General features: G+C 36.9%; 1 protein-coding gene across 5 annotated transcripts; it reads right to left on the bottom strand.

Moving 5' to 3' along the window:
* Nucleotides 1-18,791: 18,791 nt before the first annotated feature.
* Nucleotides 18,792-50,126, bottom strand: FGF7 (fibroblast growth factor 7). Of its 5 annotated transcripts, none has more exons than XM_075432229.1 (4): nt 49,925-50,126; nt 48,841-49,079; nt 20,243-20,346; nt 18,792-19,848 (listed from the first exon to the last, which is right to left on the bottom strand). In XM_075432229.1, the coding sequence occupies exons 1-4, from the start codon at nt 49,987-49,989 to the stop codon at nt 19,654-19,656; spliced, it is 603 nt and encodes a 200-aa protein (XP_075288344.1). In that variant the 5' UTR covers nt 49,990-50,126; the 3' UTR covers nt 18,792-19,653. The 5 variants fall into 5 exon arrangements, with proteins under 5 accessions (XP_075288344.1, XP_075288347.1, XP_009938558.1 ...); XM_075432232.1 differs by having other exon boundaries at nt 18,793-19,848; nt 48,841-49,035; XM_009940256.2 differs by having other exon boundaries at nt 18,793-19,848; nt 48,841-49,425; nt 49,925-50,003.
* Between the last annotated feature and the right edge of the window lie 21,963 nt (nt 50,127-72,089).

The following is a 72,089-nucleotide window of genomic DNA, read 5'->3' as shown; positions in this document are numbered from 1 at the left end:
GGTTATATGTTTGAAATAGTATTTTCTCATTGGAGCAGCTATTTAACACATAATAATTAGCTTTAATTACTAAATGTTTTTCTTTTCTTTTTTTTAGAGCTATAACTACTCTGGTTTCAAGGGAAAACAACTTTCAGAATTACCAAGACATTTGGAAGCTCCAAAACTTTGGGACTTAGTTATAAAAGCTCAGCATTTCCAAGTACGTATGCTTTCTTTCAGTGTCCTGAACAGAAGCTTCTGATAGAGTGCTGAAAATATTTGGACACATTCATCTTTGTGTTCCATTTTCATGCTCCTTTTAGTATTGCTATTAGCATTTCTTGAAGGTACAAAATTGACAATTATAGGGGTCATTTATTTTTAGGAGCCATTATTGTTGAAGGATTCTTCTTGCTGCCCTGTCCTTATGTCCCAGAGTTGACCCGTAATTAAACTACTGAAATAAATAATGTTAAACTAATATAAACCTGAAAAGAATTTCAAAAGTAAGGTAAACCTAGTATTAGGATGTAGAATATCTAGTCTTATTGCAGTCCCCTTTGGCATATATGTTGCACATCATCTTAAATTACATGATTTATTATTTTTTTAATCTATCGAGTGCACAGATCTGACAACTCTCAGTGTGTGATTCAAAATTATGCAGTGAGATGATTGTAACGCCTATGTCTGATTTGCTGCAGGAGTTGTAGGATCAGTAAAGCAGAAGTTTGCATCAAGTATGTAAAGCACTTGAATGCTATTATGCAAATGAGTTTCAAATTAATTTCTTCTTTGGGTGAGCATTCACTATTACTCCACAGCTGGTGGACATGAACCTCAGGGTTGTGAAACTGCTCTTGTAGCAGCAGTGTCGGACAGGGCCTCACAACATACTGAAGCGCACATTCATGCCTCCCACCCAAGGCTGTAAACAGTGAAAACCTTCCTTGTTTCTTGCATATGACCAACAGCAGCAAATAGAAGCAGCTGGACACTGTAGGGGCTTCAATGTGCACTGTTAATTAATGTTGGTTAACAGCTCTATTTTGCCAACCAAGGTAAGATTTATTTGCTGCTAATTCCTCCAGTGTGCATGCACCCATCTAATGTGGGGTACATGACAATTCAGAGTATTATGGCAACTCTAAATTTTCTGTTTTGATTTTTTACTCACTTCAGTGGGTAATGTGGAAAGAGGGGCAGGCCACTTGGGAAGAGTACAGGAACGTGGTGAGAGCATGCAGGGATGCGACGAGGAAGGCCAAGGCTCACCTGGAATTGAAGCTGGCAAGGGATGTCAAAAACAACAAGAAGGGCTTCTTCAACTACATCAGCAGCAAAAGGAAGGCTAGGGACAATGTGGGGCCGCTGCTGAATGAGGCGGGTGTCCTGGTGACGGAAGATGTGGAGAAGGCAGAGCTACTGAATGCCTTCTTTGCTTCAGTCTTCAGTGCTAAGACTGGCCCTCAGGAATCCCAGGCCCCAGAGGTAAGAGAAGAAGCCTACAAAGAGGACGACTTTCCCTTGGTCGAGGAGGACTGTGTGAGGGATCGCTTAAGCGATCTGGATGTCCACAAATCCATGGGCCCCGATGGAATGCACCCACGAGTGCTGAGGGAGCTGGCGGATGTCATTGCTGAGCCACTCTCCATCATCTTTGAGAGGTCCTGGAGGACAGGAGAGGTGCCCGAGGACTGGAGAAAGGCCAATGTCACTCCAGTCTTCAAAAAGGGCAAGAAGGAGGACCCAGGGAACTACAGGCCGGTCAGCCTCACCTCCATCCCGGGAAAGGTGATGGAGCAGCTTATCCTGGAGGCCATCATGAAGCAAGTGGAAGAAAAGAAGGTTATCAGGAGTAGTCAGCATGGATTCACCAAGGGGAAATCATGCCTGACCAATCTGATAGCTTTCTACAATGACATGACTGGCTGGGTAGACGAAGGGAGAGCCGTGAATGTTGTCTACCTTGACTTCAGCAAGGCTTTCGACACAGTCTCCCATGATATCCTCCTAGGGAAGCTGAGGAAGTGTGGGCTGGATGAGTGGTCGGTGAAGTGGATTGAGAACTGGCTGAATGGCAGAACTCAGAGGGTTGTCATCAGCGGCGCTGAGTCTAGTTGGATGCTGATAACAAGTGGTGTCCCTCAGGGGTCAGTACTGGGCCCAGTCTTGTTTAACTTCTTCATCAACGACCTGGATGAAGAGTTAGAATGTACCCTCAGCAAGTTTGCTGATGACACCAAACTGGGAGGTGTGGTAGATACACCAGAAGGCTGTGCTGCCATTCAGCGAGACCTGGACAGGCTGGAAAGCTGGGCAGAGATGAACCTGATGAGGTTCAACAAAGGCAAATGCAGGGTCCTGCACCTGGGGAGGAACAACCTCATGCACCAGTGCAGGCTTGGGATGGACCTGCTGGAGAGCAGCTCTGCGGAGAGGGACCTGGACGTCCTGGTGGACGACAGGTTAACCATGAGCCAGCAGTGTGCCCTGGCTGCCAAGAAAGCCAATGGGATCCTGGGGTGCATCAAGAAGAGTGTGGCCAGCAGGTCGAGGGAGGTTCTCCTTCCCCTCTACTCTGCCCTGGTGAGGCCTCACCTGGAGTACTGTGTCCAGTTCTGGACTCCCCACTTCAAGAAAGATGAGGAGCTACTGGAGAGAGTCCAGCAGAGGGCTACGAGGATGATGAGGGGACTGGAACATCTCCCCTACGAGGAGAGGTTGAGGGAGCTGGGCTTGTTCAGCCTGAAGAAGAGAAGGCTGCGAGGGGACCTTATAAATGCTTACAAATATCTGAAGGGTGGGAGTCAGGAGGATGGGACCAAACTCTTTTCAGTGGTGCCCAGTGACAGGACAAGGGGCAATGGGCACAAACTGAGGCACAGGAAGTTCCGTCTGAACATGAGGAAGAACTTCTTCCCTCTGAGGGTGACAGAGCACTGGAACAGGCTGCCCAGGGAGGTTGTGGATTCCCCTTCTCTGGAGATATTCAAGACTCACCTGGACGCGGTCCTGTGCAGCCTGCTGTAGGTGACCCTGCTTCGGCAGGAGGGTTGGACTAGATGACCCACAGAGGTCCCTTCCAACCCCTACTATTCTGTGATTCTGTAATTACCTGTGGCTTTAAATACTGTAGTTACTTCACTAGCAGGCAAACGAGAAGTCATAGTCTTTCCTTGCAAATTCAGTATTTTAAGTAACAGTTGAAAAAACAGGGCTGATTTAGAGCTATGTCTCTCCTGCCTTTGTGATCTGCTTCAGGCAGTGATCCCTATTCCTGTCGCCAATTAGTGGGCTGGTAGGTCAGGGTAGCTTTCTCCCTGGCAAAGTCAGTTTGGGGCAGAGTCACAGTTCATGGCACTATGAAAGGCGAAGATACAGTATGTTAGATTTTTTTTATAACTTCCACTTAAAGTGGAAATGTGTAAGCTTTCATTAATATTTATCTTTAAAATGTAAATGCTTAATGTAGTGTACAGATTAGATAAGCATACATACTTAAGAGTATAAATTATACCATAAGGAAGAAAGTAATTTATTTTACAAAGAGATTTGAATTGTCACTAGAGAAACATTTTTAAAATTTAATAAGTAGGCGTCCAAAATTACTTCCTTTATGCTGCAGGATCAGTAGGATTGCATTGGTACAGAAATATAAACAAGAGGAACAAATTCCTAATCACCATGTGATCAAAGTTATCACCAACATAAAACAATCACTAATTTGTTACTGGTATCAGATACTCTGAAATCCTGAATTTTGATCTACTTTGCGTATTAAATTGTTATTATTAGTCAAAATAAAAATTATTTTTATGACTTTTTTGCAAATCAACATATTCAGTAGTGTTATACAGACTGAATTTCACAATCTGTGTTAAAATGGTTAGTAACTGGTAAAATTGAAGAATATTGTAAATGTTATGTCACTTACATACTGCATTTTTGTGAACGAATTTTGACTGCTTTACATTTGTAAATGAAAGAAACTGTCCAAGTCCAAATAATGTCAAGCTGATAAAAACAAGTTGTGCAGAGTAAAGGATAGATTTAAAATTCAGATTGTTAGGCAGCCTTGTTAAACTCTATGTCTAAATAGTGACCTGTTGATAGTACTTGCTGCAAAACGTGTGTGAGTGAATGTAACATTTTTGAGAAAAAGCGTTTAAATATGAACAGAAGCATGCTTGTTGAAGTTGACAGTGAAATATCAATATACAGAAGTAATAACTAGTCCTACAAAAAATAAAATATCATGGGTTTTTTGCATAAAACCTGATGTCTTGATGCTCAGAGAATGGCGGTAGACCTTACTGCTTGCAATGGATAAAAATTTTATGGTTTTATAATCTGCAGCTATTCCTATTAGAGGCGTTTGTAATACAGTGCCAGAAGCTCATGTAGCTTTCTGAAATGCCACATATGTGTTTAAAAAAACACAAAAAACATTTGGAGGGCTGATTTTAAAATTTTGTTTATTTGTGCTTAAAATATGTGCAAATGTACCCAGATAAGCAAGATGCAAGGAATATGGAAATCCTATTAGCACTTCTGCACACAGTTCCGGCACAGTTTACAATCAGTGCTTGACTCCTGATGTAAAATGACATAAATTAATCTAGTGTCTTCATCTGCGTTGTTGTTGTGGTTAGTTACAATATTTCTGTTCTTACATATTTTTTATTTATATATAAAATTTAATGCAAGAAGTGTGACTTGCTGTCTTACAAATTTTGTATACCTTCATTTTTGTGTTTTAAACTTTAGATATTTTGACTTATAGGTTTACTGACAATTTAAAAAAAACAGTAAAAAATTGAGAGAGTTGCAGGTACCCGGTAAATACAGATCAGTCCCTATACTTTGACGACCTAATGCTGATGTACCTAGAGAAGCTGCTTTTTTTCTTCTCAGTAAACACTAATCATTTCCCCTGCAAGTTTTTTTCCCTTCAGTATTTCCACAAACTGAAAGAAGTTCCTATTTGCTCGTGGATTCCAGCCTTAATGATTCTATAAAATCCGTGTACTTTTTACTTTTGTCTAATTTTGTTTTATTTTGGGGTTTTAGGATTTTTTTAATCTCTGCATTCAATGTAATGAATATTTTATTGTTGTTTTGACAAAGTTTGGAGAAGTTTGTTTCTCTCAAAATTGTCTATTGTGGTGTTTCAGGATTCTTTTTGGTGGTGCTTTCTCCAAAAGTTTAAGGTATAAATTAATTTCAAGCATTCTTAGATGTGTTATTATTGAACACATAAGCTGCACATTCTGCAAGTATAAAAATGCAAGTTTTTTACTCATTAAGGTCAACTGCATCAGGTTTAGGCCCAAGACTAACTTCTCATGTAACTTTAAAGAGCAGTAGTTGAACATATGAAGGTTATCAGGAGTAGTCAGCATGGATTCACCGAGGGGAAATCATGCCTGACCAATCTGATAGCTTTCTACGATGACATGACTGGCTGGGTAGATGAAGGTATGCCGTGGATGTTGTCTACCTAGACTTCAGCAAGGCTTTTGACACAGTCTCCCATGATATCCTCCTAGGGAAGCTGAGGAAGTGTGGGCTGGATGAGTGGTCGGTGAAGTGGATAGAGAACTGGCTGAATGGCAGAACTCAGAGGGTTGTCATCAGCGGCGCTGAGTCTAGTTGGAGGCTGGTGACAAGTGGTGTCCCTCAGGGGTCAGTACTGGGCCCAGTCTTGTTTAACTTCTTCATCAACGACCTGGATGAAGAGTTAGAATGTACCCTCAGCAAGTTTGCTGATGACACCAAACTGGGAGGTGTGGTAGACACACCAGAAGTCTATGCTGTCATTCAGCGAGACCTGGATAGGCTGGAAAGTTGGGCAGAGAGGAACCTGATGAGGTTCAACAAAGGCAAATGCAGGGTCCTGCACCTAGGGAGGAACAACCCCATGCATCAGTACAGGCTTGGGATGGACCTGCTGGAGAGCAGCTCTGTGGAGAGGGACCTGGGTGTCCTGGTGGATGACAGGTTAACCATGAGCCAGCAGTGTGCCCTGGCTGCCAAGAAAGCCAATGGGATCCTGGGATGCATCAAGAAGAGTGTGGCCAGCAGGACGAGGGAGGTTCTCCTTCCCCTCTACACTGCCCTGGTGAGGCCTCATCTGGAGTACTGTGTCCAGTTCTGGGCTCTCCACTTCAAGAAAGATGAGGAGCTACTGGAGAGAGTCCAGCAGAGGGCTACGAGGATGGTGAGGGGACTGGAACATCTCTCCTACGAGGAGAGGCTGAGGGAGCTGGGCTTGTTCAGCCTGAAGAAGAGAAGGCTGCGAGGGGACCTTATAAATGCTTACAAGTATCTGAAGGGTGGGTGTCAGGAGGATGGGGCCAAGCTCTTTTCAGTGGTGCCCAGTGACAGGACAAGGGGCAATGGGCACAAGCTGAAGCAGAGGAAGATCCAGCTGAACTTGAGGAAGAACTTCTTCCCTCTGAGGGTGACGGAGCCCTGGAACAGGCTGCCCAGGGAGGTTGTGGAGTCTCCTTCTCTGGAGATATTCAAGACCCACCTGGACAAGGTCCTGTGCAGCCTGCTGTAGGTGACCCTGCTTCGGCAGGGGGGTTGGACTAGATGATCCACAGAGGTCCCTTCCAACCCCAACCATTCTGTGGTTCTGTGATATGAGGAGCTAATTTAGTTATCAGGTTTATACTGTGCAGCTTAAAATAAACCTTTAGATCAAATTGACTGTTTATTTTACTTTGCTTACTTTGTGTAATGGTGCTAGGATTTATAAAAGGTATGAGTATAGAATATTTGGGTTAAGAACATAAATTAAAAGTGTATGGATTCTGTTCCCTCAGGTGATCACCGTGTTCATTATGAAGAAGAGGAGGAAAATACTCTTGTGGCAGTAAACTGTGATTATGTACGCTGGATGTGATTCAGTACAGCACTTAGATTCTATCTTAATCATTGACTGATAGACTTAACACATGCTTCAAATAATGTGTGTTCTGAAGTGGTGTTCTGAATCGGGAACTGCTGCAATATACTAAAAAATGTATCTGTTAATACATTTAGAAGAACAACATATTGGAGTAAGAGGTGGAACTAATCACAGAATGTGTGTTTCAGTGGTATTCCTTTGTGTTGTCAGTGCCTCACATCAGAAGATAGATAAACATGAGCTTTAATAATGTCCTGCATCAGTATATTAGCATACAACTATATCTGAATTTACGCTGATACTTTTACCTGACTTTTTTTCCACTTTGGAGCGTAACCAAGAAGATCAAGACCAATGTTTGACAGAATTGCAGATTTTGTGGCACATTTTCTTCTTGTTCCCAGGGGTGCTAAAGATGGCTTTTTTTTCCAGGTAACACTACAATTAGCATTTTCAGTGGTATATAGGTAGATGCTGTATTTCAGCTCATAAAAGTACTAACATGTCACAAACCAATGTATGTGTATCCAGATTGGCAGCATTTGGCTCCAAAGAGAGCTGGAGGCGCATATATGTGAGTACCAGAGAAAGAACAACCAGAAATGCTGAGGAAAAGCTAGAAATTGTCATGGGCAATCAGAATTTAATTTTTTTTGGATGATATAATTTGTGAATAGTAAAATGTAACCATAATATTAAAAGATATGCTTTTTAAAAAATGTCTTGGTTTTCATTAAATGTAATGATTAGTTAAATATTAACAAATAATACTCTATTCTGCATTGTAATTTTAACCATGAGTGACTTGTTCAAAGTATGCAATTTGTTGAAATCAGTATCCTCCAGTTTAGGCTTAACTGGGAACTTGGATTTACACATTAAGTAAATTTTTGAGAAGTGAATTCGCCTATTGTTGATACAGTTGCCTAATGTTTCACACAAATAATAAAAGGTTGTACTATATTTTTAGCAGAATGTCTTTGCAATTACTACAGTTAACTTGAATATTTTTACATTAACTTAAAAAACTGTAATATGAAATCTCTTTGTAGCCTTTTTAGATACAGTGTTATTCTTATTCTGGGAGGTATGTCTTGATTGTTTGTCATAAGTCATTTGTGTCACTTTCTGTGAAGTATTTCCTGAATCTATTAAATGTTTTGATGAGGATTTTAAGGATTGATTGGTAGACTTAATTTTTCAGTGGATATCAAGTACTGGTAGGTTTTTTTTTCCTTCTCCCTGAGGCATATTTTGTCCGCACCACCAGGTCTGCATTTTGGTGAGAATCTATTGCTTTTTTTCCCTAGTAATTATACACATATGTATACATACACAGAATATTCAGTACTGGGAATACTAGTGTCAAAGCTGGCTTTTTCTGCTCAATAATAATAATAATGATGATGATGATATCTTAATGATGATTGTTAATATATAAATATGAATAAATAGTTTAAAGCACTAGCGTGGAAAGGAAACAACGTATCTGAGCTGACTATCCATGGCATTATTTTTCTTTAAAAAAAAACAAAACTGAATCTGACATTTCAAATTTTTTTTTGTCAAAAGCGTGTCAAACAATGTACGTAACCTGCTTTAGTGGTTAAACTATGCTGTCTAGATCTGTCCTGACAAAACTGTTTAGTATCCCACAGCTGACACAGTAGAGGCATACTGCAGTGTAATTATTGATTTGTGTAACAAGATTAGCTGGACTGGACCTCCCAGTGTTCAGTCTTACTGCAAATATGGGACATTTCTGACAATCTGCTTGAATTTCTGTCTTTCTGTCATGGTACATGTTAGATCCAGTCTTGGAACTGTTCCCGTGTAAGATGACTAAGGATGAAGCCAGACGGACATTTTTCAGCTGGATTTAATTATATGTTTTCCCCCATTAAATTTAGCTGTCATATCACTCAGTGTTTAAAAGCTTGTATGCCTCAGAGTTTGAGTGGATGGAACTGATAATCTCTTTAGAGTTTGTATCAGGATGATGGTGAAAAGAAAGTATTGTATTTTCAAGGTTATATGTAGGCTCTAATTTGTCCAATCATTGTCTTAGTGCAGTGGCTCTGTTCTGTAGTAGCTCTTTTAGCTGTAAAAGTACTTAACTATTGCCGAATTAGCCAGTAAGGATATAATCATATCCAGAGAAGTAACTTATAATTAAGCTGATGAATGCAGATTTCATTTCGCTGTATTCTTTGTGATACTGTGTAGGAGAAGTATTCTGGAAGAATCTATGTTAAGCACATAAATGCAGTCAGGAAGGAAGCCTTCAAATTCAAGCCCTCAGCAAAACTTGTACTAATTCCTGGAAAAGCTGATGAACATAGTAAGGATTTTTTGTTGTTGTTAAAGCAGAAGAGTAGGAGATCTTCCCCACTAACTATTTGTAGGTGGCCTTGAAGATATCTTTCTATAAAAAATGATCACTTTGTATAAATATCCTTACAAGATTCAGACTGTTCCTGTCCTAGAAGTTACTATTGGAAGCAGTGTTATATTACCATTAAATATCTGCATGTTAAAAGTAACAGTTTAGGATATTTAGATTGTATATGTCATTTAATATCCATTCCAAAGCTTGGATTTAGAGCAGTTTTCTATCTTTAGTTCTCATTTATTTAGATATCTTGACAATGTGGATTTCATTATCATGTACGTTGAAGCCAATTGACAAATGCAATAGAAATATGTTTTTGAAGTACATATAAAATACAGAAATATTTTCTCAAAACCATTCTCTGTGTCAGTCACTGTTTGTTGGGCAGAATTTTCTGTTTAGTTACAGACAGGGAAAATTGTATGTGGAAAAATATCACCCTGAAAAATTTGATTTAGAGAAGGTTTAAGGTTCAAAGTTATATATGTGGCAAACTCTAAATGGGCCTTTAACTTGGAAGAGCTGGGTAAACCTACAGTATACTCCGTAATGTGTAACCACTATAAATAGATAATGGATAGAATTAACTGAAATTTAGTCAGACCAGAAGAAAATCCCAAGAAACTGGGAGACCACTGCTACGGCATAGATTCTGTATCTACATGAAACTTATGGTGTGGGAGCTGTGCAAAATTCTGCTGGAATGAATATTGAAAACCACTGAATAAAGTAAATTATGTATTGCTGCCAGAATAATTTACAGCCTCAACAAAACATACGCAAATATATTAAATTACTAGAATTGGAACAACCACAAAGCACGGATATTCACCCATGTGCAGAACCAGGCAGAAACAGATGCAAGATAGCAAAAACTGTCCTGGTTGACTTTAAGTATATGAATATAGTTATTTCAGTTATCAGGCCTGGATCCTAAGCCTAAAGTTGACCATGGGCATAAAAATTTGCACACTGGAGACAGGAAAGAAAGCAATTTTAATTTCATTTGGGAAGATTCATAGCGTGATTTTCAAAATTAACATAAACATTTTTCTAAATTAAATTATCGATTTTCAGGTCTAAAACCATGCGGAAGAAATGGAATCTCAAAAGCTTTAAGGCTGCCACAGTAAATCATACCAGTAAAGACGCTACTGCTAACATACAAGCTGGTGCATCTGCCAGTTCTACAGCAGCCAGTAAGTCTTGTAAATGTTTTTGAACACATAACGCACATTACTTTATGCATATTGGAATGAAACTTATAGTTGCAAAATCTAATTGTCAACATAAATTATTAGTAATATTTTCAGTTTGTTTTCCACAAAATCAAATTGTTACAGCAATTAAAAATGAACCGTGGATTTTGATCGACTCTAAACATATGTCCTCCCAATATACTGATACTTCCATTTAATTAAGCTGTAAACAATATTACAAGGTATTTAAAGAAGCTGCTGATACTCCATTTAACAATATCTAATGGTTTCGATTTGTCAGTTCCTCCAGTACTAATGACAGCTACTCTTTTCTACTCCTTTCGCTAGCACCTGGCTCCCATTTTCAGTAGGTCTTGCATTCTAGCCTCTAACTTCTACCCCTTTGTTTTCCCTGTCTTTGACTTTTATTCTTTCATACTGGCCTGTTCTTTCTCATTGCCACTATTTTAATATCTTTTCTCAAGCTGCTTTTTTGCTGATGTTGCTTCAGGCTTGCTCCCTTCCTGAATGTTATCCAACATTTTGTTTCTTCAAGCTAGCCAGCTGCTTCTCTCTTCCCCCTGCCTGAAATTACTGTTCTCCTAATAACAACTACAGCCATCATTCTATGCTACCAGTCTTCCCTTACTCCTTTTTATCTTCTTTCTGCCCCAGCCATAACCAAACAACCGTTCCCATCCTTGCCTTTTTTTTCCCCCATCCTTCTTTCCATGGGCTCATGTGCTTTTTCTGAATTTAGATCATTCCCCAGTCACCAAGGTAGGAAAACCTTATTTTTGTTGCAAAATAATTCAGAGGAAAATGTCTGGGAGAAAACCAATAAATTTGCATCATAGGTGTCATTTAAGGCAGTGAAGTCTGTGAGTCTTTGATTTTCCATTTTTCTGGTGTATAATAGGCTATATGTAATAGGAATATATTTATTGCCAGTCTTAAAGATAAGCTGAAGAATGATTTTAGAAATCCTTTAGTGATGGAATCTACCTGAACGAAAAAAGATACCTCTGTGCAAATTTTCAAGGCTACTCAGCCCACTCTGTCGATAACAGTCTTCCCACTCCCCAGCCCCTACCATTTTCAATGATATCACTCTGACATATTTTCTCTACAGTTACATTAAATGCTTAGGAAAAAATAGATGGTTGTCTCTTGTATCTGTTAAAGAGAGAAGGTTTGGAACATGCTGTACTCAGGAAATCCTGAATTAGTGAAGTACTGCAGGCATGTCAGAGGAAGGGAGGTGTTCAGGCATGTGACATGATTCCCACAAAGCTTTCTCTTGTAATGTAGACATAAGAGAACTGCGTGGGTTTTTCCCAGTGGAACAGGCTATCTAAGCAGAGAGGAGAGTTGCTCTTGAGACCTAGCTGAAGGATTTGGTGTCTACAAAGGAATACAGCTTTGTAGAGTCTTTGTATTTATTGGTTGTGCATATCTGTGGCTGAATAAAGTGAACTGTCTTACTGTCATTACGTATTTCCTGTTAGCCTTCCTGAATAATTTTCTTTTTTTTATTTTAGTATGTCTTTTCTTTTTCTTGTTTACAGGATCCATTTTTTGTGCATTGCTCAGTTTGCAGTACAGTTTTTAGAAACAGAAATGTATCTATTTTTTTGAACAGAGGAACATTTGGGTTTAAAAAATAATATGCTTTTACAAAACCTAAACCCAGTGGAAACATTTGCATGATTTTTATAAATTCCAATGGTTTTATTCTGGTATAATCATATTTCCTTTTGGATCTTGGTCATTGTAATACTTTATTAGTATATGAAAACAAGAATATGTAACCAAGTAGAAAGTGATTATTTGTGAAGCAGTTTCAGTAAATCACCTCAGCTGTTGATTATAGTAACACTCGTAATCTAACTGATTCTGTTTTAGTGACAGTGATTTCTGAAGTCACTGAAGTTATTGTTAGCTTGGTGTTTCTCTCCAAGATACGAGTTGGTTTTTTTTCTGTGACTACAAGATAAAAGGGAAAAGCCTTACTGTTTTAGCTCTTCCTGTTATTATCCTATTCTATGATCTACCTTATTGCTTCAGGCTTGCAGGACACTCACAGTTTTGTTCAATAATCACTTGTTTTCTTTTATGACCACTGATAAGTTAGTTGCTTGCGCAGATCCACTTTGGTGCCTAGTTTTCGATGAAATCAATAGGAATAGGATGCGTAGGCAAGTTAGCTGTGGTATTAATGTGTCATGTCTTACACAAGAACAGAATGTCCATGGTTTCCCAATGTTCCATTTCCTGTGAGGGTCTCATCTGGTGTTCCTGTACTGTGCATTAATATCACAGCAACTCATATAGACATAAACAAGCTAGCCTTGTTAGTTAGCTTGAACAGACATAACAATCTAACTATGAGAGTATGGTGTCCTCTTTAGCAACAGAAGTCACTATGATTGTGAGCAGAAACAGCTACTTCTCCTCTGCTGACCTGTGCCCTGTCATGATTAGTCTGGTAATTTAAAGCTGTATGTTTAATGTTTTTAGCAGCATATACCAGACTCAAACTTCTTTTTCTTACTTATCGAATAGGACATTGAAAGTGGCTGGCTTGAGATTATATCAGAAATCTGTAGCAGAACCAGGTTTCAAAGGCCAGTAGATGAACCATGAAAACTCAGCAGGCACTAGTCAATGACTTGGTTCTTACCTATCACAACTGGTGCTGTCCAAGGTAAGAGTAACTTGTGTTTATGCTTAGACAGCCAGTTGTAATTGTAAAGGGAGTTGGTCCAGAATTCAGATTAAAATGGTAACACATAACATTATTATTATAAAAACATTTCTAATGGTAATAAAGATATTACCAAATTAGTTGGAAGAATAGGGGGGTGATTCTTCCCCTCTACTCAGTGCTGGTGACAACACACCTGGAGTACTGTGTTCACTTCTGGGCTCCTTAGTATGATGGAGACATAGACAGACTGGAGACAGTGCAGTGAAGGGCCACAGAGATGATTAAGGGAGTGGTGCATCTCTCCCAAGGGAATGGCTGAGAGAGCTGGGACTGTTTAGCCTGGAGAAGACAAGGCTCAAAGGAAGTCTCATCAGTGTATGTAAATACCTGAAGGGAAGGTGCAAAGAGGACTGAGCCAGGCTCTTTCCAATGGTGCCCAGTGACAGGACAAGAGGCAATGGGCACAAATTGAAAGACAGAAGGTTCCATCTGAACATCAGGAAACACTTTTTTACTGTGAGGGTGACAGAGCACTGACACAAGTTGTGCGGAGAGGCTGTGGAGTCTCTCTCCTTGGACGTATTGAAAAAAACATCTGTACATCATCTTGGGCAACTGGCTCCAGGTGGCCCTGCTTGAGCAGGGGGGTTGGACCAGGTTCCTTCCAACCTCAACTATTCTGTGACTCTCTGAATAAAGTGAAACGGATTCTTTTAGACAAAGGTAGCACAATGAAATATCTTTGGCTTGGGTTCCTCCCCTTGGGAAGAGGGCTATAGGCTAGAAGTAGTGCCTCTGCTGCTGTATAAAACCAGAAAAGTATAAATAAGACATTACATAAAGATTTGCCTGAGTTGTTCAGTTAACATCTCACCATAGATATGTCAGTCCGTTGTTGGCACATGGTCAGAAAACAGAGGTGCAAGCCAATGAAGACTAGTCTGTAGAATGATCTGTTTTCGGTGTTTACTTTGCAAAGCTAGAAAAAGATTTTTTTGTGTTTTAGTCTTACAAAATTCTGAACATTCAAGTAACACAAATGCTTCCTAATTTCACAGACTGTATTAGCTCCAGAAGGAGCTTAGTCAGCAGAGGACTGAGTGCTTAAAATTCAACCAGCCTAACTCCTCAAAGACGGGGAAGCTATTGATATATGTGAAGTAAACTAGTAATGAGTTTCACAAAGCTATCTGGGTACTAGGTAAGGCAAATACCTACTTTCATAATGTAGCTGAGCACACTAGATAGCTACTTCCTATTGAAATCCATTGAGCTTTGGCAGCCTAAAACTGGCACCTTGTAGTTCTTACTAGGTGCCAGTATCCACCTTTTAGGTACCTGGTTTCCTTTAAGATCTGTACTTCATTGAAGAACGCTCAGTGTTCAGATCTTTAACCATCTTTGCTGAAACACTGTTTTAGAGATGATCTTAAAAGTAAGGATTCTTATTTGATAGTTGACTTCAGTCTGAAAACACCGTAACCTTTGTGTGACAAGTTTATGCCTCTTCATTCAAATTCCTCTGCTTTTCTGGTTAGCACTGAAGGAAAATAGTTTATTCTCATGAGGAAGTAATTTCCTCTGAAACGAGTTCTTTTTTTCCCCCCCCCCTCTGTGTCAATCTTTTAAATTGCCAGGCCTCTAAGTAAAATAGTTTTCTTAATGAAACAACCAATCTTGGTAAGCTAGGATCTGCCTTCCAAACAGAATTGATGAAAATCTCCCTGTTTAGGTCTGGAATGTAACCAGTTATAGAATTTCATTGTCTGGAATGCTTGAGATTTACAAGCTAGCTTTCCTCAGCCAGGTATTGTGAAGTTATTTACAGAATTCAAGTTTTAACACTTAGTAGTTTAACACTATATTAATGTTATTTTTCTTTTGCTAATTTTTATAATTAATTTCTCCAGTTGTATTTTATGTAAGACTATGAATTTAAATGTATGGTGTTAAAAAGCTTTTTTAGAAATTTTGCTGTGTGAATATCATTAAAGTTAATATAAATGTCGTGTTAAAAACCTCATGCAACTCCTTGAAAATTTTCCCATCTTAGTTTCTGCTTAAAAGACAATCCTAATCTTCAAAATTATTCTAACAGCACAGAGAAGTTAGCGCTTTTTTCTGCTAATAAATTCACCTTCTCACCTGTTTTAAGTAAACATGTGATTTAAATGTTATGGTTTCAAACCCATCCAGTGATGTAAACAGTCGAATTTTTTTTTTTTTTTTTGGCTATTAGTTTAAAGAAAGTATCATACTAGTTCTGAGTATGGATCTCAAATCTGATGATGACTGTTTCCCTAATTCGGGGAAAATCATTTAACCTGTCACTTTCATTTTGTACATATGTTAGTATTATGAAATTACTATGTTTTTTGAAAAGTTAGTGTTGAGGGGTTAGATTGCATACACTTATGAAGTACTTAGACTACTTGGATACTGGTTGTTGAGTGCAGTGTAGTGCTGTTGTTCTCTTATTACTTTATTGATTTAGCATTGACTTACATTTTGCTTCAGCTCATTCAAAAATAATATACATCTTTTCTTCAAAACAGAATTTAAAACACAGGCAAGTGTATTTTAATAATTACTCAATCGATTAGTCATTTAGTAATCTAGTTATTACAGATACTATGCACAGTGGTGTTTTAAAGTACTTGCAACAGAACTATAAGTGAGACCATATTGTACCATATCCTGTCTTTTAAAGGTCATGGACATTGTCCAACTGTCTTTTTTTATTGCATTATGGAATGTATTTACGTCACTTTGTGTACCTTTAATGACATACTAGTTATTATAGATAAACTAAGAGACAAATATGCAATTATCCCTCTAACATGAAAAATGTGTTTTGTGTAGTTGTTGAAAGAGGTTGAACTGCACTCTAAATGGCTATTCAAAAAAAAAAACTTTCATATGGAATCATAGACTCATTTGGATTGGAAGGGTGCTGCAGGTCTCTTGTCCAATCTCCTGCTTAAAGTAGGGCCCACACTGATTTCACACTATGCTTAGCGCTTTGTCCAGTCAGGTCTTCAAAACCTCCAAGAATGGAGATTCTGCAACTTCTACGAGACTCCCCAGATGAGATTAGCTCATTTCTGTGTTACAGAGTATTTATCAGCACTAATACAAAAGATAAATAAGTAACAAGAACGTTGTTAATTAAATTTAAAGAACATGTATAATGGAGCAGTTTCTGGAAAATGTGAATGGTTACTGAAGGTGGCTAAATAGAACAGCTATTTAAACCACAGGAGCTTATAGTCAGTTCTAAACCACAGTCTATTTACACTTTCTAATATCTATGGTAAAAAAAGAAAAAAGCTAGAGGAAAGCCAATGCATCTGAAAGACAAGCAAAGAAATTAGAATTGAGAGTGGCTTTTATAGTCCAATTTGTTTCGATTTTCTGGAACCTTTAGTATTGTAAAGGTTAGTAATGAGCCATATCCAGACAGGTATATCTATTTCTTTTCATATGAATCTGTTTTCCTCCCACATGGTATATTGCATGATTGATGGTAAGATTGGATTGTGACGTAATTGATATAAAATGCTTTTGTGAAGATTTATGACATCTATTTGAATAATACCTGTTAAAAATGAATAGATTTTTTTTTTAAATCCTTATCTTTTAATAATTTGCTACTGTAGATCATCACTATAAATTTCACAGAATCACAGAATAGTAGGAGTTGGAAGGGACCTCTGTGGGTCATCTAGTCCAACCCCCCTGCCGAAGCAGGGTCACCTACAGCAGGCTGCACAGGACCTTGTCCAGGTGGGTCTTGAATATCTCCAGAGAAGGAGACTCCACAACCTCCCTGTGCAGCCTGTTCCAGTGCTCTGTCACCCTCAGAGGGAAGAAGTTCTTCCTCCTGTTCAGCTGGAACTTCCTATGCTTCAGTTTGTGCCCGTTGCCCCTTGTCCTGTCGCTGGGCACCACTGAAAAGAGTTTGGCCCCATCCTCCTGACATCCATCCTTAAGATATTGATAAGCATTTATTAGGTCCCCTCGCAGCCTTCTCTTCTTCAGGCTGAACAAGCCCAGCTTCCTCAGCCTCTCCTCGTAGGAGAGATGCTCGAGTCCCCTCATCATCCTCCTAGCCCTCCACTGGACTCTCTCCAGTAGCTCCTCATCTTTCTTGAAGTGGAGAGCCCAGAACTGGACACAGTACTCCAGATGGGGCCTCACTAGGGCAGAGTAGAGGGGGAGGAGAACCTCCCTCGACCTACTAGCCACACTCCTCCTAACACTAAACTGATTTTTTTTGAGATGTCTGAAAAGAAGTAGATTTTCTTTCAGAGGAGATTTTCTAAGTTATAGATACTCTGAAAATTGCTCAGGTTGATGTGAAATTGCTTTTCTGTTCACCTTTTCCATTATGTCCAGGAAGAGAACAACCCAGGGTATGTTCTAACCTTTAAGTCTGTTTGACTATTAAAATGCCAGAAGAAATGAAAGAGAAAGCATAAAAGACAGTCAAAATATTGATTTTTCTCAAATATAGCCCCTACTCTGCTAAGTCAGCATAAGAAAGGTATCGCAACACAGAAGTCCATATGACTGTGCTCCTGAAGGATTGTATCATTTGCACTCAGGTGTCTTTTTGTGAACCATTCACTCACAGGATGCATTTCAGATATGACTGCTGTAAAATGTAAAGCAGCCTTGGCTTACCTAATAACGATGGTAATATCGTGACTTTGATGTTTGATATTAGCAAGTCAAAAATCATAAAAGATTTCCAAATTATAGTATTTGTTAAACAGGTATTTTTTAAAAAAAGAAATATTTATTAAAGAGAATTGTTGCCGTTTTCTGAGAGTGCTGTTATAAAGAAGGTGTCTCATGTAGGAAAAAATGGTTGACTCTAGACTTGTAATGAAAAGCAGAGCATTTAAGACATTAGTAATTAACTTGACTCCATCCCAGTCATCTAGCAGCTGTTTTAGCTAATTTTTTGTGATCTTTCTCTAAGTGCAATTATCACAATACCAGGAAAACTCGTAGGCCAGCTGAACAGACAGAAATGATATAATGCATTAGTCATGTAGGGCTTAGCTGAACACTTTAATAGCTAGAAAATTAAGATGTCTTTTCTTCTTCAGGTCACACTGATTTTGGCTGAATTTTCAAACTAGTCATATGGGCTCTTGCATATTTCTGTATCTTTAAGTATAGGTTCTAGCATCTGAGGATTAATTCCAGTACCTGCTGGAACTGTACCCTTCTTTCGCCTGGTGTAACTCTGAGCACACTGTTGAATTCAATTAGCAAGAGTATGTGGCAAATACTTTTTTACATTTTTGCATTGTTTCTTTTGAGATATCCATTGTGTGATTTGCTGCAGGCTGTCATTTTTGTCTGCCATCCAATGTACGTTGGCCAGAGGGTTGCGTACTAATCTCTGTGTCTGGTGACAGAAAAAAATTCATGCATCTCAACCAGGCCATTTTGTTATTCCTTTAGAATTAAAAGCATATGAAACAGATGCAGCTTAGTAAGTATTTTTTTTTATAAATAACATTTAAATAACTTAGAACAATAAAGTTCAAATACAACTTAAAATAAAGTTTAATGCTGTAACAACAGAAAAAGCATGTATAAGGATGGAAAAACAATATTGAAAGCTACATGCCCTAACAGGAATTATACAAAAGATAGGATATGTTACATAAAAAACCTTAATAAGTCTGAATTTTTGCTTCATCGTTATATAAAATGTTAATTTGTGAAAAGTGAGATGAAGTACATTATTTATTCCTACTCTTATTTTACATACACTATTTGAAATATCTTTTAGAGCAGCATTAGGTATTTGTTTCATTAATAGATAGGAACATTTTGTAGTAGAGTAAACTTAATTTTTCCAAACTAATTCTTTTATCTGAATACAACAATAAACATTTACAAGATTATATATTTTTTTTCTGGTCATATAGTTTATGTTTAGGATATCGGTTTCTTGGGGGAAGTATTTAAAATACTGCTCAGCCTCCACATTTACTGTTGACTTGATAATCTGACAACTCATTCCAGCAGCCTTAAAGTCTGACATATTTTACACAACATTATCATCTGCTTATTATTATTATAGCAGCCATATTTAAGAAGCAGATAGGTTTTTTTAAATAAAATATTATCAGATAATCAAGTCATGACTTATTCTTCAGGGTAAATTAATTTAAGAAACTACCCAGTTACAATGACTAAGATAATGATTGTACAACTCTTTAGAATTTTTTACAACTTTTAGTTAGTAAATCTGGCTTTGTGTATATTTTCAAATCTTTTTATGTAGTCTCTCAAAAATAAACATAAATGCGCAAGTCCAGCTTGTTCAGTTTCTCAGTAGTATTCCAGCCTCTCTTGGTATCTTGTCAAATAGTCTTCTTAAAAATAATCTTCCTGCTGGAACTAGTTCTTTATAGATCATTTGTGATTAGGATATTGCCAGAGGAAGAAAGTGGGATGCTCTATGTTCTTTCTTTGTTTTTTTACCTTTCATGGGGACCCCTTTGTGGTTTAAGGTAACAAACATCTCCTTTCCTTTGTGTGTCCATTTTGCAGAAGCATATGTATTATAATGGTTTTCTTCAATCAGTTCTATGAAGTTGCAGTCCTCATTGCATACTTTCTGTTGAGAGTAAATAATAAAATAGAGTAAAATAAGTACAAATGTTTTTTTTTAATACTTGGATTACGGAAGATGGGAGAAGAATATACATTATAAACCCCACATGTTATTAATATTTTAAATAAATAAATTGGACTTCTGAAATCTGAGTATTGAATATATTAGCTTCGTCTGGGCCCCTTTAGTATTCCACATTTTTAAAAGTATATAAGCTCTAATCACTGAATTTATTAAATGGACATAGAAGTCTAGTATGGGATGTATGGGATAAGTACAGGATTTTAATTTGGTAGTAATCTATTGTATGCAAACTATACAGATGCTACAGGTAAAAATACATATCTTTAAGATTGTGTGTTATGATTGTACACACAAGAGAAGTTTGTATCCATACCTTTCCATAGAGTCTTCCTGACTTGTTCATTGCCAGAAAGTATTCACTTTCCACTCCTTTGATTGCCACTATTCCAACTGCCACTGTTCGGATTTCTAGAATACCTGCAAAGACACACAGTAAGGGCTGTAAAATGGTTGTTTGTTCTCCAGTCAACTTAGAAGATTTAGTTAAACTAATTTTCTGTAGTATTTCTGTGCTTTTTGGAAATCTGCAGCAATCATTGTTAGAAAACAGAAAAATGATGTATTTATTCATGTGAGGAAAGGGCTAGACTTTAAAAATCGTCTGTATGTGATCTTGTCTGCACACCGCCGCTTTAAAAATTGTATGGTGATAATATTGAAGTATATACTGAATTTGTGATGTTTGTATAAGTAGTTTTTCCATTTTCAAAGAATCTGCATATTGTGGAATTTGTCAGACTCTGGGTTTCATTTAAAAGAATTATATATGTAGCCATCAAGGTTCACAGAATTTGTGTAAAGCCTTTATTTTGAAGACTTGTGTAGCAGTATCATCTCCTTGAAAGACTGTAAACCTTTGAACTTGCGAGTGACAGAAAACAGACCACAGTGTCTTAAATAAGATAAAGTATTTACTTGACCTTTGTATGCTTTTATGACTGATTGAAGCTGTAAAGATACATGTATTTGAAAATCATTAAAAGCTGCTGTAAGAACTTATTTATTCAAAATCAGAAAACATTTAGAGTTGTCTTCTGTAAATGACTTATTTTCATCTCTCTGATGTATATCTGCAATAGCTTTCTGAAGTCACTACAATACATTTAGATACGTGCAACACTGAAAATATTCTTATGTTAATCAAAAAAAAACCCCGAGTAAAGCAGAAGGATGGTTCAAGTTGTTAAAGAATACCAGGTTGTTTTCAAGTTTAAATATTATTGTTGTTGTTTTAAGCAATAGTTTAGAGTTCTGCTTCTGAGTTTGAGCCGTCACTGAGTCACTTACAGAACTATGTGCAGTAGCATCTGTACTGTGACTCGTTCTCCAAAATGGGGTCTTTCAAAGCCAGCCAACTCCAGGCAAATTGCAATAGCTAAGCATGGGGGAGAGAAGTGAAGGAGGGTGAGAGAGGCTTGTGTTAGTGTCACTTGAAAGATGACCTTCCTCTTGAACAAAACATTTCCTTTTTTTCTCTTTCAAGTTTGTATTGACTCTTCACAGCCACTACACGTGGTAATAATTTTTCATTAATTAGTTTTTTTAGAAAGGCATGAAATACCGATGATATTTCTCCTTCCCTATACTTTTTAATATCCTGATGTCCTTTGCTTTCTTTACTGTTTCGTTTTGCTTTCTTCCTTGATATTACTGATGTATCAATCCTAGCCTGGTTTTGCTTCCTTTTTTCTTGCTGTTTCCCCTACCAGTAGATCAGCTGCCTCTTCTCATGGTGTGTGCCCTGCTGGGCATTCATCTCTGAACACTTCTGTACTCCTCTATAATGCGAAGCCAACTTGAAGTAAAGCTTTCAGCATTCTTTGACAAGTTCCACTCTGCTGCAGGCCTAACAACAGTTCTTACAAAGGGCAATTTCTAACTGAAACTTACAAAAATTATTTTAACTTTCATTTAAATTTCGCTTTAGAAAAACCACAGTGAGGCTGAAAAACAGATGAACATCTGCATCTAGCCAAACAAAGAGTGGAAGGGATCTCTGGGTCATCAAGTCCAGTGCTCTGCTAGCTTGGGAATTGCATCAGATAATTCTCTTTTCATAAACTTTGCCAATAGTAAATTGGAGTTGTTATTTCTTTGCCCCAGTGCTTCCGCTGAAGGCTGTTCCAGAGTTTGATTTATTTTAATGGCTAGAGACTGTAGTAATTTGCAATCTGCATTTTTTCAGCGACAGCTTATATCCATTTGTTCTTTTCCCTGTGCTGGCCATTAACTCAAGGAGAGTTTTTTAAAAAGATCTATGTTTGACTTTTCTGTTTATACAGAATTAAAAAAATGAAAGATTCAAAATGACTTTTTAAAACAAGTCATACCAGTAGGAATTGAGATTTCTATGAGTAATCTGATGTTGGCTGAAGTTACAGTTGTAAGAAATACTACTAATTTTAAAAAGGAAATGCCAAAATCTTTTGTCCAAGACAATATTATTATTAGATTTTTTACATTACTTTTAGCTTTTTTTTTTTCCCTGATGTAGATGGTGACATTCATATTAACTTGTAGCAGTTATTTTATTTTGATTTTGGGCACTGTTTTTCTACTTTATTCTCAGTTGAGACATAAATGTTATTCATGTGGGAACTTTACACTATCCATATAGAATTTGGTGTAGGATAGAAATTGGGAATGTGAAAATATTTTATAAGCCTCCTATATAGCAAATCTGAATGGCAAAATAAAAAGTTATCTATCAAAGTTATATTCTACTTATCATTTACAAGGGCACTGTGTGTGTGATAGATTTATTGTATTCAGATCTTTATGTGGCTTTTCATCTTATTTGTTAAAATCCCATTCTGCCTAAAAAGCAATGCTTTTAGTTAAAGATAGTTAATTTGAGATTCTTAAATTGTTATGCATATTCAGTACTATTTGCTATATTGCTATGTGCTTTTCACAATTTGAAGCTGTTATGTACCCCTAGAATTAGGGCTACCTTTCACGTAAATAACATTTGACACCCTGACTCAGAGCTGAGATGAAATCCAAAGAAAGTTGTAGGTCTTTGAATGGCACACTTCTAAACGTACTCTGTGCATCTGTCCATGAAGTTTAGTGAGTGAACACCATATGAACTCTCCAATAACTATGTCACATTAAAACTGTTATAATATTAGCAATGTTAAAGAGAAATAAAAAAGAGCATAGAGAGTTCAGTGGAAATAGAGCTTGTGTGTTCTTGACTCTTTGCTCAGAACATGTCTATCTCAGAATTAAATGGCCTATCTTAAACTGCATGTGCTCGTTTTTCTGTTGTCAATTCTGAATCATGTCTCATCTGTTCTGATGTGTCTTAATGAATCCCCAAAAGAGAAACAAAGCATGAACTTTTCCCTTTTCAGCAAAGCATTTATGTGATGTAGGTCTCTGAGGCAGCAGCTCGCATGCACTTTTGTATCTGATGTGCCAGTGAACCATCACTGAGGAGTTCTCTCTATTTTAAGGTGTTCCTTAAGCAATAAGACAGCATACTGTAAGGTCCCTTTTCTTCTGGAGGCTGTGCCTCAATAGTCTTCTGTTCATTTCAGAAATGTGGTATTGCTGCAATTCATTGCGTATTTTTTCTTTAAATTAAATAAATTATATTGGAAATAGAAACACGATTTTTAGTAATGTCTTACTTCTCCCAGTTTGCTGTGTAGTTAGAACTGTGATATCTGATTTTAGCTGAAAATTTGATTTATGATCTTTTACTATATAATCTTTTGTATGGAACTCACTTGTTTTGTTAATTACAAAATGTCATCTACATACATGAATTTAAAATTTCTTCCTTTATGTGCAGAATCTATGGAAATAGACTATTAAGACTGAGAAGTCATACAGTGGAAGTTTATTAGTTTATCAGTGTATCAGTGTCAGCATTGCAGTTGTATCACATCTTTAAATTTAGTATCCAATATCAGAAGTCTCTCACAGACCAGGAAGAAGGATTTTGAGTAATATTCCGTTTAATACAGACAGAGATTTCAGTACTTTAACTGTTCTACAAGGTGCTTCTGAACATACAAGGTTTATAACCAGCTTTTTCCTGCACACCTGTTACGTACTGCATGATTCTTAGAGCAGAAGTTCTTTGATGAACTGGTTAATGGAATCTTTAACACTTATAAACAACATAATCTCACTGTGAAAACATCTAAACTACTTTTCTATTTTTTTAATACTCAGCTTGATATATAAACACTCAACACAAACTTTGAGATTAAAGAGACATGTGGATAATAGCTCATTATGTGATCTGTTTATGTGACATGTGGATCACTGTCTCTTCCAATAGTAGTTTTGTAACATATTTAAACATAAAAATGAGCTTTTATGTTATATCATAATTATAGCACCAAAGCGGGAAATTCCTGAAGGATATACCAAAGAATAAAATAATAAATCCATAAAATAGAGAAAGTAAATTTTATTTTTCCCTCTTTGTTTCATTTCCATTCAGTATCTCTATTAAGTCAAGATATCACAATGTATTACATTATAGTCATATTGGTCTGTCTTTATTTTGTATGTTTTCCTGGTACTCAGTCACTGTAAGAGGTATTACATCACGGTAACTAGACACTACGATGTGTTGTTGCAGTTAGGAGCCTAATCCATCAGCAAGTGTCAAGAGGTAATAAAACTGTTCAACCGGAATTGTGGCGAACTGCAGGTATTTCCTGTTTCATCTATACTTTCTGTAATCGTCTGCTACTGGCGATTCTTCCCAACAGGATGTTGGGCTAAATGAAATCTGAATCTGAGCTGATATAGTTATCCTTATGCTCTTAGTGTATATGGTTTGTTGTACAGTTGTGACTGTTACGATCAACCAAGTCTGAGAATATGATCTTGTTAGTTACTTTGTCTTTAAAAAAAAAAACAAACCTCTTCTTTTTTTCTCTTCTTTTTCATTTTGAAATTCTGCATCATTGCAATGTCTTTAATAAGACTAGCCAGGAGCAACATTTAGTGTGCTAGAAAATAACCCAATAATCTCATTTTTCTATAAATGAGAGCTTTGATTCTGAGTAATTGACAGTATCAAAATCAACACCAAAACAGTAGTAAACTCTAAAGATTAGCTTTATAAGGATGGCAACCGGAGTTCAGCAAAACTCAACAAAGCTAAAGAGTGTCTTTTGTAGCATACTATTTTTGACTGCCTTTAAGACATGAACTGAATTAAAATCTAGTTTCATTGAGTTTTGTTGTTTCTTTACTATGAACCTAAGTGTATCTGAGCTTCAGTCTTCATGCTATTGTTGTTAGCTGATTGACTGGAAGGAGATAAATCTCTATGTCCATAGAAAATGGTAATAGAAGTAAACCTACTATGTTGTGTTATGTTTATAGGCCATTTTATACATGAAGGCAAAAATTCTACCTTCATTGAAGTGAAAAGGAAGATTTCAGCTAACTCAGTAGAGCCAGAATTTTATCCCTAAGGTAGTTCCTTCAGTGAGGCAGGAGAGGTATAGTAAGCTAAAATCTTTTCAGAAAAAAACCCACATAGAGATAGTGAAAATGCTGAACAGGCACGTGTGTGAGATTGGTCTGTGCCAGTTTCTAAGTGTTAGTTTACGTAGCACCAGATACTGCAGAGAAAAGATAAAGAACTAAAATCTAAAGTCAGAAATTCTACTAAAGAAAACCTCTTCTCAGTATAATAGTATATCATTCTTTGTCTTATTTCAGCAAGTCCATTCTTATGTGCTTCCTTTTGAAGTAAAAAGCTCTAATTCTTTCAATCCCTATTCATGAAAAGGAAAAAGTCACCAAGCTAGGATGGGAACGAGAAAATTCTGATAAGTAGATTGTTTCATTTAAACACTCTTTTAGTACTCTAATAACTTCAAAATTACTTTAAAGACATGCTTAAATTGATAGGATGCTGATGGTAAGACGTTCAGAAGGCCAAACTTCAACAAGGTCTTAAATATCCTTAGTTTAAAAATGAAAATGTCAGCTGTGTATTTCAGTTACTTTATCTAAAGCATCCACATAAAAGTTCAGAAGAGATTTAACGGAAGACTTGAATATACCACAAAGTAACTGGGAAAGAAATCAGATTAAATCAAAAAGAGAAAAAAAAAAACGTGAAAATGGGCATACAAAATTAAAAACAACTGTAATTTCTATAAAATCAGCATGAAATTCCAAACAATTTTATATGGTTGCATGGTCAGTGTATCAAATTAAAATTCCTTAATATTCCTGTAGTGAAAGAAGCTTGAAATTCCTGTAGTGAAAGAAGTTTGCTACAGAGCTGAAATTCTGTTTGGTGTATCTAAAAGACAATCAGCTGCGATGGGCTGTATTTTCTCTTTGGAAGAAGATGACTATGGATGCACATAGCAACCTTTTTAAACCACTTGGTGCAAATGAAATAACAGAAAGCTGAGATAAAATCCAGTAGAAAAAAAATCCAAAGAAACAAAACAACCATTTAGGTTGACACAACAGTTTTAGTGGGTGAAATATATATATATATATATTGAGTTTTTGAGACAATTTACATAATAAATGAGGTGAGTTTCCTCGCATTCTGGTCTAGAATGACAGTTGCCCAGTAGTTTACCAATAGACACTTTTATGTCTGACCTTATTCCATGACTGTGGCCTGGAAGACAGGGCAGTACCTTGGGCTGGCAAATTTTGTAGAAAAATTGCCATTTAGCTACATTTTTGGTACAAAATTGAGCATTCTCATGTGACATAATGCTTTCCTGGTATTTGATAGTTTTGTTTTTAATCATCTGATATTAAGTATAATTTTCTGGTTTAATTAATATTTTCATATTAACATTCTCATCTTCTTTTTATTTGTTAACTTTTTTCGCTTTTACAGCACAAGAATACTGTGACTCTTTTTTTAACAACTCTTTGGTTTTATTGCTACACAATCAGTTTATGGATTATATTAAACTAATTTCTAACTGTATGCAGCTGGAGCTGAATAGGCTGAGTTTCTTTGTGTTTGCCTACAATATCCTCAAATAACAATATCCTATCTATTGCAAAATAGTGAGAGCCTTGTGATTTAGCAAAATCAGGGCATTTTGTCTTTAATCATTTTGCAGCCAAGAGGCTGAAAGAGCAATCAGAATTTTTGCTTCTGAGAGTTGTAAGGGAACCAGTAAGTGCGGCACATTACAGAAGATCCAGCAGGTGGTAACAACCTGTCCAGAGGGTCTTTGGAAGAGAAGAGAGGGCAGAACCACTGATCTAGGTATCTTTTCACATGCTGGAGAACTGCCCCAGTAGGTCGGATGATAGGATTGTTCAGGAAGATTTCAGAAGGTTTTAAAGTTCATCTTGTGTTCAGTCCCTCATCAGCTGGCTCTTCTTCCAAACATTCCATATGTGGCCAATATTGCCTTGATATCTATCTCATAATGTCACTGCTCCTCGATTTGTTAGGATCAGAGTTTCCGCAGACATTAATTCAAAGAGAAATTTTGGCATCCATTGCATTTTTCTAGCAAGGCCGACAGCAATTTCATCCCAGTATTTTTCTGTTCTGTCAAGTACGTATGTTACAAGAAAATATTTAAGAGTAAGGTGGAAACTGCTCAGAAGACTTCTGGAGCCTTCTAATTGCTGGAAAGAAGGGAAGAAGAAGAAAAAGAAAAGTATGTTTTTTAAGAAACGCTTTTTCTTTTAAGATAGCAAAGGCAAAGGTCCAGAAGCTAGTTATTATTTTACATTCTTATTATTTCCTTTTAAAAAAACAACTAACAGATAATATATCCAATGCTGATTTTTAAAATATTCTAAACACTTTACCAAATTTTGTGTGATACTTACAGCACTTTATTTCTTGTGGCCTCTCTGTGTACTGACATTGAAAAAAACAGCCTGTTGCTGATTTTTAGGGATAGCGAGGCTGGCACTGGCAGTTAGGCACTTCTGAGGAACGTGTTTGTGAAACACCTTTTCCTAGGCAGAATTGTCTTAAGATAAAGTGTGTGGAATCTCAAACAGGGAAAGAGGGGGCAGAAAAGACTTGGATGGAGCGAAAGTCAAAACAAAATGAAACTTGTAAATTTCACTAACGTGTTTCTAATTAATTAAATTTCAAGCGCATATTTATGAATTCAAGTGACCTTTGCAGATGATTCAAGGCCAAGGAAAATGCTCTTGTCATTGCTTACAAGACAATGTTTAATGGTATTTAATGCAATTTGTCCTTTTGTTCCAAGATTTACAAAGTTAATGTTTGTGCCTCTTAAAGCAAGAAAGTACAAATCATGATGGTCAATCATACAGTATTTTGGAAAAATTTCAAGGTGTTATTAGTGCATACATGCATTGAGTGAGCCAGTGCAGTGAATACATTCATTAGCTGGTTTATTGCACTTGAAATGTTTTTCCAGAGGAGTTTATGTTTTCTGAAAGTGAATGAATATTTTCATTAGATAGTTTTGTAAGTCATTGGTTTCAGGAAGCATCACCCTTTGCTAGCTCTTTTTAAAAAATAGTGTGTATATTGTGAAGTATTTGTTTGTGCTTAAGTTATTTTTTTATTCTTAATAATATTTTTTAAGGGATGCATCTTAAAGTTCATTTTTAAGTAGAGCAATTTATGTGCTCATTCTGTCTCAAATATAAAATCTAATGGTAAAATTGTTTTTGCAAATAAAGGTATTAATTTAAGAGATATTGTAATATGATTTAATTCTTTTTTTACCCTTCCCCGTTATTAAATTACAATTGATAGAATGTAGAATTTTCATTTGTATTTCTCCTTAGCAAGAGAGTGAAAGAGTTTCCCAAATGGTGCCTCATAGTACTTATGCTCATAAGCTTTATAAGTACAAATAGATACACAAGTATATCATAGAATCATAGCATTGTTTAGGTTGGAAAAGACCTTTAAGATCATCAACTCCAACCATTATAATCGTTTTCAAAGCAGAGATGAGATTGTCTCTACCCCAGGAATTTTCTGCCTCTGGGTGTGATTTTAATAAACAATTAACTGTGGTAACAGAAAACAAGCTGGTACAGACATTCACTATCACTTTCTTTTTTTACTTCTCATATATTTCCTTCTCCTTGTAATAGTCCAAATTTAGATTTATGGCATAAACACATATAAAATATGTTGTTATTTATGGCATAGACCAATATGAAAGGCTAAAAAAGGTTTTATTTGGAGGCTTTGTGCTGTTTCCATTTGTGCATTTTCTGTGCCTGTACAAGCTGTGATATATACACTCTGGATATGAATGTGACTGTAAAAATGATCTGCACATAAACAATGGATCTGTCAAGGGTTTTCAGTAGAACAGTTGAAGCTGCTACTTCAGTGAGGTGCCAGACATCTGGATGTCATGGACAAATATTCAAAGCACTCAAAACTCCTGGTTTTGTCCCTTGTGTAATTCCCAATTTCCAAAAATTGTAGTTGTCTGTGCAAACACGATTAACGATAGAGAGATATTCCTCAAGGACTTGATGGAACATATGGTTGAAGCATCCCCAAGTAGCAGCATTTGCTTGTAAGATTTAGTCCGTGTGCAGAAGAAGTTTGATTAAGCATAAGTAGCTGATGTCTAAATAACTATTTTCAATTCATTGGGCAAAAAAACAGTAGGCATACTGTGTTAAAAAAAGTCAACCAATTGCTAAACAGAAGTCCATCAAAGTATTTTTGTACTTCGGTGGATTTTAATTTGTCAATGATCTTAAAGATTCCTTACTTGATGTTACGTTATCCATAAATTCCTCCACTGTTTGCCAGTCCTTCAAACTGATTAATACATGCATTGCTAGACAGAATAACTTTATAATAAACCATTGTCCTGGTGGTATTCAACAGCTGACAGATAAGTTAGTTATGGAATTTGAGCCGTGTCAAAGTTTCTGGAAGAAACTGCTAACTCGATTACTCTGTGAACATAGTGTAAAAAACGCAAGATGAGAACAAAACAGAAGAAAGAAGATACAACAGGGTACTAAAATGACTATTTAAAAATGCTGTTATTTTACTTACAAGATCTGTTCTTTGCATGTGTACTTGGACTTGTAGGTGTTTACCTTTATGACAGAAAAGGAAGGAGTAAGCCAAGTTCCACTCTAAGTCTGCATTGTTCAAAGTATTTACACAGTCTCACATGCATCATTGAAGGTGTGGTCTGATCTTCTGAATATGTATTACTGGTACCACAGCATGAAAAGAGAAGTCTGGTTTGAACTTCCAGATTGATGTTTAGGAAATACACCTTCCTTTTAACTTCCAAACTTACCACATTTGATCTGCAGTGGGAAATATTAAAAGCCATAATACCTTTTCTAGTTACTTTTCAAGGTGAATAAATGTAAAGCACTGCTTATCAATTTACAACACTCAGTAAAGGTTATCTCCACTAATTACTGTAATGAGCATTTCAGCAATGAAATTATTGTTGGTGAGTTAGATAGGCTTATAAATCGAATGCTTCATTCTTCATTATAGGTAGTAGTGTAATAAGAATTGGATATTCAGAATCTAAATTGCCTTGTCTCCTTCTGTGTATGTCTTTTTTGAACATTAGCACTTTGGACCACTGTCTTACCAATATTTCTCTTGATCTGATCTTCAAAACCAAAAGGGTATGACATTTTCCACTGAAGCAGATTGTAATACTATGGGACCTTTCAATTTAGAGGTCTGACTTGTGAATAATACTGTATAGTAACAACTGAATAACATGCTGCCTCAAGGAGCCATTCACTTGTGAATTTCTCATTAAGCTTATTAGAACCCCTCACTTTGCTGATCTCCACTGTGCATTTCATATAAATGTTTTCTTAATCAGCCTCTTATACACCATGTAGTAATTTCTCATTTTTGCAGGAAACTACATTTCCCTCCAATAAAAATTGCCTTGGAGTTAAACATATGGTTACAATGAAAAATAATATTATTTTTTAGTATTAAAAGTGTAACGTAAAATCCAAGTCTTAAACCTCAGTCTGAAAAAATACTCTCTTATTACAGCATTAATAATTTACTGATACTAAAAATGGAAAAAAGGGTGGAATAACTGCTTACAAAAGTTAATTGTTTCCAAGCAGTAAGAAAATTAATGATTTAATAGTTTAGAGCTGAATTTGTATAGCAAATACTTTCCCAACAGCTCACATGAAGGCTATTTCTAGTATGTAAATCTTTTGTGCCAGTTTAAGTAGAATAAATGATCTTTTCAAGCTTTGCAGACTTTGAAGACTAACTTCAAAATAGCAAAAGTAAATGTAAAATGCTGCTAATTCACCTTTTCACAGCAAAATGAGATACACCCATTTAGTGGTTCAAAACTTCCCAAATTTAGAGTTTCAGTGTCTACTGCTCTTTTGATTATCTGAAACTTGGAAAATTCCACATAGGACCAGAGCCTCCCGTTTCACCAAATTCTTCCATAATGCAATAGTCTTTACATATATTCTTGTTTTTCTTTGATATTTGTTACTATGCTATTTTGTGTTTCCATGTAATAAAGAGCTGGTGTCTTGCCCCAGCATCATTGCTGATTATATTTCCTTCCCCCTTTCCTAGGTAGAATTAGTAACCATAGGTGACAGAAAATTAGTCATGTAATTTCTGTGGAAGACTTTTTTGTCTGTTTTTTGAAGGAAAACAGGAGTACATATTCACATACCTTTTCTTTGTGTAAGAAATTGAATGATTCATTATCTGAATTGTGTTCTGAAGAACTCGAATTCCAGGTGCATTTCATGTGCTATTATGGCTTATCACCTGTATAAGCTGCCTGCAGGCAGCTGAAAAGATGGCATTAATAGAATATGGCACTGTGTGTTCAACTTAAAGGGGACAAAAATACATCTCAGATAGAACCTATTATTTTTTATATGAAGTATTCCCCCTCACAGAATCACAGAATCACAGAATAGTAGGGGTTGGAAGGGACCTCTGTGGGTCATCTAGTCCAACCCCCCTGCCGAAGCAGGGTCACCTACAGCAGGCCGCACAGGACTCCGTCCAGGCGGGTCTTGAATATCTCCAGAGAAGGAGACTCCACAACCTCCCTGGGCAGCCTGTTCCAGTGCTCTGTCACCCTCAGAGGGAAGAAGTTCCTCCTCATGTTCAGACGGAACTTCCTGTGCCTCAGTTTGTGCCCATTGCCCCTTGTCCTGTCACTGGGCACCACTGAAAAGAGTTTGGCCCCATCCTCCTGACACCCACCCTTCAGATATTTGTAGGCATTTATAAGGTCCCCTCGCAGCCTTCTCTTCTTCAGGCTGAACAAGCCCAGTTCCCTCAACCTCTCCTCGTAGGGGAGATGCTCCAGTCCCCTCACCATCCTCGTAGCCCTCAAGGTCTAGCTGTTTTCTTCTGTGTATTGTGCTATCTTCAGTCATTCCTGTGGCAGCTTTTCTGGTCCCTGAATCAGGCTTGACAGAAGGAATAGCAGAGCCGTATTCTGGGGACAAACTGAATCTGAGAACTGCCTTCGTGTTCTTTCAGGATAATTTAGAATGATACATTATTGACAAATATTACAAAGAGCTATTATTAAATGCTCATAGAATGATCATAATGACATTCTCAGTGCTGAAAACCGTATTAATCAGTCTAAATATAAAGTAAAATGCATTTTTAATAGTGAAAATATTCCCTGATGTAGCTAATAACTGAATTATTTAAGATTAAGTAAAATTCAGAAAGTGGCTGTCTGAGAAAGGTGGCTGCAGTATTCCAGAGTTTGAATGTATACTTAGGTGCCTCTGGCATAGGAGCAAATAGTTTTAAATGGTTTGAAATTCATAATCATTCATAAACACTGCAGTCCCTATAGCAAGAGATAGACATCTTTTCCTACCCTAGCCACGTAAAATGTAAGGCAATACGTTTTAGTTCATTTCCAAATCAGATCTGCTACTTGCTGCAGGAAGAGCTGAAGCCAGACATCTAAATATGTCCATTACAGCACATAAAGGAACACAAGCAGGCAGTACATAATTCCTTTCAAGGTACAAAATGGAAGAAGCTGCTAAGAAAATCATACTAACCCCTTGCTGCACCACAGAGTGGGATTTGATAGAAACCATCTGGCTCACTCTTTCTGCCTTCAAAACACTACTGGACATATATTTATGTGATATGGTCTCTCAAATTGTTCTGGTTTTCTGCCGACAAATAATTTGATTTAGCTGAACTTTAGAAATCTGTATTAGACCAAACACAGAAATATAAACTAAGAGAAAAAGAAAATTTAAAAACTCTCAAAAACAATCTAATCATTTAATCCAATTCTGATAAATTAGAATTTTGGAACAGATGTTTCTCGTGTCTTGCTCAATACATGGATCAAAATATGTGTCAATTCTCCAACAATCTTTTTTTTTTAACTAGCTTAATAGTTCCTTGTCTTAATTTTGCCTGAAGTCATTATTTTACTTCTAGTTACGCACTATTTTTAACAGTCTGGTAAAAACTGGTTTTAAAATAAGAATTTTACCTAAGATGAAAGCCTGACTTCAAAGAAATCAATAGAATATTTGCCATTACACACAGACAGCACTTTGAAACCGCTCTCTTTGTTTACATGACCCGGATACTTATAACTCTGTTACTGTCATCCAGTTAATCTTTAGTTGTCTTTACAATTCCATTCTAAACTGAGAAAAACAGCAGCATCAGCAGCAGTGGATAAAATTGCTCCTCTGATTCAGGACCAAATGTTATTACCAAAGCAAATATACTGTGGGAGCTGTAGCCAAATTTCTCTTCTATTTTGTATTTATTTGTGTGATTTTTAATCCACTTTATTCAGTTTGAAAATGGGGGAGCTGTTTCAGTTTTGACTTCAAATGCTAGGATGTAGAGGAAATCAGGGGTTAATGATTTTGAGTTTAATGATACAAATATTTCTACGCACATGTAGTTTTGCCCACGTGCATAATACCAGGAGTCACTGAGAAAGCTATTGCAACTAGTGTCACAAATATTTTTGAGAGTCCACAGCCTTTCTGTGCTTTGCTTTTCTAAAGCGTTGCATAGAAATAGCGTCCTAGCTTTTATAGTGAAAGTGATTTGTACGCTAGAAGTAGAAAGAAGGACTCTAGAACTAAGGGCTGCACACATTCCAGTGTGTTGTGATGGAATAGTATGATGTTCTATTCTGAAGAGAAGTTATCAGTCATAGCTAAAAGGTAAAAAGTCATGGAATAAAGGTAACAGTACTGAACATAGAGCATAGGATTAGCCAAGTTATATGAAAAGTTTCTTGAAACTTTTTTATTAACTTTAAAACATTTTTATTATGTTATTGATTTGTACACAACGCAGTTTCCCATTGCTTTTGTTCTCATTTTTATATCCCCATGTGTGAATCAGTGCAGTTATGTTTATTTCAGGACGAGGGAGGTTCTCCTTCCCCTCTACACTGCCCTGGTGAGGCCTCATCTGGAGTACTGTGTCCAGTTCTGGGCTCCCCAGTTCAAGAAAGATGAAGAGCTACTGGAGAGAGTCCAGCGGAGGGCTACGAGGATGGTGAGGGGACTGGAGCATCTCCCCTACGAGGAGAGGTTGAGGGAACTGGGCTTGTTCAGCCTGAAGAAGAGAAGGCTGCGAGGGGACCTTATAAATGCCTACAAATATCTGAAGGGTGGGTGTCAGGAGGATGGGGCCAAGCTCTTTTCAGTGGTGCCCAGTGACAGGACAAGGGGCAATGGGCACAAACTGAGGCACAGGAAGTTCCGTCTGAACATGAGGAAGAACTTCTTCCCTCTGAGGGTGACGGAGCACTGGAACAGGCTGCCCAGGGAGGTTGTGGAGTCTCCTTCTCTGGAGATATTCAAGACCCGCCTGGACGGAGTCCTGTGCGGCCTGCTGTAGGTGACCCTGCTTCGGCAGGGGGGTTGGACTAGATGACCCACAGAGGTCCCTTCCAACTCCTACTATTCTGTGATTCTGTGATTCTGTGATTCTGTATATAAAGCACATATAAAAGGGAAACTATGAAGTTGCAAAGCTGCCTTGGGTTGTTATCAACTGTCCCGTTGCATTATCAGCAATAACCCCACCTACAGGCTGGTTTAAAAAGAGGATTTTCATATATATGTCCAATGCTGCTTAACTCCACCTTTAGTTACTGAAACATTCTTAAAAACCTAGCCCTTAGTGACTTAGAAAATCAAGTCTCCTAAAGATTCTTTAAACATTTTGACAGAAATTGCCCTAAAACAGTTAAGTTAAATTTTAAAATGTTAATAAAATCAGTATGCCATAACAGTCGTCTCTCAATTAACTAGAGGAAAGTATTTAAAATGTCAGAGAAACTACTTCACTTTCTTTACCAACTAAGGAAAGTTTCTTGTGGCCGGGAACTGCGGAAGGAAGGATGCGAGCTCTCCTGTGCCTGTAAACTGCAGTAATTAGTTTTCTTGGCTCTCGGAGCGAACAGGCACAATTATATCACTATATTGTTACTGTTATAATAAAGTTATCTGTGCCCAGTCTGTTAAAGTATACAATATCTTAAATTCAGATCCATCCTGGCAGCCATCTTCTTATATTGGCAGAATTCCAAATTTCCATCTCTGACAATCAAGCAAGCTGTTTGATGGACTACAGTGCAGGGCAGTGGCATAAGCATAAAGACATACTTTTTGCTTGATCTTGAGAGAAATGGAAGATTTCATACCACTCAGGCATTTGAAAAGAGCTTCACACAGGGGCCTTTGGGAGTGCTCCACTTTTCAGTTTCTCAGCTACAATTTGCATAATTCTTATTTTGCTTTTATGTGTATCAATATAATGAAGTTTTAATGATTACTCCATAGAAGTAATACATAAGCAATCTGTAACAGAATATGTGGACCCCATTAAAGTTCAGAAAACAGCTGGTCTATGATTCGTGGATGTTTGAAAACATGCATTTCAGCTAATGGGCTTAAACAAGGACCTTTTTCGAGCAAGTAAGAGTAAAATGTTCTCTGTAAGGACGCAGAGTAACCTGGTAGAGGTTTCTTCCATAGGCTCATAGAGCTAGACGAGTCAGATAAATGTTAGCGTGTTTTTTTATATTAGGATATGAGCTGGGTAGTAGAAGCGATATGTGAAAATAAAGGTTTTGCAGCACATTTTTATTTTGTGGAGGATTTGCATGAAGTTTGGATAATTTTGTGAATGGCAGACTCAGTTTGCAGGCCTTTTTTGATTCTGCATTCTTTTTATGATAATTTCTACTCTTTATGGTGGGGCTCTCTCCTAGTGTTTGTAACACAAAAGTAAAAGAAAAGTTACTGTGTAACATTCAACCCAGAAACTTTAGAACTGCCTTGAAGACCATGAAGTTATACCAGCACAGAGCTTGGCTGTACCTGCAGTGGTATGTTCTAAAATACATGCAAAAGACCTGTTCTTGGTAGAGAATTTGATATGGTTTTTGCTCTGACTGAAACAACTATGACTATTCCAAGCACTGAAAGTGGTGAAGAAACCTTTTCTTTCTTTCTGTAAAATATTTGTGACTTTAGCTGTATTGCAGCAAGGAGCTGGAGAAAAAGTACCAAAGTTGACTGAGAAGACGATTGTTTTTTACCACACAAAATGAAACAAAGTGAATCTACTGTTCTTAACTTGGTCTTTCTGTGTCACCTTAATTCCTCCATGACTGTCAATGTATTCTTGATTCATATATGAATGCAATTGTTATATGGTAGAAAGAATTTCACAAAAATATATTTCTGCTATTAAATATATATATTCAATATAAAAAATGCAATCAGTTTTCACTTAGTGTGGATCTGTGGTTTTAATGTAGCTCCAGAAAACTTAGAATAAACTTCTATTTATATCTTTCATACAGAAATATAAATTTGCAAATATATTTTAAAAGTAATATCTAACTATTTTTAAAGTTGAATATCCTAAATTTGGTATATTCTAGTGTATTGTGCTCTTAAGCCTATATCTTGAATAGAATAAATAGTGATAGCAACATTATTCCTAGATAGATGATGGTAAGATGCAGAGAAGTCATTCTGACTTGCAAGTGAGGAAGAGATGAACAGTGGAACAGGAATTTCATTTTTCTTTATGCCTAGTCTGTATTGCCAAAGTTATGAAACCATATCTTGAAGTAGAAGCCCATGGATTTGCAGAAGCATTAGTCATTATTTGACATCCTTTTAAATTAACTCCTCAAGCCATTGATAGGCTTCAGTAACAAAACTCTGATTGCAGTAGAGCCAGGCTTTTACAAAGGGCATGTATTTGTATCTTTCCTAATATGGGTCTTTCAACTCTTGAGCAAACTTTTCCTAATGAATCACGGGGTTAGATAGCTTTTCCACTAGTTGGTAACTTAAATCCTCCACAGCTGTGCAAAATTTTTTTACTTTCAACAGCAACTGTTTAGACTATTAATGATAGTTCTCTATAGTTCATCAGTAAGTCAATAAGAATAGTACAGACATGTTTTGGCTGTATGTTGAAATGAGAGCTAATGTTGTGCTTTTCAAGGATTACTTTGTCATGTTGATTACATCTCTGTGTCGTTAAGAATGTATTTCAATCAAATGCCATGCACACAGAGAATGAAATATTTTTTTTAATGTAGAAATCTATGTTAATGAAATAAATATGGCAGTCTGACAGGGCTCAGATCAGACTTTTTGTACAATACCACCTGTGAGGTAAATGGCAGCACGTGTGATTACAATAGGTGATGTAATTCTTTAGGGATCCACTAACAGAGGCTAGTCTGGGATGCCACTGCCAGATAGCTGTTCAGAGGAAAACAAAGAAAGAAACCATCCCACTGTGATGGGCCTGGAGCTGGAAAAGACTAAGATCATGCAACAGGATGCTGTAACTAGCAGTTCTACTTTGCTAAGCTGAGTCTAATTGAAAGTAACCACAACTGCATTGTAGAAGTATGACCAAGAAGACAATATAATAAGTTGCAGTCCAAAATCTTCAATATTTACAGTGCTGCATACAGGCAGAAATATCCTGCATTTTCCTGCATCAGCTACAAAGGGGTGACCACCTACATTCTAGTTTTGGAATTCACACAGTTAATTGTTTGGGGAAAAAAGCATGATTACTTTCATGTACAATTTGTGCAAAACTCGTGTTTGTTAAGTTTTGTCATATATGGATAACGATACCCCAAACAACATGGAATCACAGACATAAAAAAGTGAATAGCTAGTGTGAAGAGGAAGAAAGGGAAAAAAGATTTTTGTAATGGCAGTCATACATTTTAATTTAGTCCTAGCAGGAAGAAAAAATGTGCATCTTATGCATACAAGATAAGAACTTGCAAATGATTAGGAGAAAGTGAAGAAATATGGATTCTATCATTTATTTTGTCTAATACAGTTGCATAACAGTGGCTACTTGAACACTTTTGCAAGTATAAGCTGAAATGATTTAGAAATGTAAGTACCATATATGTGCTATGAGTTTTAGGCTTAAGTATTGCTTTTTGAAATATAATTTGAAATGTCCCTTGAGTGCTTGTCAGCACTTGTAGAAAATTGTCTCTGGGATGTCTACAGATCCTATCTGAAAAGGGCAATGTGCAGAATATCTACTTGTGTTCGTATGTTATAGAAGAAGAAAAAGTGGGATTAGTATTTAGCCTTATTTTGGCAAAGTTATGTATTTATTACATTCCAGATGTTAAACAGTTTTCAATAATTTCTTCAGTAATTTCTCACAATAATTATGATAAACATATGTTCTATCACTAGATCATTTTCTGCTTAAATAATCTGGTTGGATCAGGGGCAGGTTGTTCATCTCCTTATTAAATCAGGGGTTTATGCCTCATATGTTATGAATCATCTGAAAAATTCTGCTTTTGATCTAGTTTGGTCTAATGCTAGTTTTAGGATTTTAGTATAGACCAGTTTTGTTTCAGTGTTCCTTCTGGATGAAAGTACCATTTCAGAAATTCTCACTAAATCATTCAGAATGTGTCCTAGAATAATATGATTAAAATAGATTAATTCAAATGCAAAACACTGGATTACTTAGCTAAAAAAATTAGCAGAGCATGATTTCCTTGAAAGATGTGGTAACAGTTTCGTAGAAAGATGTGGTAATTTTTTTCTTTAGTTTTTTGCATGACAGTTATGTTCAGTAATACAGACTGGATTTCCCAAGTCACACAAAGATGTAGTCAGAAATGAAGGCATATTAAGTAATTTTAGTTTAGTATTTATAATCAAGTAGCCTAAGCACTAGTTTGCTAATTTGAACATTCTGACTGAAATTGGTGTATAATAATTTAAAAGAAGGTTTTTATTAATAGCTCTGTCATTGTCATTGAGGCATTTAAATGGGCAAGTATAAGTGGCCTAGGACTCTTGACATTTACTTCATAATTTGAGCAGACTCTTCTAAGGCTGCTCTTAAAATTAATGTAACATTTGGTTTCCTTTGAACTAATAAATATTAATTACGAACTCCAACACCAATTCACCCAAATATATGGCTGTTACACTGTTAGTAAGGTAGGAAAACATCCCAGACTGTTTGTCTTTTACAGCCTCAACAAGAAAACTTCCTGCCCGACTGCTGAAATGGATGCTCAGACAGAATGCTGAGCACTCTAAATCATAGTACCAGTACTGTAGGGGCGGCAGGATGTAAAAGGGAGCAAGAGGCTCCAAACACCTGTGTAGTTTATTAAATCAGTAAGTGGGAGGAAGGAGGGCACAGCCAGCCCTTTGTAGCTGGTCAGCAGTGAGAAAGGAGGATTCCTTACAGGGAAGAGGCTCCTTGTGAGTTTCCCACTGTGATTTTCTCCATATTTCTTGTCTCTTACCTGATGAGGTAGGTGGTAGTATTTGTTTCCTGAGTGGATGAATGGTCTTTTTGGAATCATAGTTTGGACGTAAGGTATAAGAAAGTTTCCTTCTTTTTTCTGACTTGTATACAGTGTTTTAGAGTACTCTAAAGGAGAACTTTCTTGCCCTGGAAATTATGTACCTTTTTATTTGGTTTTGGTTTTCAGTCAGTGTGGGAAATACTGACCAATATCTTCATGCTCAGTAAAAAATGTAAGAAGTAGGTAATAAATAGAAGAATTATTTCACTGGAAGAATGTTTTTTTGTCATCGGTTAGTTTGAAAATAGCCTCTTGAAGTTGTATCCAATTTAGTTTTTGATTAGTAACAACATTTGTAGGCAGAGTGCTGTTTGAGTATTTGTCACGCTTGCAGTTTGTGTGTTGCCAGAGACGTGCTTAGTACATGGCAGAGATTTCTTTTTGTACTGTGATATAGCATGGTATTGGTAAGATGATGCTAAACTAAGACAAGCAACAGTGTTGGGTGGAGAATTCACTCGGGATGAATCTCACTCCGGGCACAGGTGTTTGACCCTGTCTTTATGTAAAGGTAGTATTACAGTTTTTTGCTGTAGCATTGGAAAGGGATATGGCTGTGATGACTTCAAGGCTTCTCAGGTGGAGTTTCGCCACATAAGCAAACAGGAAAGACTGCTGCTGAGGAAGAACTTGTACTGGCCTTTCCTATAGCATAAATCTCTCTCTTGTTGCAAGCTGTCTCTAGCAAGCAAGGCTTGTTATTTCAATCATTATATAATGAATTTACATAGCTAGTTCCCTAAATCCTCACAAAGTCTCACCAATAAGCATCCAAAAACTGCTTGGATTTCTTTGTATCATCTTGCGTGTTATGTGCAGTCCCTAAGCTGCGTAGGATATTCCAAAGGAAATACATTAGCATGGTGGAATTGAAGTTCCTTTTGCTGGTGAAAGTTGCACTTTTCAATTGTGCTAGTACTGGTTGTGCTCTCTAGGATTCAGTTATCCTTTCTATTTGACTTAGCTAGAGTCACGTTTTCTCCCAAATCCATCTGCTCAGTGGTAGCTAAAGAGCCTGAACGTTGCCACCCTTAGAGTTCATGCAGATCACTCAAAGGGCAAATCTATCATCATAATGCAATGTTGTGCTTGTGTTATGCAAGAAGCCAGAAAACTCTTCTGTTGAGCATTTCCACACACCTGACAAGTATCTAAAACTGCATGTGCCACAAGATTGCTTACAGCTGTGCATACAAATAGCCCACAGAACTATGGCACCAGTTCACCTGAGAAGTTCTGGGACTTCAGTGCAGATTCACATGCAGTCTTTCCAAAACCTGACAGTGACTGTGATTTCCTGCCTCACACCATTATCTTCAGCTCTAGGTAATATGTATGTTCATCTATAAAAATTTCTGTCTTAAACAATCATAAAGTTCTCTATTTACATTTCTTTCCTGTAAACAGTCACTTCTGGTTGAAATATTAAATCTCATGACATTTAAAGGTCATAATAAAAACATACAATTAGCACAGGTTATTAATGAAAACATGCTTCTCGTTAGCTGGTAGGTTTCTTCTGTTTTGAAATACATTACCTTCTAGTTAGACAAATATAAAAATTCCGGGGTATCAAAATGCCTAAGAACAAGTCTGATCAGCTTCTTTTTAATAGTCTATAGCACCTCCCAGTGTCTATTAACTTATTTAAAAGAAAGCCAACCAGCTTACCAAAAATAGAAGTAAGCTGAGGCATGTATGCTATTAAAGGTTGAAGTACTAACACTGGGAAACTTCTTAAAAAAAACCCCACAAGTAATGGGGGTATTAAAAAAGTGTTTTGATTGAAATGATGAAGATGATTGATGTTTGTTCTCCCAGTTTTAGAAGTTATTGTGGTTATAAATGCTATGAAATGGGCATTTTTTCTGTGTTTTCATTTATAGTTTTGCATTGGTCTATCAATGTTCTGGCTGTGCTTAATTTTGAAAGATTGCATACTGAAGGAAAACTTCAGTATTTTTAACAGAATATCTAGACATTTTAATCATTTCGGCCTGTTGTTTTTGAATTGTCAGATTCCCACTATAACTTTAAAAGAGCAACTGCTCAGAGGGAATAAATCGATATAGCTTTGCCAATGTTAACTGGGATTTACCTGGTCTGATCATCTGATTCAGCCTGTTTAGAATATTGTAGTCTTCTGTTGATAAACTGTGCAGGTACTAGATTCATGTCGTAGCAGTGTGTGAATACTGTAAAAAAAAATCCCATTACAATTTCATTGTCATTTTGTTCTTTGTTTCAAAAGCTAAATAATAGTCAAGAGAGCGTATTGATTGCATTGGTATTTTTGTTGCTTTTTTTGTGTGTTTTTATGAAGTTGTGCGCCACATCTGTGAATATCCACTTCCAACTTTTCAGCACCAATTGTTACAAAGAATTTTTTCCATGTGTATAAATGATGTCATGTGTTATGAAAGTTTTAAAGTGTGACAATTCAGTGCTGTGATTGTTAACCTCGATTATGTTATTGCCATAGGAATTTTCACTGTTAACTTTTTCTTAATAATTTTTCTAAATTACATACACTAGAATGCTAACTTGACCTTTCCATCAGCTCATATACAGAATTAAAAATTAAAAATTAAGTCAAAGGTCAAAAAAGACAATTGAAATACAGTTGCCAAATATAGTCATAGACAGTCAATTATGCAATGAAAGCAGTGTGCCACCCAAGAAGAGTAACAGCCTTCATTTGCCTAAACTTATTCTGTTTTGATGAGGAAAGTGTTCCAAAATATACTACTAGTTTAATATGGCTTGTAGTGTGGAACAGTATAGTTGTATGCTTTAGGATGTCTTGGCCTTCCTGAACTTTGAGGAAGATGGAGGGGAAAAACATCTTTGTTCTGTACTTCAGGATCCTAGAAGTCTAAAAAAATCACTTTCAGATACTCAGTACAGAAAGCTGGAAGCTGTGAAGGGAGATATCTGGATTTTGGTTTTGTTTTGCAAGACTGACTGTATAAGGAATTAAATTTTCTACCAAATTCTATTTGCCTAAATGGAAAATTGCTTCCTTAATGCTTCCTTCATTTGAGCTCTGTGTTTTTCTGTCTAGCTACTGACTTCAGTTATTTTAGTTAATATTCTATTAGTCAATTGATATTCTATAATAAAAGTATTTAGTTATCTATAACATTAACACACAATTCTTTCGTTGGTTTGGAAGCTTTTTCATTAATAATTTTTAAAGCTCTTTACACAAAGGTTTATAATTCTTTTTCATAGAGGCACAGAGTTTTTGAAGAATTTTCCCAAAGTCTGCAAGCAAATTGCTTAAAAGTTTGGATTAGCCTCAAGTCTCTTGAGTCTCAGGTCAGGGCCACTTCAGCACATTTTCTCCAGGATGGAGCAATAACATGCTTAATGATACAATACTGAATTTTTTTTTACGTTCAGAAATTGTAAACAATGGGGGAAAAAAAGCTGTGGGGGAGAAGGGGCTGCAATTTATCTTTTAAAATGTAGCCTGTAACTGTTTCTGCAGTCGGATGCTAGAGTAGCTTGATAAAAATGTAACCTTTCTCATTTCTGGTAAATCTCAATATTGAGAGATTCAGAAAAACTGCCAAGTCACAACTGAATTGTGAAGGTGTATCAGGGACACTTGAATCAGTTTAAGCACAATGCGTATAGCTTCAGCTTAGGTGTTGTTCACAGCTTATATTGATTTTAGTTCATCTGCCAGTTTTGAAGCACACAGAGGCAGACATAGCCCCATTGGTGAATGTTAACTTGTGAAGCTGCTGCCTGTGCCCGAGCCCAGAGGTTTGATTGTCCCCTCACAGAGTTCATGCAATGCCTTTTTGTTCAGAGTGAGAAGACAGTGAGTATAAACTGCTACCATTCTGATTTTACACATATTTTTCAGCTGGTGAATACCATGAAATAGACAAGGTGATGAGGATTCAGGAGGTAAATTCAGAAGTGATGAACAGGTTTAATTGTGTTTCATGGCACCTCATCATACTGTGTCAGCTGAGCCCTGGCCTGGACATTGAAACTTGAGATCCAAAGAATCTTGCTGCAATGGTTCAAGATTTTACTCCCTCCTTTCTTCTCCTTGCTTCCCTCAAAGGGCACTCCTATCAAAAAAGTCAACAGAAGCAGTAAGACAGGCATAACTCAGCTGCTTCTGTTATCTGCATCTTTCCGAAAACCCATCTTCATCAGCAGTTGATGGTGAAAAGCTGGGATTTGTGATAAAGTATAGGCTAAGGTGTAGGCATAGATCTCTTCTCCTGGTTGAAACTGGAGGGGTGGTATCTACCACCAGTGCTATACAAAGAGCTGGAGAGGGACCAGGGAAATATGTTACATTTAGATCCCTCTGTAGGAGGGGAAGTCATCCTTGGCACTGCAGGCTAAGTTTTGAGAGGATACACATATATCGCAATTTGAATTAAATCTCTTTCTGTTATAATGTAAAAGATTAGCAGAGTACGAATGTGAAGCAAAAGCACTTTCACATTAGTGAAGGTTTGTCTTCTGACGCAAATGTATTGGTTGAACCAACAACCTCTTGAAAAATCAAGAATGTAGTTGTAAAGACAGACTTTCTGTTTGGTTGGAACTGAATCTATAACATCAATGCCTGCCTTGAAATATCTGGTTTACAGGTACTGAATCTTCTTGCTCCTCTGTGTAATATGTATTTCAGTGACAGAGATGAAATTTATACAGTGGGACAGCATACATAGTCCAATATTTGTTTTACCCTAAGAAGCATATATAAAATGCTATTGGAAATAATTTTGATTTCTAAGCATGTTTGGGTAGATAACCACTAAGAAGTGTACAAAGTGTATTTTGTCATCAGTTACGGTTTAGATTTGAGCAAAACTGAGTTAGACTTCATTTAATATTGCTGAAAACTATGACTTTCTGGATTTTGATCAAAATAGAAATATTTTTCAAAGATAAAAAATCTAATTAATATTTCAGCCATTTTGTGCCAAGATCTAGCTAGTCTATCTTTTTTTTTTTTCTTTTTTTTTCTTTTTTTTTTTTTATTTGCTTTATCCACTGAAAAGAGGAGGAAATAGGCACTTTCTGGGCTTAGAGCACACATGGAATATGATAGGATCAGACATCTTAGGATTCAAGTTCCGGGAAGGCTTTTCTAGTAACTAAGAGACCCTTTGAAGTCTTTAAAATGAGATTCCAAAGGCAACAGAGCATGAAAAGTCCTAAAGCATCATTCAGTCGTAGTTGTAAATCCTCTTGGATAGTCAAAATCGACTTTGATTTTTGCTGCCTTTTTTTCTGAACAAAATCAAATAAAATCTGGCAAAATTCATAAACACAAACTGAAATGAAAGGAGTAAGCAGTAATAAGGGGAGATGTATTTTCTGTCAAAGATTAAGAGTTAACAAATTGCCAACATTTGTTCAGTCACTCTCAATTTTTACAATAATGGATTTTAAAAGTCTGGTTTATGTGCTACTTAGATTATTTTACGTGAACAAGATACAAAGTTGATTTTTTAATAAAAAGCAAATAGTTTAGTCTTGGACAAAGTATAATAAGTGATTGTCAAAGAGAAAATTTTTGATGAATAATGACCTCATCTCTTGGCTGCTTCTTAATTCTTGCTTTAGTTTTTCAGTATGTGACTGTTCTCACGCTGCCTTTTAGTTTTCAGAATGAAAGCAAAGCTCTCAGGTGCAAAGTGATTTCCTCTGCTTAGTGGAGATCACTGTCCCCTCATTTGCTTAGTTTACTCTTGAGTTCTCAGCTTTATGTCCAGAGAAGGCTCTCCTGCTTTCTGACATGTGCACAGAATAATATTCTTTGGGTACCTAACAAGGTCATCGCTGTCGTAAATATGATTCAGTAATTTGCTTTCACTGAACCAGTACGCACATATTTCTTGGACTTAGCAGTTCAGTTCTAATGTGTTTTGGAACAAGTGAATTATAAATACAGATTGATTAGAATCTGTAATTGGTGAGAGAGGATTTGGTTCAGTATTTAATTTTGTCATGGAATTTCAGTCCACATACATTTAATACAGTAGTTTTTGATTTTAAAATCTTGGGAAATTTTAACACTTTCATTATTTTTGATGTTACTTTTATAGGATGTGTATATATATTTTATTCTGTAACTTACTAGAGAAGATGAAATACAAAGATCCTGATTCCACACTGTCTTGGCATTCTTACATTTATAGTCTCAACTGATGAGAGAAGCTCTGTGAATTTTGGCAGTTGCCAAAGTTATGATATTATAGACATTTCTCAATGTGAATATTGCTCTTCACACTATTCATGCTTCACAATTCATGAGCTGAAAACAAGTAATTGATTCTGCAAGACTCTCAATACAGCTTCCTTTATGAAGCTAAGTTATGATAGTTAAAAATATGATTTATTTCTTGTTTTCGTTTTAGTAGCTTGTTAGTGATTCAAAGGGGAAAAGGATTCCTTTCATTTATTACGTAAGTGGAAAATGAGGATAAAATAAGAAGATACTTTTTGGAGCAATGCTTTTCATACCCATTGATTAATTTGACTGCAACTGGTCTGGGATTCCATCCTGAGAAACAGGCCTGATCTACCTTTTACTAACTTTCAGAACTGGAAATCACAGAACAAGAATATTTGAACAGCTAGATTAATATGTCTTTATAATGGGTATGACTTCAAAATGATGCTTTTCAGAGACCCTGGATAAAAATGGGCTGTTTAGTCTTCTAATGTTAAAAATTTGCTTTGGGAAAGTGTATTTATCTGGGTGGGGTATTTTTGGTTTTTTGTTTTCTTTCTTTCCCCTCTAATCATGTTATTTTCTGTATTAGTGTTTTAATATAGAGACATAAGCACATCTTCAAAAAGGCTTCTTACGTATTCTGTTGAATAGAGGGTATGACAAAATAGAAGTTTTTCACTGTACTGATTTTTTTTTCAGTTTCTTAGAAAATCCAAGTTATCAGTGTTCACATTTTTCCAGTCCTCTTTGTCTATATTTCCCTATTATACTTGTTCAACAAAAGCATTTGCATATATTTTCTAGTGTACAACAGATAAATTACATCAAGAAACTAGAACTTAAGATGGTGGGAGACTTCCCACGTACTTCAGTTGAATTTAGTGGAGACAGTTCATCACAGTGCACATCAGTTAGCAGATAAAGCATTCAAGTGTTGATTGTTCTCCTGACTCTCATTGCATTTACCAGAAAAAGAATTCAAATTTTTTTTCACTGCAATGTAAATGTAAGGGTTTAACGACTCAAGGTTGACTTTCTGTAATTTGTAATAGCTAGTTACCATCACTAAATCTTCATAAAATATTCAGAAAACTACAAGAAAATGGATTGCTTTTAGCACAAGATGATCTGATATCCTCTAATGGTTCCACTACAGAACATTTCATTGTGTCTTTAGTGTGCTTCAGCAGCATGGGATCCTGCAGAGAACTGAGAACCTTTACTTGAATTTGAAGTAATGCTAAATCACTAAAAAAGTTTTTACTTAAATATCATGGAACTAAAAAAAGAAAATTTACGTAATTATTCAGCTCTGTATGCTGTCATATTATCTTTAAAGTGTTTGTAAATAATAACAGAAAAAATTGGGTCATGTGGATATTCACTTATCTGCAAAAATTTAGAAGAAACTAATTCAACAAGAAGTAACAGATTTTTCTCTAATTATTTTTGTGGGAGCAACATTTCATTTCAAAACTAGCCCTATGGATCTTTATTGTAGCAATGTCCTCCTGAAACTCAGTGGGAGTCTTCTTGAATATGGACCAAATAATTTATTTGGCTGCTGGCCATGTGTTGTCTTTCAGAGGAATATGGTTATTCACTACGTAATAGTGTAGGAAGAAATGAGACATATGGAAACAAATTTTAAAAGAAACAGCAACATTAGTCAATGAATTTGCCAAGCACTTAATATAGTCAAGTAAAGAAATAAATTATGAAGCCCACTAGCCATGCACTTCGCATGCAAAGTGCTGTTCTTATAGCAAATAAGCAGTCAACTTCCTTTGAAAGCTGAATCACAGTAACAGTTCTTGAAGTTTGATTTATTGATTTCTTTTGCTGCTGCTGTTATAAAAAGCACAATAATACATACAATCTACATTAAAACTGCATTTAATAGCATCATTGGAAAGATATTTGTCTTTTTGGTTGACTATAAACACTAGACCAGCATGTCTCTGGCCCCTTTTCCTTATAATTTTATCTGGAAATGTGCAATATAATCCTATGTATGTTCCTGTTGTATCTTAATAATGCCTACTCAAATAGATGTCATGTTTCCCTAAATAAACAATATATTTGTAATAATATGAAAGCAGAAGTGGCAAAAATAGTGACTGTAAAATTGATGCCTTCTAATGTAAATGGAAAATATGTAGGTATTTTTGTGAGAAATACAGATTAGTATAAATTCTTTTTCCAGTTCAAAGATTGTATTTGGTACCGCTTTGCAAAATATTATATGTCCATTCTCTCTAGATGAGTCATGTTTTTGGAAGAAAGGGGAGAGAATATTTTGTCAGCATCATGATCATTGTAATAATGAACGGCAGAAACTATAATAGATTTTGTTCCTGGCTTGGCAAACTATCTGAAAGATTTTGCAAGAGAGTTTACATAATTCTTTCCATTGAGCTTTCTAGTATTGCGTATGTTTTAATTGTTAACTCAAACACACCAAACTTTTAGGTAGTTTGTGAACTATATAAATGCGGTTTAATGTTTCATAAGTATTTTATGAGCAGAGTTTGTGGTTTTACATTTTCATACTTACAACCTTAATTCACTTGTTAAAATAGGGTCTCTGTTTGCTAATAGTTACCAGCTGTAGCTAATACATTAGCAGATCTACAATGTAGTATTTAAAATGACGCATTTCAAAATCAATAACAAATGTCTTGCTGTGGGATTAATTGGAAAACTTGTCTTATACAATGGTCAGTACACTATACAAAATTCTTTTGAAATGGCAACAAATCGAGGGACAGGAAACAACAATGTGTAAATTTCTAAGACCTTAGAAATAAGAAAAGTAAAAATATTACTTACTGTAGTTGTTGTTTGCTTCTCTTGTCCCTTTTACTTTGCCTCGCTTATCAATCCTCATATACCACTGAGTTCGACAGAAAAGTCTTCTCACTCTTACATCCCCCCCTTCCATATAATCATAGCTTCTGGTATGTCGCTCAGGGCTGGAACAGTTCACATTTGTAGCCATTTGCTCTGGAGTCATATCATTGCAAGCTAAAGATATAGTGCCCATTAGAAAGATAATGTAAAAGTACGATCTGTAGAGCAAAATTGGCAGGATCCATGTCAGTATCCATTTGTGCATTATAGTGCAGTGTTCTGGGTGTTCATGAACAACATAATGAAAATTAAATCTCAAGTAGACTGTTGCTCTTAGGTCACCGACCTGCCTTCTGTCTTTACGAGTTACAGATTCATTTAATTGAGATTGATCCCTCTTCTAGAATTCTGATCGTTATTCCTTAATAGTTAATGGCGAAATAGAAGAGCTTCTTAAATATCTCTTCAGTCAGAATATCCTTTAAAGACACAAGTTATAAAAACCTTTGTTGTCATGACCTTCTGTACTACTTGAATTTGCTGCTTTCACTGAAAGTAAAAGATCTGTGAGAAAAGGTGCATGTATAAGTCTTTATACTCAATTGTTACAAACATGCAAGGATACATTATGCTACTGAAAAGTACTATACATAAATGTATGACATGCAAAGCTGATTTTTAAAAATATGCAAATGTATATACAATAGGTCTCTCGCACAACTTTTTACATAAACAGACATTTAAACTGATTGTAAACATAGTTCTGTCTTCAGTTTTAAGTCCTTTCAAAAGTCCCCTTTTGATTTAGTTGAACTACTTTCTCATGCATGGTTAAATTCTGCTGATTACTTCATACCTATATATTCACTATTAGCACAGTCTATCGGATAACTTTAGTTCAAATTTCAAAACAGACCTCATAGTCTTAGCTCTGTGTTTTTATTCCTATGCGTTTCAGTTTTTTAATAGAAAGTTTTTTTAGCAGCTAGCATATACAAATGAAGATAAAAGTTATTAGCTATTAGAAACTGTTGAATGTTCTTGTAAAGGACAGATAACTTACTTGTTCCTGTTGATAAGAGCTGGGTACCCAAGTATTCCATTTCTGTTGTCTGCTTTTTGCAACATGAGACACTCTACTGTAGCTACAAACTTTCTCAGCTCAGAAAGACTCCACCAGACTTCTAATTGTTTCCATAAATCAACATGCTGGAGAGATGGTGTGTATGTGCTTATGCGTGCGCGTGCATGTGTGTGTTGAGCCTGTTGTTCAGTCCTTTTCGATAAATACCTTTGCTGACCTCACTTGGAAGCAATTAGAATTTAACCAGTCAGCTGTCAGTTGAATGCACGAACAAAAATAAAAGGAGACTTGCATTGTATCGTGTCCAATGGTCATCAGAGGGAGCTATGTACATAGTTTATACTTTAAATCTCCAAGAATCTACTTTCTAAAAACATATATTGCGTGGTGTGGGGATAGAATTGCTTCACATGCTAGCTAGTGTTTCTGTGCTTTGATTTAGGTCAGTATTTTTCTGTGCTTAAAAAAATCCTTCTCCTCTCTTTTCTATTCACACGCTTATCTCTGTTTGCTTTCAAACCTCTTCTGCAGTTTGGTGGATTCACAGTCTGCTTAGTGCCTTTCTGATGGATATATGAAACATGTGGGTCCATTATGTACTGTGGAAAGGGTGTGCTGTGGCCATTATAGATCATGCAGTATATTTTTATATCATGGAGTTGAAAAGAGGAACAACTGCAGAGAAGATCACTGAGATTTTTATTTGATCAGCCACTAGGTGAAAATGAGAATGTATATTTGGATGTTTCAAAGTCTGACATTCAAACACAGCTTTTATCAGCATGAAGGAAAAATTATGGCTAGGGAACAGCCTTCCTTAGCGTACGTAGTTATTAGTTTTTGAAACTCAAAACACGAGAATGCAAAGTGGCAGCAATGCAAGAAGTGCCCTTCAACTGCATACCAACCAGTGGGTGACCAACAGGCTTAAAATATAGAGAATCAAAATAATGGATCGCTATGCCTGGCTTTCTGCTTCTGTAGGCTTATTTCAATCTTTGGCACCAGTTTGCTGTCTAAAGTCTGTGTTCTATTTCACCCATAAATTCTGTTGGGTTTCTGGTGAATGTATTTTTAAAACATGCTGAAGCTAAATTTTCAATAGCTCCTTATCCTGTTTAATTTCTGCACTACTGATGTGAATACACCTCAGATACTCTAGTAAATAATAGTAGCAAGGCAAGTTTGGAATTAATCTACGTGTTAAGAATAGTTTACTTGCATCTAGTTGCCTATACTTGATAATATAATGCAGTTTATCATTCCCTGCTTTTATCCCACCCCCAATCCTTCCTCTCTGTAGAAATGGATAACCGTTACTTCTTAGAGATGAAGTGAGCTGTAGATGCAGTTAAAAATCATAGGGCGTACGTATGTGCCACCGTGTGGTGAGGGGGACATAAATAAATTGGGGCTTTTCACTGGAGTGATCCAAAATGAGCATAAAAGTGTATGACACCAGGCAACCTGGTACTACTCAGCCTTTCCTGTACACAAACACAGAGAATGAGTAATTTCCTTCCTTAAAATCCTCAACTTCCTTCTCAGTGCTCGCTTGGAATAATCCCACTTATCACTTGCTTTGCATTTCTTTTTAACCATTTTCACTTGAAGTCCAAAGTCAATCAACTTTTCTTGTCACTAGCTCCATATTCTGTGGCTCAGCCTAATTTTCCTAGTTCGGCAAAAGGCTCAATATATACGCCTTTACTGTATGAAAGGTATGGCGCTTGGGGCTTGCAGGGGCTGGATGCCTGCAGTAGATACACAAAGAAGTGTCTTTCATTAAGTTAACCCTTGTAAACTGCGATTACAGCTAATTCCAGTTTGACTTGTATCAACTCATAACCACTATTCTGACAAGAAGTGGGGACTGAAGTGATTTATCCCAGTTGCTGTTTTCGCCAGTACATTTGCTGGTTTTAAATCAGTATGTTCTCTGATCCATTCCACAGTCTGAATTCAGAATGATAGAAATGAAAAAAATTTGTGGTATTCAAAAGGCTTATCTGTTGTGTATTATAAAGAAAGCAATCAAGGATAAAAGGTAATCTGTGTTTTGCTCAGCAAAGTAGGATACAAGTAGAAATGTTTTTGTAAATATTGGGGGTCTTTTATGTGCAATGCCAACTTTCACTTTTGGATCCATACTGTTTTTAATTTTTCTTTTTCCTTGCTAACTTACTGTTTCTGACAGTTAGTAACAGGATAAAAAATATATAGCTGAGCTTTCAGTTCCAGAAAGCTGGAAATTCTCATGGTCCAGGCATAAGCATGTATTTCTCTTGGCTCTGAAAAAATAAATCACTTGCTGTAAGTGTATTTTTAAGTGGTGCTTCAGTTCAGAGCTTCATGAAGTTTTGTATATAGAATAAATGAAAAGTGGTTTAAATAAGGCACTACCTGTAAGTTTAGTCAGTGAACAATGCAGTTAATCTTTAATTACTGCTGATAATGTTGATTTCCTTACATTTTGTAATGACAGAATAACTTTTTTCCACAATGCTTTAACTGCAGTTTTATTTATTCACACAGTTTTATGTCTTGCTCTGCAACCAGTTCAACTGCATATTTTTTAATGAAAGGATACCACCTAGATCTGCATATGCAAGTCAGGGTTCTTTGCATAAATCCTGATCCCTTGAATGATCCAACCCACTTCTGTTTAAACCAAGCATAATTAGTATCTCTCTCAAATTGAACTAGTTTAGTTTTATGGAAGATTTAGCTTGCCTGGCAATTCTTTCTCTATCTTCTTACAAATGTGCACGCCCAGGGCTTTGTAAATCCAATCCCAAGCAAGTCCTTAATGACATCTAGAAAATTTTCACTTAAAATGCTAGGGATTTTGTGTTTACTGTAGCAAGACTGTATTTGAAGAAATATGTTAAGGTATCAGGACCACATGAAACATGACAATGTGCGAAATATACATGCTGTAAGCCATCCTTTAATATTTAAACCCGTGCCCTTCATGTTAACCCATGCCTCAGTTCCTGCTTCCTAGCTGATAGCTGTCCACAGCATTGCTACTGTGCATATGCTGAAAAGAAAGAAGTGGAAATGAATTGCAAGCGGTTTTCTTCCAGTTATGAAGATTGTGCATAGGCCTCCAGTTCAACTAGAAACAGCCTAATAAAGCCTATTCCCTTTTTCCTCACATAGGAAATGACTTGTCCTTTTAGATGAAAACATGGCTGTAGGGATCCATGTCTTCCTCGTCTGCAGGCTGGCCTGTTGTAATATGTGCTGCCCAGGTTTGGCACTGGGTCATGAATGTGACTGTTTAAAAAAAAAATCTCTACTTTGTCCAGCTTGCCCTCCAGGCAACACATACCTGCTGAGAAACTATCATTCTGCTGCTCCTTGTTCCCTGATCCATTTTGAATTTGCTTTAGAACATCTTCCAGAACTTTCACAATTTAAGACAGTAGGAAGATAAAAATCTCAGTATCAGACTTCAAACCTAAGACGTTGGGTTTCATTGTCCTGTGGCAATAGCTAAAATGGGATTGGAAGGTCCTACAGAAAAAATTCCACAGGTGTGAAGGTGCTAAATGTTCTCTTTATTAAATTCTTATCCTTAGTTCCCTGATCTCAGAAATCAGGATTAGATCAATGTTGGTTTTTTGCTATATGCAAAAAATGTAAGAAAATTGCTACTGCTTGTGTAGATCTTCTGTCAGCATTGATATCTGAAAAACACTGCAACTTACATGCAAAACAAACTCATTTAGCAAGGCAGTAAAAACAAGAGACAGATGAGAATATGGCACTTCCTTTTGGATTTATCTTTTCAGGTTGTAAACTTATGTGTAAACAAGGCTAAAACCCATAATTATGAATCCTTCCTCTGCCTGACTATAAGAATGTCTTTTTGTTTTTGCTAACTGATATGGGTTATTAAAATCATACTGAAAAGACAAAATAAATTTTTTTCTAGCAATTTTCAAAACAGATCCCTTAAACATCATTCATTTCTTTGTTTCCTCCTATTCATCCAGATCATACTGAGTTGGTTTGAATCTACAGGAAAATTGGAATGGGATGCAGTAGATACTTAGAAAAAACCAAAACAAAAACAACAAAAAAAACAAAGCAAGCTATCAAATAGTTGACAAATATATAACAACTTATTTTTTTGTTAATTAGCCACAGCAAATGTTTTTTATATAGCTTATTTTAGGGAAAACAAAGGCTGGGAATACCTGAGCTCAGTCAATAATAAACTTAAAAATTAAAGCCATCCAGGCTTTTTTCACTAAGACAACGGAGTCTCATGATACTGACTTCTGAAGGAGATAGAATAAAAAAAGAATGCGATGGCGGTCAGAGGAATCCTTCCTTTCCGAATTGAGTTTGCACAGTATAGGGTTATGATAGGTCTCCTAGTTACTCACAGCTTGATAAACTTCAGGGAATCCTACTTGTGATGACATCAGGACACTCAGACTGTGATTATCATAACCTAAGATGTTGTTGCAGAATTGAATTGTAACAGTACATTTTTGGTGGAGATACAAAAAAATACAGAACTGATGTGAGAAAATACTAAGGAGAACCATTTAGTTTATCTTATTTATTACCAGGTATGAAGTTCAGAGGTCTCTTTCTGAAGTGATCCATACATTTGTATTTGAATTTTACTTTTACCAAAATACTTGCCATGTAGTGATTTCTCCTGCCTGATTTTAAATATATTCTTTAAAAAAAAGTGTGTAGCATCTTTTTATGTACACAGATGGTTGGATAGAACCAGCTTGAAAACCTGGATTTGTAGAACTTTTCTGAAGTATCTTCTTAAAAACTTGCAGAACACTCCTGTTCCTATGACTTTACATGTAATCATTACATTTTACATTAGTAGAAATAAATGTAAAATAAGGTATTCACGTTTAGCTTTTAACTGAGATCGTACCTATACATATGCATGAGTATTGCATATAATTCAAGACTGGATTATGCAAATTACTTCTGTGGTTTTTTTGTTTTAAGTAGTCAAGATAGCCATTTTTAACCCTTCACATAGGTCCATATATAGCATAACTATTATTGTGATTTACTTGGTGGTTAATTGTTTTGTTTTATGGACCATATAAAAATAATTTGAATAGCATCTAAAGCAAGAATAAAGCTTTGTTGTCATGATAATAAATATCCATTAATACCCTGTCTGTCTCGGCTGCTCTTTTAATCTTAGAAAACAATTTTAGTTCCTTCTAATTGGAGTCCACCTGAAGGCAGATTTTGGAGGAGAGTTTTCAGCATTTTTTTTTTCCTACAGTTTTGAAACTGTGGCTTCATTAGTCTGCTAATACTACCTCTATATTCATTGAACAAAGGTTGATTAAGAATGAGGACGGAAAATTATCCTCTTATTCAAATATTTCTTTATATGTCTAACAAAATCGAGTCATGGAAAAGAACTAGATTGTGCAAATGATATGGTCCTTTCTCTGATTTGCACCACAAGGTGCACTCCTTGATTAAACCACAATAAAGCTGAGATTATTAGTAGACTTCCAGTAACTACCTGTTGGCATCTTACTTCGATGGCAGTGCACTAAGCACTCTGTTTTCTGGTAAAAGACTTTACCAGTTAAAGTTGGAAAGAAAAGACAGTTAAAAGGATCAGCAAAAACGTACAGCAAGTATAATGGCACCCGACTTCGCATCTTACATAGAAACATGCCTGTACATAACGAAAGCGCTTGCAACATTGCTTAGTAGTAGGTAACCTTACATGTATCCGTGTAAGGTAGTCTGTAACTCATCTGAAGGTGAGCTGGCTGTGCAAAGAGGAGATACAGCGTTTGGTCAGAATTTGGGGAAAAACTCTTTGGGTGGGAGAACACTAGGATTTAATTAGGGGATTGGGCACTCCCAGGAACATGCAGAGGAAGAGAGAGGCCAGCGCTGAAGAGAAAAAGTTCAGAAAGGGAACTGGGGAAAGTTGCGGAAGGGACAGGGACCTAAGTGCGGAGGTTGTGAGTCAGTAGACAAGGGAAATAAAACAGGAACGTTTCCAAAATCCTAAAGTGAAATGAAGCTCTGCAGAGAAACAATTTTTTCAGCTGCCTGTGGGCCTACATTGCAAATCTTTTGGCATGGCCCAAAATATTAGAGGCCTCTGTTTGCTTACAGCCTCCTTCTACAGCTGTGAGTTTCTCCAATTAAACAGGCATGACAGATCCCATATGTGCTGCCTGTGTTGCATACTGTAGGTGTAAAAATGCTCCTGTGACGGAATCTAAAAAACCTAGGCTCACACATACACACATTCTACATGGAAACATTATTAATGCTGTGAAGTAAAATACTCAAAAGGCACAAAATACTAATTATCTATCTCATGCATTATATCAGGGAAGGAATTTGTGAAGAACAGAGTGATGATAAAAATTGAAGTCTGTATCATGGTACATACTCACAGAGACAACCAAACCAATATTATCAAAGTAAGCTCTTGGCATCTCCATATACTTCAGCAAGTCCAGGTTTTCACTTGAGGTATAATGTGGATTCTTTCTTTATGATTCTATGTTATTTGCAAGTGTCTTAAGATTTGACTAGACATTTTTTCACTTGGCTTTTTTTCTGTACAAAGTAGACAATAAAACAGGTTGGTATAATCAGTAAAAAAAAAAGGAAAGTAACAAAACATGAGACACTATATGGCAGAAATGCTGCTGGATTACTACTGTGTATTTAACATTTGATTTTGGAAAACAGCTGGAGTAAGACCTTTCCTAACCTTCAGCTAGTTATATGGCCTATTATACCTGTTCTAAAAGCAAAATAAGGTAGGGGGAAAGTGCCCTGTTCCCCTGCAAAGCTGTGCTGTTTGCAGGGAGTTAAAAACTGACCAGTAGACTCAGAACAAGAGCAATTCTCTGTAATGATTGTACTATTTATTACCCATCTGTTAGAGACAGGGACACCACTTAGTCACAAAAATGTAAGGTTTTCCAGCTGTTCACCATTTGAATGGTAGATAAGCCTTTGCTGAACTGAGGGAATCTAATAAAAGGATGTCTTTACTAGAGAATCTGTGTTAATAATTGGTTTACAGAGTGAGCTCCACCACATTTCTTCACTTTTTCCATTCCCTCACTTACTAATAATGAAGTCCATGGTATCCTACTAAATCTATGTTAATTCAGGCCAGAACAGTCATTTGATAATCTAGCAAGGGTGTGAAAGGGGTATGTAAAGTGCTAGGGATCTGAGTGCAGTTTACCATATTGTGTGCAGGATTAGAACAAACATGTTGGCATCATTCCCGAGGCATCTAGTGTGGGCATGAACTGGTGAGGCAGTTTTTCTAATTATAAAAAGAAGAAAAGAAAATGTCAGAATACCTCTATATTCAAAGTAGCAGGGCAAATTGAGACTATGTCAAAACTGCAGAGTTTCTTTCAGAGCTCCCGCAACAGAGTTAAGCAAGATGGGTCACTACTGATTTCAAACGGACTGTAATTTAAAGATGCCTAGACTGAGGATTACTAGATAGTTTATATTGCAAGTAAATAGCACCATCCTGCTCCTCTGTACACGTTGTTCTGCAGATTGAAGGAGTGATCCCTTCTATCTGTGAGCAGCTGTACTTCCCAGAGTTTAAATGTCTCCCACTGCAGCTGTTGCTCTGTTAGATGGTTATTTGCCTGGCTTGTAGCATCAGCAAGGATTGGATTTTGTCAGCAGCTGATGAAGGTCAGGCTTCGAGACAGATCTTAATCAGAATTTATGTTGTTCTGATCTTCCTCTTTACTTCTGACTTACTTTGCTTATCATAACTATCACATTGCTAAAATAATTTCTACCCTTTTAAACATTAATTCCGGTTGCTAGTTTTTCATACTTGCTTTTGACAAAGACTAAAATATTCTCCGCCCAGACCTAAATATTACTGCTATGTGAAGCTGAGATGCAGAACATTTGGGAGGTGATAGAGAGAAAGAGAGGGGGGGAAAAAAAAACTAGTCCTGAGGGATCTGCCTATTCCCTTCTCCTCCATGGCAGACAACCTTTTAATCCTATAAAACAGAAGGGAGAATTTGATTCCCTGATAGGAATTTGTCTAGTCTAGTGATAACTTCTCCTTATCAGCTTTTTAAGAAATTGGCTTGAGTGTATCTGCAGCATCTGTCTAGTTCGTACCTCTTGCGTCTCCGTTGGCTCTGCCATACTTGACAATGTGTTGCTGCAACAAAGACCTTTTCCACAGCAGAAAACTTATTTGACCTGACTTTGTCAGCATACTGTATGAATACAGCCCTTTTGCTTCAAGGACTTCAGTGGTACAGATTGCCTTGCCCTGTACGTCGTGGGTGAAAAGCTGTAGCACGCGTGTGAAAACAAATTTGAGAAATAGCTGTTCCTAAGAATGCTAGTTATTCACTTAGGCAGTGATTTTGGAGATTATTGACCACAAATAGTAAGTCTATAAAATAATTCAGAAATAGCTAATACCATGAAAATTGCTTTTCATATCTATTCCATAAATACACGTTATCAAGTTGATTTTTCCAGATATTTTCTAAATGGGAGAAAAAGAAAACCAAACAAAAGCTCAAACCTCTTTTTTCTCCCCAGAAACAAAAGGTTTTGTGAAAACTTTTTCACAGTGAGTAGGTGTATGAGCTCCAGTGCTGAAGTTACTGTGCTGAACTACATCATGCTGAGGTACAAAACGTGATAGTCCCTTGGCATGGCAGTTAACTGAACAAGTTTGGGTTTTTTAATCCACTTGACTGAAAACCTCAGAATAAGAAAATATAAATATTTAAGAAAAGTTACTGAAAAGGGTTTTTTTAAAAGAATTTTGACAAGCAGTTTTTTTCTAGTTAACCATATTTCAATAAAATTCCTTTGTGAAGATCATGCCGTTGTTTGTTTCATAGCATTGTTAGACATTAACAATACATTGGCAGTGCCTGGTATGAATTCTTGGTCTCTAAAAAATCTCTGGTGAACAGTTTATCAAATTTAACATGTATTCTATAATCTTGAGTTACAGATTAGTTTTTCTGCTGAACGAAATGGGCTGTGCCCTTCCCGATTGTTCCTCTTGGTGACTAAAACTTTTTATATCTTTTCTTGATTGAGAAGCCTGTGGAAGAAAAGACAGCTCTCTTAATGCATCTTTAAATGTGGGGTCTTGTTACAATTCTTAGATTCTTCTGTGAGGATTGTGAGGTTTTATCAGTGATCTCCAAAACCAACATGATTTTGATAGCCATTACTTCAACAGCAATAAGAAGATACCTTTTACAGGAGTCTCTAGTAGTACAGTTGTGGAAAAACAATATGATAATACAAAGAAAGATCACCTCTGTACACACAAAAGTTGAAGTAAGGTTACCTGAACAATTTTAATTTTGGTATTTCCCAAATTCAGTGTGCTTGACTTTGTGATCTTAATTTTCTTCTGACATTGGAGTAGTTGATAGTTATAATTGCTGATTTGCATGGTTTGTAGTGTGATAGGGAGGAAGCGTAGGATCACAAAACTTTTACAAAAACCCCAAAGCTGCCACTTATTCTATTACAAGTATTTAGTTCTGTGGAAATATTGTTTCTTATGCCTCCAGAGGGGTGTTTGCAATGTCAAGTCAAGGTACTTCTGCCTCTTTCTTCAATGCAAGGGTCAAAGAATTTTACATAACTAACTGTCTCTGTAATAGTTACAGGCACCAGTACCTCAAATGTAGCAGAAGATGTCTCCAAGAATGGAACTTTGATCCAATGCAGTCTTTCAACATCCACAAATAGTGCTTCTTATGCAGGTTATTTTCTGAGTATGGAAGCTTGGTAAACTTTTGTTTGAGGGCAGTGATGAGCGTCCTCAGGTACCCCAAGGGGTCTGTTAATGTACAAACAGGTCTGGCATGTGGAAGAGAATGGAGAACCAGCTATGGGAAAAGGGAAATTAGGAGCATTAAAAACAGCGGAAAAGAAGAAATAATGGAAAAAAAATTGGGAACTCCCAGTGTAGGGGTTGATGTAGCTTGAGAGTTAGCATGACTAGGCCGCTTAAGCAAAACAGTTAGCTGTCCTTTCCAGCGGCCTGTTCAGTTATGCTAAGAATAACAATTGAGAAAGTTCTGTTAGCGCACATGATGTGGGTTAGCAAAAACAAGATGTGTTCAAGGACGTGCAGGCGGTCTGTTGCTATTAGCGTTAGTGCATAGTTACCAATCATAAGGGAATATGGGGCGCGTGAACAGCGCATGATTTATGTCTGTAGCCTATCCGAATAAGCGTGATCACGTGTACAGATATGAAAAATGTATATAACCACGCAAGTGGAGCAATAAAGTGAACTGACTGTGCGTTGCATCAATGTGTGAGAGTCGTTCCTGTCCCTGCATGGATGCTGAAACTCGGCATCCCAGGAAGAGGGAGAGAGATGTGAGGCCTGGGGAGGAACAGAGGAAAGTCATGAGGTCCTAATGTGTGTAGTATGTGAAAATAAACAGGAGCTAGAAAATAGGGGGACCCCCACAGGTAAACTCTAGTATCCTGGGGTCATTTTAAGAAGGTGCAGGGAGAGATCAAGGAATTTCTCATATAAATCCCCTCTGCTTCTGTCTGATTCTTTTTCAAAACATATCTAAGAGAAATAACATCGTCTGGCAAATCAAATGTGTATTAGGCTGTACTGCATGGAATCTTTCATTTATAAGTTTTGTGTAAATATATTTAATATTCAATTTATTTTGTCTTTAGTAATCTGCAGTGAAGGACTTCCAGGGATGAAGTAATTACTGTGCCATATGGTGACAAAGTTTTGTTTACACAAAATTTAATATACTGATACCCAAAATGAAAACTAGAAAGAAGTTATCTCTTCTGCCTCTACATGGTGTGCTATTTCAAGCCAAGTCTTGCAGGCCTGACTGTGTAGCCTATGTGTTTCCCACTGAAAGTGACTCTCAGCTACAGCAAAATTACCTAGTGCAACTGGGATGGTAGTCATTAGAGTTGGCGATGAGCAGGGCCAACCCAGTTTCTCTTCTAGCCCTTCTCAAATTAAGGTAGGTAAGTGAGAAAGACATTTTTTTTTTTTTAATTATTATTTTTTTTTTCTATCAAAGTGAAGAAATCCATTCTTCTCCATACTTGTCAAAGGAGACTGCCACCCTCTTCAGTGATCTTTGGTTCCTTACTTAGATGTTCAGGAGAAAAAAAAATATGGCCTCAGTAGGGCCACGCTGATATCTGCAGTAGAAGCTATGGTGTTTGGGATTGATTGTGTAATTTCACAGAATCACACAATGGTAGGGGTTGGAAGGGACCTCTGGAGATCGTCTAGTATAACCCCCATGCTAAAGCAGGGTCACTTAGAGCAGGCTGCACAGGACCTCGTTCAGGCGGGTTTTGAATATCTCCAGAGAAGGAGACTCCACAGCCCCTCTGGGCAGCCTGTTCCAGTGCTCCGTTACCCTCAGAGGGAAGAAGTTCTTCCTCATGATCAGACGGAACTTCCTGTGCCTCAGTTTGTGCCCGTTGCCCCTTGTCCTGTCACTGGGCACCACTGAAAATAGTCTGCCCTCATCCTCTTGACAACCACCCTTCAGATATTTATAAGCATTTATAGGGTCCCCTCTCAGCCTTCTCTTCTTCAGGCTAAACAAGCCCAGCTCCCTCAGCCTTTCCTCATAGGACAGATGCTCCAGTCCCCTCATCATCCTCCTAGCCCTCCGCTGGACTCTCTCCAGTAGCTCCTCATCTTTCTTGAAGTGGGGAGCCCAGAACTGGACACAGTACTCCAGATGGGGCCTCACTAGGGCAGAGTAGAGGGGGAGGAGAACCTCCCTCGACCTGCTGGCCACACTCTTCTTGATGCACCCCAGGATCCCATTGGCTTTCTTGGCAGCCAGGGCACACTGCTGGCTCATGGTTAACCTGTCGTCCACCAGGACGTCCAGGTCCCTCCCCGCAGAGCTGGTCTCCAAGCAGGTCTGCCCCAGGCCTGTATTGGTGCATGAGGTTGTTCCTCCCCAGGTGCAGGACCCTACACTTGCCCTTGTTGAACCTCATCAGGTTCCTCTCTGCCCAACTTTCCAGCCTGTCCAGGTCTCACTGAATGGCAGCACAGCCTTCCGGTGTGTCTACCACTCCTCCCAGTTTGGTGTCATCAGCAAACTTGCTGAGGGTACATTCTAACTCTTCATCCAGGTTGTTGATGAAGAAGTTAAACAAGACTGGGCCCAGTACTGACCCCTGGGGGAACCCCACTAGTTACAGGCCTCCAACTGGACTCTGCACCAGTGATGTCAACCCTCTGAGCTCTGCCATTCAGCCAGTTCTCAATCCACCTCACTGTTCGCTCCTCTGGCCCACACTTCCTGAGCTTCCCCTAGGAGGATATCATGGGAGACTGTGTCGAAAGCCTTGCTGAGGTCAAGGTAGAAAACAGCCACTGCTGTCCCCTCATCTACCCAGGCAGTCATGCTATAATAGAAAGCTATCAGATTGGTCAAGCATGATTTCCCCTTGGTAAATCCATGTTGACTGCTCCTGATAACCTCCTTTTCCTCCACTTGCTTAGAGATGACCTCCAGGATGAGCTGCTCCATCACCTTTCCTGGGATGGAGGTGAGGCTGACCGGCCTGTAGTTCCCTGGGTCCTCCTTCTTGCCCTTTTTGAAGACTGGAGTGATTGTGAATGGAAACATTGCTCTTTTCTGATATATGTGAAGAAACAGCTGGTCTACTCTGCAAAACAGTACCATTAAATCATATTAAGTCTTTAAGATTGCAGATACTGGCCTGCATTTAGCACAAAAATAGCTCCCATCAGGATTGGCATGAAGATAAAGCTTCCATTTAGTGGCTCTCTGGAGTTGAAGGTAGATAATTTTTTTGGAACCTTCATATCATACTTACAGGCCAGTAAACCAAAGTGATATTCCTGTAAAACTCTGAGGTCTAAATGTAAATTAGTCTTTCTTTTTCTCTGAGCTTTATTTCTTGTGGATTTATGAGCTAAACTGAAAATGCTGATTTTTCTTTGTTTTAATGTTGGCGGGTGCACCCAATTTTAAGATAATGGTGCACTGGAGTATAATCAAAATAGGTGTCTGAAGAACTAGATAGTTTCATGTTTCTTGGGGATTTGTTTGTGAGAGTTCTGGATTTGAGTGTTTTTCAATTCCTGCCCCACCCTTCTAAAAGATACATATGCTCTCCCTCTTCAGTTTTGAGAAACACCCTCCGGGCATCCTTTTTATTTGAATTGATTTTCTGATTGTTTATCTTTTTCAATCTGGTCATGAAAAGCACATCTGGTTCCTATTTTAATCAGTATTCCAGTGGGAGCAGCATCATATTATAGAAGGCTAACAATGCTAAAATAATAATCCATAATGATGCAACTTCTGGTAATTTAAAACTGTTTTATCCACTGTTTGTAGAAGTGTGTTAATGATGTAGGCCAGCTGATCTCTTTGTAGATTGAACTCATCCTGGGACCTAATAACAGGGAAGTATCTGACATCCACCTAGGCAAACCCTTTGGACTGTCAGGAATTCCTGTTTTTTCTGAAGTGTCTGAGCATTTTAGCGCTTATGGAAAGTGCCAAACTGACAGCTGTGGAAACTAAAGCAATCAGGTGACAAAGAGATTGGGTAAAGCAGCCCCAGTGCTAGTTTACATGTAAACTTCTTCTGCCTTTTATTTGACGCAGTTCTGCACCTAGAGGTGACAGGGTTGGAGGCCTTTGTCTTGTTCTTCTTTACTTTGTTAGTTGATTCAGTACTTGGCTTATATGGTAAGAGTGACAGAAAGCGACAGTGGTTGTTTTATTACAAAACTGTACTAGCAGCTAAACTGAGACCTGCCATTTCAAACGAGTTGCTAAACAACCTTTCAGAGGTAGGGTTTATTTTCCATATTCGTTGTCTTGGTTTGAGCCAGGAACGAAGAGGAGAGACTGCTATCATTTCTCTCACTAATGCATACATACATACTTTAGCAATTATGTAAAAATGAAACATGATATTTCTGCAATTTTCAGATGAGTTTGTAATAGTCCAGCAAAGCAGCAGCTTCCAATGCCTTATGTGACGACGCAAGGCTTTGTTGAAGTGTGGACTTGTCTCAATTAGCTTCATATTTGCAGTGCCACTTACTTTAAAGAATATCTGTTCTGATACTGTCTCCAGACAGGCTTCCACAATATTGCAGAATAATCTGAAGAAGCTCTTCTTTAGAAATACCCTTGAGAGGTGGGGAGAACATACTCTTGTTTATTCACAAAGCTTTCATAACAGAGTACTCTATCTGAGCATTTCATTCAGCCTTCAAATTATTTCTTGGAACTGTCACTTTAATATATACCTGCTTTTCCCTTGAGTCTGGTTCAGCAAAGTTTCTCACTGAAACTTAATGCCAGTATGATCAAATCAGGAGTGATGTTCTTGGCAGGATGACAGTGTTAAACGTTAATTACTTTAGAGACTAAACTTCCAAGTGAAAGTTGGAGTTCGTGACCTCTGCTTCTTTCTGCTCTAACCTGGATTTAGGAAAAGCTAAAGCCTGAAATAAAAAGAAAAATAAAGATTTTGCAAATTCATTTTTTAGACTGGAATGGTTATGCTTTCGAGCGCTGTAACTGCAATCACCATTAGAGGAATTCTCCTGAAGTTCTGTGTTCTTAGTAGGAGAGCAAGAAGGAGGTACAGAAATTAAACTAAGCAGTAGGTTTCTCTACTTCTCTGAGAAGCACTGCTCTTAATTTGTTTCGTCAGCTCACTGTCCTATCTTGATACAACTGATTAATGTATCAATATTTTAGCACTTCCGTGATTTCATTTTTTTGGAGCAAAATAAGCCATTTTTCTTGCAGTTCTAAGAGGGTGAATTATAAAAAACGTCAGAGTAAAGCAATGCAATTTTTAGAGGAGCTAAGCTTTTGAAATGCTGTGTCTGAACTTCTGTAAATAATCTGTGCTTGAGGTCAGAATATCAGGTCAGGGATATCCAGTGACTACACATGAAAGCAGGGTAGGCACAATATCTCTCATCACTAGAGTTTTTGGTTTGCGTTGTTAACTAAACCAGGAACAAGTGCTGGGTATTTATAGTATTGCAGCCCTGTGTTGGCGAAGGAAGTGTCTTGAATAACTTTGTTCCATCAGCTTGAAACATGGAGTTAGCTGAACTGCTGAAATGTTATCTTTTCAGCTACCCATTTACAAGAGAGAATCTCTATAAGCTTGTCAAGTGCTATTCATTGCTCTCATTTGAACTGGTGCTACATTCCTGGTAGACTTGGACGCATTTCAGTGGTAGATAAATGGAAATATTACTACTGACTATGTGCAAAAGTACTTTGGAACCCTCGTCATATTGTAGAGCTATTATATTTTTCTGCTAGATATTATAAAAAACTTTAAAAAATAATTTACTTAGGGGGGAATCATAGAATTGAAAAGACTGGAAAGGGGAGACTCTCTTAAATGTTACTTTGGTGAACTGGTTTTTATTATTTGTTTGAATTTTGTGCCTATTTTGACACTATCTGATTTCAGAATTTCAGCTGTATTTTATAAACCATTCTCATCTTTTAAATGTTCCATTTTGAAAGGACTTTGAGTCAAAAATATTTTTGTTTCTACTGAAGACAGGGGTGGAGAACCACTCTGCTCTCCGTTTGGGACTTTTAGATTTCCCTGGTAGCCAATTTCAAGCTGTGGGTACTGAAACAAGTTTCCAACCTGGGATGCTTTTTAAGTTGTAGATGGTGTGCGCTGACTAGCATTTCTGATGTTGAAATCATACCCTGAATACAAACCAAATTTGTCTTTCCAGATCCTTGGTTTATTTTCTATATCCTTGTGGTCTAACACTTAAAGCTCTGGTATTTTTCTCATATGTATCACAATTGAACTTCTACATGAGTTGCATAAATGCTTTCAGGATACTTGGGCATAACTGTGTAAATAACAAAAAGGAAAAAAAGCTTCCCAATATGTAAATGTATGATTTCTGAAACCTGGCAATTTTCTTCAGAAAAAAGTTTACAAACTCCATACAAAGAGGCATATGCAAGCAGCAGTCATTCTGAAGAAATAACTGAGAAAGTACTTATGACGTGGGATCATGGCTGGGGAAAGTGAGGTACAAAGAAGAGATGTACATTTTCCAAGGCTATGAAATGATGTAGCCATAGATCTTGGAGTTAAGTTCAAGTGGCTTTATTGCAAGAGTTTCAGAATGAGAGTAACCACTTAGGCTGCATTTTGGAGTATGTGTTTTGGTCTCTAGTTTTCCACTCTTGTTGTTGTATTTTTTCCTTTTTTTTTGTACTATTTACAGAGGAACATACATATTCACAGTTTTCTGTGCACATGTATTTCAGAACAGTACATACGTTGTCAAATAAAACACATTCCCAGAATGGGATAACAGCTCGGTAAATGATGAGAAGTCATGGAATGTCTGTGACTTGAGTACAGCACCCCCTACCCTTGCTCAGCGAGTTGCAGGTCAAGCATGGAGTTTTTCACAACTCTCTCCTTGACTTCAGTACCAGAACAGATGCTTTTTTTGCCAGATTTTGTCAGACCACTTCCCCTCCCTCTCTCCCCACTAAAAATCATTAGCTCCACCTTCTATTCTGGAGGATGCTACTGTCTTGTTTATGGAAGCCAGTTCAATTTTTCCTTTGGCTAAAGAAATGGCTGGTTTCCTAAAATTGTTCTTTCTGTGTATATAGTGCCAATTTGGAATTTTGCTGAATAAATGAGTAAATAAGATGCAGGGTGGGTAGGAGAGAGTCTGAAATAAATCTTTGGTGTGAACTCACTTTCTCCAAGTATCTAGTCAAGCAAGTTAATAAATTTTAATAAATCTATGATAGAATAAAATATAAATTTAGATACAGTTTATAAAGTAAAATTTCTCATTTTTTCAATGAGTGAACTATTTATAAATCAGTGGCATAATACAGTCTTTTATGTTTCATTTTATACAGTTGTACTTCATGAGTTTTCCTTCACTTTTTCTCACTACGAGTAAGATGATGCCAGATCATACCACTCCTCTGTTCTGGGACAGAAAGCCCACCTGACTTCAATGATTTTGCTTAAAAACTGATGGCATGATGAAGTCACTCTATTTAACATCCAATATTATAAGATAAGGATATTAAGAGCAGCTTTATTGTACAAAATGAAAGCAGATAAATTATCTCTGCTTTATTAAAGCCTTACACATTCTAGAAACAGATGCCTTTTCAAACCAATACAAAATTCCTAGATATTAACTTTTCAAACAATAACAGCTGTCAGAAATCAATCCCTTTTGATTAACTACTCTTGGAGTAGGCCAGATTTGTTTTAAAATTAAACACTATCACAGAATGAGTTTCTAAAATAAATGTATTGTTTTCATGCTTAGTCCAAGGAAATCCGAGTTAATTCAAAATTCGTTGTACATTTCATCCCATATTTCATAATATGGGAAATCTTTTGTAAGTAAGTGAAAATGTTACCTTTGTCTTTGCTCACAGTTTAGAGACTATATAATGCAATATTTCTATTTAATTTTTTCTGGTTGTTTAAATCTATTCACAAGAGTGACAAATAAATTGTGGCTGGTATTGCTTGCCAGGATAAATTATTCTGGCACCTGCTTGAAGAGACGAGTCAGGTTGGGAGTTTGACCTAGTCTGGTTTTGGTTGGTTTTTTTTAATTGCAAACAGATAAAAGTATACCTTAAATATTCGGAGATCAAGTTTCAAATTGTAGGCGAGTGCCTGATGTCATAGAGCTTGATTCCTGCTAGATCCTCTGCCACATGCCTGCATATGCGTGCAATTGCCTCCCTGACTGCAGCTGTTCAAGCTTTCTCCTGTTCTAAGAATACACTTGTGTGTGTGTTAACTAGTCTGCTTTTTAAATGAGAATGCATTTCTGGTGCCTTCTGGGCAACCACAACCAGTGTATTCAGAGGCTCGGATAGTGTGGTGCTTTCCCAGTCATGATTAAATTTAAAAATAAAATAAAATAAAAAAGGTCAATCATTCTTTCCTTCGCTGCTGTTACTATAATTTTAGACTACCAGGTTCTGGGAATTCAGATGTTCTAATCTATAAATTGATGGTACAGTTTAGTGAGCAGTACTAGAGATAAGTAGCAAAGCTCAAATGATTTCTCTTTCATAACTCTCGTTTTAGACATTGATTTTTATTAACCAAAACCAGTGTTCTGTATTTTAGGTGATTAAAAGCAAGATGCAGTTTTACATGAAAAAAAGGGTGATCTGTGGTTTATGGTCCATCTTTGGAGGGCTTGCGGTTCTGACTGTCCACTCAACTTAGAAGCAGCAGTAAGTGCATAACTGCACTAACGAAGCTGCCAATTGTCACAGCCAGAGATACTATCTTTTGCAGGAATGTAAATATTTGCTGATTAACTTTATCATAATGCTTTTCCTTTACTTTGACGCTAAAGACAAGTACAATCAATATTTTATTTAACACCTAATGCTATTTTCAAGCATGAGACCCAGTAATATAGATACAGAAGTACGTGTTATTTGTTCTCAAATGTTGATATCTGTATTCAAAAATTAGCTACCTGTTAACTTGTGTCAGACCTTGAAAATAATATTAATAAATTTTAAATAGTGTTCAACTTGGATGCATCTTAAATGTGCATATTTTTAGCAAACTCTTCTTCTGATGGTGATTGTCTAAAAACACTCAAATTGCTGTGTAAGTGGCAATAATTAACTAATGAAGGATTAGAAATTAGAAGCTGTCTTCTGGTATTCAAGCAGACAGGGACAAAAAAAAAGCAGGCTTTCAATTACAGTGAAAAAGAATATTGTATGTAAGACCAAATTTTCCAGACTTTATATAAACACTTTCAGGAAAGAAACAGTTTTAGGTAGTTATAGTTATTTACACCGACTAAGAAAAGTAGACCTCAGAAAGACCTGAGTTCCACCTACAGCACCAGTTCTTTCCTGCTTCCATCTTCGAAAATCAGGGAATGTATTAAAGTGCTACCAGGTACTCATCACCTGGCAGTTGTTCATTCAAAATTACTGTAATAATTAGAACCAGGATCTTGGTTCCTTCCTCTTTCTAAGCCTCAAATAGCCATGGAGAATAGAAAGGGCTTGGAGTGTTTTATAATCTGTTGAAAAAATGGAAGCAAGATGAATTCCTAAAGCCTCTTGGAAGTTGCTCTTTCAATCAAAACTATCTTGAAATCTGAATGGCAGTAACGGGGAACAGAATCTCTGTACCTGTTTTTTGGGGTGGGTTTTTTTGCATGCATGCATATTTGAGTGACCAACCATTTTTCAAGGCTCATATATAAAAAAATTTGCCACCATGCTAGAAATGGCTTTGTCTTGCCAGTACTGTTCCTGCTGTTAGTCACAGGGTTATATGCAGTATTTAATAAGAAAGAAAGAAAGAAAGAATATACATATTTTCTACTCCCCTTCTATCATGGAAAAATAAGCAAAACACTTTATATAGGTTGTTTCATGGCCAATAAAAAAAAAAGAGAGAAACTCTGTTTTCATTGTGGACTGAGTCCACTTCTATGCTCTAAAATCTGCTGCTCCAGATTGTTGAAATATTTTGCTAGTATCTCACTAGCTGAAAATAAAGAGAGATTTTTCTCTTCCAGCGTGCAAATACTGCTCAGAAAGGTTCTGGAAGCATTCATCCACCATAAAATCACTCTGACAGTGCACACGCTAGTAGTGGAATTTCCTAGATATATGTGCAATAGACTTTTGTGTCATCTCATAAAACGGGGAGGGGACAGGTCCCAATCAAAATTGTGTCATACTTTTTTGACTAGGTAATTATAAATAAAGCCTCACTTTCAGCAGTTAATAATTCTTCATTTCTTACTTTCTTTTGCGGGTATCATGGCATGCTGCAATAACTAATGACAGTCTAGATACTCTGGTTTTTAAATCAAAACAATAAAAAATGTTTTGTAAGAGTTAAAGGTTTTCTTCTAAGCTGGAAAAAACCCAGCAGAGTTAAAGCTTATGTAGCAGAATTTGAGCATGTTACTACCACAGGCTTAGAGTTCAGTCTAAGTTTCTTCATGCTAAGCATCTACTGAAATCAATGGCAGCTGCACATGAAGAGGTATTGCAGAATCCATTTGCAGCATCATGATTCTGAAACAGTAAATGTGAGGTGACCTGACTTCATTTTAATTGACAAAATTTGCATTCAGGGTTTGGGATACAATTGTACCTAGACTTCCATATGAGTTTGTAAGTTGTCAGTTTTCTTCTGAGCATGTCCTGTATGACCTGATTAGGTGCTCATCTTGAGCAGTTTGCTTATGTGGCCTTTTCTCTACACACCTTTAATTTATAAGTCTATTTTCTAAATCGGCTCTTTGTAGCTATGAGATATTTTCAACAAATTCCTCTGAAAATTTATTGTAGCAAATGTGATATTGTTTCCAGCTGTTTCTACCCAGAACTGATATTAAATACTGGAAGGTAACGCAACCAGATCACTTTCTCTATCAGACTTTGACACCAGGTCATGGGAATTAATAATGTTCAAAATGCATCTCAGATTGAAGCTGAAAAAGCCAGTCGTAGATTTCAACCAGCAGCAGATGTTAAAGCCAAACTCTGATCCAATTATTACCTTGCACTGCAAAAGAGGAAAAATATTCTGGAGGCCAGTTGTGACGTTTGGTCTTTCTGGGTGGCCTGCTTGTCTTCTCTTCAACTGGTCTATTCTGAATATTACTCAAGACACTTTCAGGTCATTAAGCTAGCAACACAACATTTCATGCCTTCCCACCGCACACTAAGATATTGGTGAGAAAAGATGCGGGTAAGACATCGAGAAAGGCAGTACCTGAGCTAATGCAATCAGATTAATTTTAAGTTCTTACTGTTACTGCTATATTTTGTTAGGGCAAAATATAGCCATTTGGCAAGTTTCCATACTACTTCCTAATTGTGTATGGGAGATAACACCAAAGGTGGTATAAACGTAATAATATTGAAAGCACATGAACTCCCAATTGAAATCGGCTACTTCTGGCGAACAAGCAAAGTAATGGATGCTAACTACAAACTTTATATGCACTTGCACTTCTATTATTGCTGATATTTCTGGGGTGCTGAAAGGATTGACAGCCACTAATATGTGGCTACTTAAACATTCATTCATGGGGTAAGGAGTATATATTGCTCACGATATAATTTGCTCATATGCAGCATATAATTTGCAGTGGTCTCTGAAGATTTAGACTTGTAGAAGCCTGTTCCTGAAACCACTCTCCACTTGGGAGCAGTGCAGTAGCTGTGCCACTGATGTGGTATATCTAAAATAAACTACTGTGAACAATTTCTCAAACTTGCTGGGAGGCAAAATTTTTTTCAGGGACCAAGGTGATCACTTAACTCCAAGTGGGCTTTTATAAATTCATTATGTCTTTTACAGTAAAATTTGGCATCTAAGAAACAAAGTAATTGAGGAAAAAAAATAATGGAAAAGGGAGTAAATCCTTCTACTGATAGCAACAGTATTTGTTCTGTAGAAGCAGAGGTCTGGGCAGCAGTGCTAGCAGCAAGAAGATACTATATTGTGGTAGCTGGCTTGCACCAGAGCATTCTAATGCTGTTTGATTACTAGTTGATTGATCCTACATGCATGCCAGGTAACACGTTGATCATGTTGGTACACCTTGGGCAACACACTAGATTGTCACTCCATTAAGTGGCCTTTGTTTTCAGGATGATGTATTTTTGTATAATTTATTCTTTAGTTTTCCTAGACAGAATTGTGAATGTCCAAAAATTCATTGAAATAATGTCTGCCTAAAGCTAACAATCCCAATGAAGGAATAGTTCTGCTAGGAACAGCTCTAGGTGAATCTTGAACAATCGTGGATCAGAGCTGCTCTGCTCTTCTGATTGAATTTATTTGCTCTTTCTGCCTATTTTCCTGCCAGTAGGGCTACTGAGAAAAGTAGAATTTAAATTGCTATGTACTGACAGTGCCTCAGAGTGTATCGGTACTGAGAAAAGTTGTTTACTTTAACCTCTAAGCTATTTGTTTTGCTTAAGGACTGAATTAATTGAGGCGTGATTGCTTTATTTGAGGACTGAGATAAATGAGGTGC

The sequence above is a fragment of the Opisthocomus hoazin genome, chromosome 10, assembly GCF_030867145.1.
Source record: "Opisthocomus hoazin isolate bOpiHoa1 chromosome 10, bOpiHoa1.hap1, whole genome shotgun sequence".
NCBI lineage: Eukaryota > Metazoa > Chordata > Aves > Opisthocomiformes > Opisthocomidae > Opisthocomus > Opisthocomus hoazin.
Note: the sequence above shows the minus strand (reverse complement) of the source record. Positions and strands in the feature narration are given on the sequence as shown.

Excerpts from the sequence above, each read along its gene's own strand:
- FGF7 (XM_075432229.1), bottom strand. The coding sequence starts at position 49,989 with ATGTTGCAAAAAGCAGACAACAGAAATGGAATACTTGGGTACCCAGCT. Across the intron at positions 49,080-49,924 it reads GCTCTTATCAACAGGAACAA|ATCGTACTTTTACATTATCT; the intron begins GTAAGTTATCTG and ends TTTGCTCTACAG. Across the intron at positions 20,347-48,840 it reads AGAAGCAAACAACAACTACA|GTATTCTAGAAATCCGAACA; the intron begins GTAAGTAATATT and ends GTGTCTTTGCAG.